General features: G+C 37.0%; 4 protein-coding genes across 6 annotated transcripts; 2 read left to right on the top strand and 2 right to left on the bottom strand.

Annotated features, from left to right (window-relative positions):
* Positions 1-4,388: 4,388 nt before the first annotated feature.
* LOC110101985 lies at positions 4,389-8,094 on the bottom strand. The gene is made up of 2 exons (XM_020830104.2): positions 6,981-8,094; positions 4,389-5,099 (listed from the first exon to the last, which is right to left on the bottom strand). Exons 1-2 carry the CDS (start codon positions 7,726-7,728, stop codon positions 4,468-4,470), a joined length of 1,380 nt encoding a protein of 459 aa, XP_020685763.1. The 5' UTR covers positions 7,729-8,094; the 3' UTR covers positions 4,389-4,467.
* A 14,960-nt stretch (positions 8,095-23,054) lies between these two features.
* On the bottom strand, positions 23,055-27,869 carry LOC110101983. The gene is made up of 3 exons (XM_020830102.2): positions 27,652-27,869; positions 27,368-27,573; positions 23,055-23,371 (listed from the first exon to the last, which is right to left on the bottom strand). Exons 1-3 carry the CDS (start codon positions 27,748-27,750, stop codon positions 23,155-23,157), a joined length of 522 nt encoding a protein of 173 aa, XP_020685761.1. The 5' UTR covers positions 27,751-27,869; the 3' UTR covers positions 23,055-23,154.
* A 6,365-nt stretch (positions 27,870-34,234) lies between these two features.
* On the top strand, positions 34,235-42,300 carry LOC110101973 (pentatricopeptide repeat-containing protein At1g11290, chloroplastic-like). 2 transcript variants are annotated; one of them, XR_003699821.1, is made up of 2 exons: positions 34,235-36,520; positions 42,101-42,300. XR_003699821.1 is itself a non-coding variant. In XM_028692507.1 (2 exons), exons 1-2 carry the CDS (start codon positions 34,361-34,363, stop codon positions 36,311-36,313), a joined length of 1,845 nt encoding a protein of 614 aa, XP_028548340.1. In that variant the 5' UTR covers positions 34,235-34,360; the 3' UTR covers positions 36,314-36,609. The 2 variants fall into 2 exon arrangements, 1 of the variants encoding a protein (XP_028548340.1); XM_028692507.1 differs by lacking the exon at positions 42,101-42,300 and having other exon boundaries at positions 34,235-34,663; positions 34,772-36,609.
* Positions 42,301-54,797: 12,497 nt separating this feature from the next.
* Positions 54,798-60,209, top strand: LOC110101971 (putative receptor-like protein kinase At4g00960). 2 transcript variants are annotated; one of them, XM_020830086.2, is made up of 7 exons: positions 54,798-57,089; positions 57,643-57,771; positions 57,857-57,978; positions 58,115-58,325; positions 58,480-58,717; positions 58,797-58,947; positions 59,653-60,209. In XM_020830086.2, exons 1-7 carry the CDS (start codon positions 56,270-56,272, stop codon positions 59,989-59,991), a joined length of 2,010 nt encoding a protein of 669 aa, XP_020685745.1. In that variant the 5' UTR covers positions 54,798-56,269; the 3' UTR covers positions 59,992-60,209. The 2 variants fall into 2 exon arrangements, with proteins under 2 accessions (XP_020685745.1, XP_020685743.1); XM_020830084.2 differs by having other exon boundaries at positions 54,800-57,089; positions 57,845-57,978.
* The last annotated feature ends 2,691 nt before the right edge of the window (positions 60,210-62,900 follow it).

The raw sequence follows: 62,900 nt of genomic DNA on the forward strand, positions 1-62,900 counted from the left end.
ACCACACTCGCACGTGAATTTGGAACGATTTTTCAATTAAATTAGAAGGGTGGTTACCACTGAAATTATCAAATGGGTTGGATGGGCTAATAATGCCATAAATTTTATCTTTGAAATTTTTAATGGATTGATCCTCGTGCGTATGAATTAAAAATTAGTATTCCCAACAGGCTTAGGAACCGTGCACAAGAGCTTATTATCATTTAAAATTTATCGTATATCGCCCCTTTGGCAATTACCTGATCCGCATCTCAACCAACATCAGCCACATGTGACCATCAACCACTCTCCATTACCGTAATTGGAGTTAAGAAAAATATAATCTTGATGAAAGTGGTCAAACATGTAAGTTCCGGATGTAACAGTCCAAATTCTTAACTATCGTAATGTTGTCCTTTTTGTTCTAAGAGACTTACCGTTTTATCATGTTGGCGAAACTTTTCAGTAGGTCACCCATCTCTACCTTCAAGGCTTAAATAATAAGATTTATTGAATTATTTAACAATTAGATAAGCATTTTTTTGGACATTTAGGCCAATTAAGGCAGACTCACACACATCACATACAATACTCGAACTCAATACCTCTTAGTTAATAGCCTTGATATATTCTCAAAATATCATCTTGATCAAGCACGAATCTCAAGGCGAAATCGAACCGGAAACTTCAAAAATTAAATTCAGGAGCATCTGAACTCCGATTTCAGCGAGCTTATAGTCAAACTGAGCATCTCGGAAATATGAACCCAACGACACCAAATTCAACTCAATCCGAGCCAAAATGAGCCAAAATCAAGCACCCGAAGCGCTGTTGGAAAGCTCGTACCACAATTTGAGTTACCAAACGGTCTCCGATTTTAACGAGCTTATAGTCGAATCGAACGGCTCGACGAGACGATTCCAATGAGCCCAAGATCGCTGGATGACTGACGAATGGTGTATGATCAAGTGATTCAATATCAGCCGTCCATTCAACCACTCCATGTTCGCCCTTGATCTCACACCTATTTACAAGTCGTGCCACTCCAGAAAAAACTATAAATATACCCCTCATTTCTCATAAGAGAAGACCCAAGTAGGAAGAAGAAGAGAATAAGATAAGAAGAAGAGAAGGGGAAGGAGAATCAGCTCATCCTCGACCGCCGCCAGAGTTCTTCCCGCCGCCCGAACATGCCGGGATTCTGCACAACTTTGTAACTGAATTTCAATTCAGAAGAAATTCATTGTAAATCTGATCATCATAACTTGTGGGACAAATCAGCTTCTTGTAACTCAAGCAACACTAGTGGAACTTTTCAACTGGGCGCGGCCTCGTGGTTTTTTTCACTTTTTCGGATTTTCCACGTAAAAATTCCGGTGTTTATTTTCCTTTTCTGTTTGTGTGCTGAATATTCGTGCAACGCTCAGATGAAAATTTTTTAATTCTACCGCCGCGTATATTCCAACATGCAACAAGCCTAAACTCTCGACCAAAATATTAAAATGAGCTGTGTGGTAAGCTATTTCATGTGGCCTATAAATCAAATAACATAAAAAAAGGAAATATTTGTAAATGTAAATGTGGTGCTGTTTGGGGTGCTGAAAGCATTTATTTTTTTCCCTTAAAAAGTTGTTTCATGTGAATTTTTAAACAAGGTTAGCCATAATATAGCTAAAAAGGCTCTGATTTGTATCAGGATAAACAAACTACAAAAGCCCATAATTTTCTGCAAGCAAACTTTCATAATCTTGGCGGTTTCTTCAGTGTGGGGCGGCCATTGTTTCCTCATCATATTGAAAGCCTAAAATAGTACTTTTTCACACGGATCGATGGATGCAAATATATTTCATATTTGAAATTTGAATGTGGTGTACATAGGTACAGTCGACCATAATAACTCTTCCTTCCTCAGAAATAATGTCCATCGAAATGCATGGGCATGTTTGAAGCTGTAATTTATTGCGCTTTGGTTGATGGTACTTCGTGTTTAAATAAGACTGAACGACCAAGTACTAACTTCTGCCAAAACTATAAAGAAGGTGGTTGGTGATCACTGAGCATCTCATTCATGAATTTTGGTAGAGCTTCAGATGGGGTGGTAGTGCTTAATGTTCAAGAAAATACTTAAAATTAAAGTTGAATTAAAATTGTTTAAAATATTTTCTTGGGCCTAACTTTTAGATTGAAATGATATGTAATTTTTTTTTTTTTATGTAGATGAAGTTCAAATTGAACAAAATGAGTTGAATCATTAGAGACTTGTCCCAAACTGGAGTGTATGAGTATATACACATAAAAATATTATACAAATTAGGTTATAAATGTAAATATATATATATATATATATATATATATATAAACTAGTTATATGAATGGCACCTCAATGTACTTATTCATCTACATGGATGATATTCTACTCACCGACAACTGCACTGCTACTATCCACGACCTTCTGGACAACCTCAACACCAAATTCACCATGCATTACATGATTACATTGGTTCTCTCTCCCAATTCCTTTGCATTCAGGTGGTGCATGCTCCATATGGCTTGCATCTAAATCAAACCAAGTTTGCTCAAACTATACTATCCCGATCTGGCATGCACAACTGCAAGCCAATCTCGATGCCCTCTCAGATCAAACCACCTCACACCTCTACCACCTCCCATGCATTTTCCAATCCAACCTTTTACCGTCAACTAGTCAGCTCACCCAACCCAACATCCCCTTCGTTGTCAGCAAAATTTGCTAACAAATGCAAAATCCCCTCAACACTCATTTCGAAGCTCTCAAGCGCTTATTGAGGTACATCCAAGGCACACTTCATACAGTTCTTCCTCAGTTCCGGGATTCACATCAACCTCTGATCATACGTCGACTTTGACTGGGTAGGCGACTCAACTGACCACAAATCAATTACCGGATACTACAACTTCATCAGCTCCTCTCTCATCTCCTAGAATGTCAAGAAACAAAATTTCATCGCTCGCTCCTCTATTGAAGCTGAATATCGAGCTTTAGCCTCGACTGCAGTTGAAATCATATGGCTCCACCATATTTTTCAAGAATTAAACTGTTCTCTTCCCGCCTCCACTTCATTGTTTTGTGATAACATGTCTGCCATTGCTCTAGCCGACAACCTTGTGTTTCATGCCCGCACAAAACACATCGAAGTTGGCTACCACTTTTATTTGGGAATGCATCAAAGACCAAGCCATTACTTTTCACCACATATCTACCAAAGACCAAGTTGTATACCTCCTCACTAAACTACTCTCCATTTCTCGATTCCAATATCTTGCTAACAAACTTGTAACATTTTTAGATGCACCAGTTTGAGGGGACCTGTTAACATATTGCACATTGATACGTCATCCTGAAATTATCTTGATTGGGCACGAATCTCGAGGAAAAATAAGTTCGGAAACTTCAAGAATTAAATTTGAGAGCATATGAACTCTGATTTCAGCGAGTCTACAGTCAAATTGAGCGTCTTGGAAATACGAACCCGACGACACCAAGATCAACCCAATCCGAGCCCAAATGGGTCTAAATCATGGACCCAAAGCGCTGTTGGAAGGTTCAAACTGCAATTTGAGTTACCAAACGGACTCCGATTTTAACGAGCTTATACTCGAATGTAACGGCTCAACAAGACGAATCCAACGAGCCCAAGATCACCGAATTCCGACATCACTAAGGCCTTCAAATGTTCAACAAACGGTGCACGACCATAGGATTCAACATCGGCCGTCCATTCGATCACTCCCTATTCGCCTTTCATTCCAAATAGAGCCTTAATTTTATTCTAGTTGATGGATTTAAAGTGTTATAATTGGAATATTAACTGTGATAATTACCCCCTAAGGGTATCCACACCCCATCATTTTATGTTGGCCTCTAAATTTAATAACAATGAAAGCGATAGGATCATAACGCCATTAGTGGCACATAGATTGAGATCTAATGGACTCAACTTTTGTTTTCATTATGTTTAACAAGTATAATTAGTCCCCACAATCATAGGGTTCATAAATGTAATGCTGTATTTATTTAGTTGGCTTTTTTGTGAAGATAGCTTCACCCACATGCATCATTAGCAAAATTATGCGGGAATGAATAAAGAATTCTACAAGACACAAAAGTGGGATCTCCGATGGGGAAAAATTATTTAAAAGCCTGGCTTAAACCTTCGCAAGTCTCGAACAAGTTATCTTCCAGGTGAAAACCAAGTAACAAGGCCATATTTGCAGGCAAAGTACTTGATTAACTTCTTTATTTCTTTCTGTTTTGTATTTTGCAATGGTTTCTAGAGCTTCTTCAGACAGGCTGAGTGTTGAATAACTAGTTGGTAAGATAAATGTGGCTATCTTTGCGTTTATCCCAAAACAAAAGGGACATATATCCATGACCGAAAAGGTTTAAAATTAAGATAGATTTCAAATGCTTCAACAAAAGATAATGAGAAAGGAAGTATCAAAACTTCATCAGGGCTTACAGATAACAACAAAACAAGGTAAGAGAGCACTTGGATTTAACAAATAGAGCTCCTCAATGTTTGAGTAAAGACCAACTTTCCCGGCCAATGAGTCGAATCCAGATTGGCCTGCAATTTCCTGCAAATTCTCCAATGGCTTGTGAACCCTTCCAGCAATCACTCTGCAGACTAACAAGGCTTTTCTTTTTGAACGATCATCATCATCTAGCTCAATTGATTCGAATGCTCTAACACTTGTGGAAGTTGTGAACACCCCTACTCCTTCCTTGAGCTCCTTCTTAACTGAGAAGCCATGCCTTATGATTCGACAAACACTACATTTCTCTGATACACAGAGGCTTGTGGAGCCATTCATGCCAAGGTCACAGGCAATTGTTGTTCCATGGAATCTTAGCAACTCATTTCCATCAGCAAGGCAACGAGGATGCTTCTTAGGAAGTTTACTGGCTTTGATCTTTACTGTTTCTCGGTGTTCTTCGAATCGGGCAAGAGTTCTCTGCATGTTATGGACTTTCAGGATTCTGTCAATTCGCCCACAATTGCTTTCAGACTTCAACCAGCTTGTTCTGCAGATTATTTCCACTATTTTCCTGGAAGAGTCGCCTTCCACTAGTTCAGTAACTACAAAGATGATATATAAGAAGGTTAATATATTTCTTCCATCCTTCAGGGAATAAAACAATGAATGGCGAGTTTCCAATGCTGACACTTCCTTTCCTTGCTTTTCTGATTTTAATTTTATCTTGGGACAAAATTGTTCAAAAAAGAGTGCTTCTTGATACCAGGCATTATAAAACGATAAGCTGAAAAGAAAGAATTAAACTTTCTCTTTGTTTTTCATATCCTACAGCAAAGAATTCTAAGTGGGCTAATTTGACAAACCTTAAAACGCATAGAACCACGTGATGATGGATTAATTATTCTATGAGGATGCCGAACATCATCCTAAGACCAACCAAAATGCGCCACATCACTCCTTGTTCTTTACTGCGGCTTGGTATTGCTCGGTACCACTCGGTACTGTGGCTCGGTACCGCTGATGTGGCGCATTCTGGTTGATCTCCGGATGACATTCTGCGTCCGGTCTCCACACAGAATAATTTCTCCTATTTCAACAACATATTATGCATTCTCAATAATATGCATAATAAAAACAGGAAAAGCCGCATTAGCAAATTTGAGGGGAGCAAATGCATTTTACTTCTCAATTTTATATTGAGTGTTTGATTTTGATGTAATAAATAGGTAATTGAATTTACCTATGAAATGTTAACGAATGCCATTTTTTTATTCACAATTTTATACTCAACCTTAGTGAAAAGTCAGAAGAGAAATCTATCAAGTCATCCTTTTTACTCATGTTTTCTCCTTACTAAAAACAGCAAGTCAATTTAGCATCAATAAGGAAATAAAACATATATACACTCAATTTTTCCTCAGCCAAACAAGTGAGTGAAAACTAAATTCATTTCAATTTCTTTAACCATTTCTTTTTCCCTTTCCTTTTCATTACTTCTCTTTCAACTCCTTCAGCATCAAGGAGAAGAGTATGTTAATATTGAACGAGAGAGAGAGAGAATATTAAGACATAAATCCATAATGAACGATTTCAAAATGGCATTAAAATTTTTCCCTTATCACGACAATTGTTAAAACCACATATTAGGGCATCTACAACCTAAAACTCATTTTCACTCCAAAATGTAGCAAAACTTTAAAATGCAGTAATTCATCTCTAATCGAATGACATTTTCTCTCCTGCGAAGGTAACCATTTTCTCCTCTTTCCCGCATTTTCTTCCTCTTTCGCTCGCTTCTTCGGCAAATCCCATAAATCAATTTTTTTACGTAGGTGAATAGTCCGACGCCAATCGTTGGCGTCAGACTTTTCACCTACCAAACTTTGGCATGAGATTTGGAGTTTGAATGGACCAAATGGCCAACGGCATACGGTGGTATGCAGTTCGATTGGAGATGATCTTAGTGATTTGTTGACAAAAAAAATTAAGAAAACAAAAGAAATTTCATAATTTCATGATTAGGTCGACAATCAATCCTAAAACCTTTGCAAAACCCCAAATAATTACAATAAAGCTAATGATGATTGTAAAGGTTCAATGAAAATAAAAAACAACATGAACTTTAAACTACACAACCTACTCACAAATCCCTTAAATGCACTGATTCAGCTTTCAGACGAACTAGTGAAAAATGAAGTCTTCATTTCATAAAACGCGTCTTTCATCTAAAAGCAACCAAATATGTCTTAAATGCAGATCTTACCAGCATTACATTACAATAGGACTAGCAGCATTGCATCTCCGAAAACGCGTGAAACTACAATGACTGAATTCTAACTGGTAGCGTATATAAATCACTAAATCTGATAAGCATTCACTTAGAACGAGGCAATTCAAAAATGACATTCAACTATAGGCCAATAAAAAAGATAACTGGAAAGATAGGAAAGGAAAGGATGTAGAAACAAGCTATAAAATCTTACCAGCATGCTTCGACAGATGATGAGCTTCCAATGTCTCCAACTTTGCAAAATACTCACGACATTTATGACAGGAAACGCCAGCAGCAGCAGATTCATGAGAGACCCTCGGCGTAGAGCCAGCATGATGAATTCCAAAACCACCACCATTGTTTCCAAACACAGTTGCAGCAAGATTTGAGCTGCCAAATCCATGGCTTTCCTTTTCACCAAGCAAACCAGCTGGTGATCTTTTTGGTGGAGTAAGACTTCCTACCCCTTTAAAGGAAGAAGAGTTGCAGCGGGCACCCAAATGTCCCCCGGGCCCTGGAGTCCCTGGTTTCAGAGTACCCACAAAGTTAGAACCTAGCCCCCCAGCATCTCCATCATGGAAGCCATTGAAACCAGTAATCCTCAGTTCACATTTGGAGTTGCTCAGAATAACCTCGTGGGTTATTGGGTTGAGGAACTCACTACTTCCTATGGACCTTGGACTGCAACTTGGAGGCCTTTCCATGTGCCTCTTACTCCCATGGATGACATCCTTGAGGTTGGCTATTGATCTAGAACAGCCAGACCTGCAAGGTTTTCTGTTGAGAATGGAGCCAATATGACCTCTAGCTTTTGGTTCATGAACTTCACTCGGCTCAGATTTGCAGTGTAGGGATCTCTTGAGAGAAAGCCAAACAGTGGGCATTTTATCTTTCTCCTTCTCCTCCTTTCTTCTCCTCGGCTTCAAAAGAAAATCACCACCCATTTCTCTTTCCACCATGGGAGCTCAAACTCCGGTGGTCCTAACAAAATTCAATTAGAAAAAACTTTGGAGAACTAAAATCCTAGCTGCAAGATGAAACCTTTTCCAAGGTTTTTTTTTCAAGATTGATAAATTGCAGAGCAAGGACGAGGAAGGAGATCAGAAAATCAAGGATGCAAAAGACAAATCGTCATGGAAAAAAACAAGGCAGCATTGAAGTCATGGAATCTTTGGCTCCTCGAGTTATGAATCAAACAAGAGAGCCCACTGCAGATTGCAGCAGGAGTTGGCTTGGGTTCTCAACTCCTTGGTCACCTCCTCCGTTTGAAAATGAAGTCTAGGAGAGATAAGGAGGGAGAGATGAGGGACGTCTGAGTATCTGATATCCTTTGTTTCTGAAAAAGGTTTTAAGTCGAATTTGTAGTAAGATCTTAATAGGGCCAGGTGGGGATCGAAATGGATTACGACACTAGGGAAAGCAAAAAAGCCCTCCTCTTTCTAAGAATTGCAGTCCTATTTTCTAAATTTTTTGCGGTTTATAATTAATATGTATATATAAAGAGAGAGAGAGAAGCAGAGTGGTTAACAAGTTAATGGAAAAAATAGTTTTGCTTTATTTTTTGTAAATAAAACAAAACATATTTAAATTACATTATTTATTTTTATTTTTTATGACATAATTTGAACGCGGAAATTAAAACAATTAGCCATGTTCATAAATTTCAAAATAAACTTTTTGTTTTTAAGTTTTTAAACATTTCATAATACAAACTTGATTAAATGAAAATAAAGTATAGACCCTATATATGATTTTTTTTACTTAACGACTTCTTTTGAAAAATAAAACATATTATAGATGGGGAGTTTTAAAAATATAAATGAGCATTGATTGTTATTCTTTATTAAATATTAGAAAAAATATGATACACTTAAAATTATATGCAAATTCATCTCTTTTATTATCACAATGAAGTTGGGTCAAACATGCATAACAAACTAAGGCAATGAGGATTGAGTTTTGCTTGACTAAATGGGGGCCTATAGTGATGTAGATCTAAATCGACCTAATTAACTTAATAAGGCACTATGGTTATCTAAGTTTAGATTTAGAGAATTTATGAGTTAATTTACCTTTGTGTTTTACTTAACTCCGATCTCGCAAGGGTTTTATGATAGGTTCATTAAATGGATGAATAGTTTATGAAATAATGGTTTCCATTAGATGTAAGGATTGAATGAGTCACAAAGTACCAAAGTTTATCTCAGTATCATATATGGGTTATATGATGATATATTGATACGAATAAATCCTTCTCAATATAATATGTAGTTGAAGATAAACTTTCTCTTATGATTTAAGAAATGTGACTTACAACCTTGACAATATATTAAGATCCCTAACTAGTATATGAGTGTTAATGCATATTTTTGTACAATATTTTTTATCTTATCCAACATAATATGCGTGCGCATGTGTATGCATGTGTATGTCTTAGAGAGAGAGAGAGAGAGAGAGAGAGAGAGAGAGAGAGAGAGAGAGATATGTATGTGTCTGTGAGTGTGTGTGTGAGAGAGATAGAGAGAGATAGACATATATATATATATATATCTCACACACACACACACACATGTGCGCGGCCAATTATATTGCATCAAGAAATGAGAAAAATCATATGATATGAGATTTAGATTAAACAATCACAACAAATAATTATTTAAATTTAGATAAGATTCGATTCACCTCAGCAATGTATAATACGCGCAAGTATATAAGTTTAAAGAAGTTGTTGAGCTCTGCTTAATAAAACTCAAACCCTAAATTCATATATAAATGATGAAAACATGTAGGAAGGTAGAGCATATTTTGATATTTTTTATCTTTTCTTTCGATCCCTAGCTCTCGTCTCGTCTTGGTCGTCGCTCTCGATGTCGGTTTTGCTCTTAGGGAAGTTTTCTTCTCTCCTTTTATTCGTCTTGTAGGATCTTGTGGGATTTGTCTCTATTTTTTGATTTGTCCACCTTTGGCTCTTTGTGGCCGAAATGGTGCGTGGTGAACAGGTTAAATGACCCTAGCTTCCTGGATGGTTTAAAAAAAATCCAGTTCATTTCTTGATTCCCTATCTAATGTTTCCCCCATTTTGACTTTTCCTGAACTTAAATCCACTACCTTCTATGGCTTAGCGTCACTATGGATCTCGAAGGAGGGGATCCTTTCTCTTGTGAAACCTCTCAAATATGCTTTGGTCAATAAATTTCTAGGTCACTGACCTTCCCTAAATTCTATCTAAAATTCTTCTTAAATCTCAAGCTCATTAGCAACTTGTTTGTTACCCTTTTGAATCTTTCTCATGTTTTGAATAAATTAGTTAATAATTTGGATTATAACAGGATTTTTTTCCACCGATTTTATTTTGTTAACAATTGATATATGAAATTGACCAAATGATCTCCATTTTTTTGAGATTGGTGTGGATTCTTCCATTATTCCCATTTAGATTTCATTCTCAAACATGTGACCACATCTCTTCTCACCTGTAATCTTCACAGTCTGAGATTCTTATTTGTTCGTCTGTTAAAAATCGATAATGCTACATCTATTGGTTCACAACCCTCTGTTGAATGTGTTTTGGTTGAGCTCAATATTATCAAATGTTATCCCGATAGAGTGTGGCTAGGTCTGGAAAATTTTGGTTGCGTACAACATATCATAATGGAGGATTTTCCTTCCTTTTGTGTCCATTTTAGGTCCCTTGGGCATTCCAAAGGCAATTGTCGTATTCTTCATCCACATTTAGCTGAGGGTCCCATGACATCCTCTGACCAAACGATTCCTGTTGTTAATGAGAATAATCGTGTTGTTAATGAGTCAATGTTTTCTATTAATCAAGATGGGATTGCATCTGGTGTTGTGGAAATTTTGGATAATATATACAATTACTACTACTTTGACTACTGTATTTCTAGTTGTTGATTTGGTGATTAATACCAATGCTAATGTTGTTGCTATGGAAGAGTTGAATAATACGACTACCATCTCTTTGAATCCTATGTTGCCTGCTGCTTCATCTGAGTTGTGTAGGGGTGGTAATAATGCTATGGTTGATAATGATTTGGCTTTACCTATTTACTGTAATCAATATAATCAATTAGTTAAAGCGCCTTATTTGGATTATATGGTTTTTCGGGCTAATGAAGTTATTGTGAATGATATTTATAATGGTTTGGATAGTAGGCCTTTAGGGAATACTTCCCCTCATGTTGCTGTGAAAGATATTGTGGTTGGTCAATATTTGGTGATTCCCAATAATCTCCCCTTAATTATTATTCATGATTCACCTATTTCTAATGTTAAGGTTGTTGCAGTGTGATGGGGATTTGCTTGTTGATATTCATGTTGGCCAGGCCGATTGGGTTTGTACTAAATCAGACGAGGATTGGGGTTCTGAGGGGACTTATGGCGATCTATCTAACTGTATGACTTATACTTGCAATTTGAATGTGGTGCAAGTGAATACAAAGTGGTTCTATGTGAAATTTGGCAAGAAGAAAAAGAAGAATAAAAACAAACCCTGCATCCTTAGGTTTTAATTTTTATTAGTTGAAATTAGTCCTCGTTAGTTTTTGTTGGAGTGGTTTTTCTCTTTCATGTAGATGGTTGATGTTTGAATTGTGGCCGGTCTTCATCCTTGGTCTTGCAGCTTTGTTGGTGGCTTTTGGGATGGCATTGACTTTTCTGACTTTATTTGCTCCTTTTGCCCCATTGGTTCTCTCTGTTGAGTTGCATTAGCCCCCAATTTTCCTTTTGATTAGTTCTTGTAATAATTTGGATTAATGACTCATAGGTTTTTCTTTGAATGTTGTATTTTTAGTGAGCTGTTGATCCTTTAAGGAAATGTAATCTTCCTTTTTAAATTAACGTGTAGGCCCTTATGTGGGTTTAAAAAAAACACGTAGGACCTCAATTGCTTCACTTATGTATATCTAGGGGTGTCAAAATCAGGTTTCAGGTCGGGTTTACGTCAAACTAGGAACTAACCCGTGTTCAAATGGGTCGAATCTAACCCAACCCAATTATGTAAATGGGTCAAAAAATTGAATTGGACCCGACCCGTCATTTAGGTGGGTCGATCCGACCTGTCAAAATTGACCCGGACGGTGATGGCAGGATGGCGGCTGGCGAGATGGCGAGTGGGCACAGATGCCAGGGCGCATGCTCGGGCGCAAGCGAGCGCGGACATGTGTGGGCAGCCTCTAGTGCAACACGGGTGGCCACTGGCAGGCGCAGGAAGCTTTGGCTGTAACGCAGACCGATGTTGGCAACTACGGGCAGGCTCAGGCATCCTTGGGCGGGCGCGCAGGCAAGCACGAGCAGGCTTAGGCGGGCGGGCGTGCTGGCTTGGGCAAGTAAGGGCAGCATGGTTAGCTCATTTCAAATGGATTTTCGGGTTGACTCAGAAACCCAACCGATCAACCTGAACCAGACCCATTTTTTCCAAAAGGGTCAAAATCAGGAACCCGAATCCGACCCGTTTCAAAACCGGGTTGGGTCCAACCCGAAATTTTCAGGTCGGGTTCGAGTCGGATTTTCATGTCGTGTCAAATATTAACACTCCTATGTATATCAATGTATCTTTGGTCCTACTATATAAACTCATATTCTTTATCATTAAAAAGTAAATAAAGAAAACAAATGTTCAAAGAGTTGATTTCAAGTGCACATAAATTTTGTCCGAATTTATATTTTAGCACATCATTTTATTGCATTTTGCCAATGCTACTTTAAATTAAAATTTTCTATATAAATTTTGAAACTCTAATGGGAACCTAAGTTGGCAAGCACAAATAAACAGGTGTGTAATAAAAAAAAATAGAAAGAGAAGTGGGCATATGCAAGCCTATTAAATTTTTATTGAAGATCTAAGGCCGCATAACAGTAACAACATTTATTATGTTCACAACAATGGAAACAAAAAGTAAATTTTGGGGCCATTCTGACCCCAATCAAAGTTGAATTTAGCTGAATTTCAGTATAATCAACTTTGAAATAAAATGTATTTGCTTGAATATATATTTAAGGCATTTTGATGTGTTAATATCTATGTATGTGTGATAGCATGCAAATTATGGTTTTATTTTTATCATTTTAATGTTAATAAAAAATTAATAATCATATAACTTTGAATTTATTCCCTTCGAAGGAGATATTATTCTGTGCGGATACCGGACGGTCCGTAGACCAATCAGAACGCCCCATGTCACTGGGTACACAATGATACCGAGCACTGTTACCAAGAAAAAAAGTGATGTGGCTCATTCTGGTTGATCACCAGATGTCGTTCGGCATCCGCACAGAATAACTTCTCCCTTGGAAGAAGAACAAATTAAATTCCCTACAACTATGAAAATCAAGTGATCATAAGTTAAAGCTTCGTTGGGACAGTTTTGTATCGTTCTTATTATTATTTTTTTCTTTTAATTTTAATTTTTTACTAAAAGAAAACTATTCCAAAGGATTCATAAATTTATTTTTAGCTCTAATTTGATTTAGATTGTAAGTACTGAACTTGATGAGATTTGAGTCAAAATCAAATAAATTGATTTGAGTCGGCTAGGGGTGTCAATTTTGGGTCACGGGTCGGGTTCGGGTCGAATCCGAAACTGACCCGACACTATTCGGGTCAACCTGAACCCGACCCGTTTTTAAAAACGGGTCAGTTTTCATGACCCGAACCCGACCCGCTTCGGGTCTGGGTCAACCCGACACGACCCAAATGACCCATTTCCAACAAAAAAATGGATAATTATCGGGTCAAAAACGGGTTAATCTCCTCTTTTAGGGTAAAAAACGAGTCAAAATCGGGTCAATCTCGAGTTGCCGGGTCAAAATCGGTTCACTTTCGGGTCAATTTCGGGTCAAAGGGTTAACCCGAACCCGACCCGATTTTTGAAATGGGTCGAAATGCTGAACCCGAACCCGACCCATTTCAGGTTTGGGTTGACCCTAACCCGAAATTTTCGGGTCGGGTTCGAGTCGGGTTTTCGGGTCGTGTCAAATATTGACACCCCTAGAGTCGGCTTATACTTGGTAACAAAAAATCATTTTTTTTTTGGAATTAAAAAAAAAATCATTTAAGATTAATTAGCTATATTGTGAAATGTATTTTTTTTTGGGACATTTAGGCCAATTAAGGTAAACTCACACACACAACGCATATACATAGACTCGAATCTTGAACCTCTTTGTTTGAAATCTAAGCTCTCAACCAATAGGCCAAAGAGAGTTGTGTATATTGTGAAATGTACAAGAGTGCGATATCATGTAAAGGATAGGCTACAATTTTAAATGGTTTAGCTTGGCTGACTTGTCGGGCAATAGATTGTCAGCTGACGCTAGTTCGTGCAACTTCTAATCACACGAAGTTGACAAACGGGATTTAGGACACACTTCCCGGGAGAGAAGATCAAGGACTGCAAGTATTTTTATTTTTATTTTATTTTTTAAAGATTTTTTAGTCAATTAAATAAAAAATATACACATAATATAAATATAAGTTTCAAATTTAAGACATTTTAGTTGAATTTGACTTTTCAACCAATAGATCAAGATGAGTTGTGTAAGGACTTGGGGTTAGAAGTCTAAAAGATCATTAATTATTATAATATTTGATGCGGTGCATCTTAAGCTAAGAGGGTTCCTTACGAGCACTTTACCTAGTTTGTTGTCATTTCTTTCTAGAATGCTCTTTTAGTCTTATAAATAGGAGGTATTGTAGAAGAAAAGATCATTGAATGATAAAAACACTCTTTTGAAGCTTTGAGAAAGCTCTCTTCTTCTTCCCTGGATTGGGAATCCTAAAATCCTTCTTGCAGGTATCATCTTCCTGACGACATCCACTACAAACAGTTATGGTACAGAGCCTGGCGCTTGTGAAGATCGATGGACTGCGGAAGAAGGTCGGCTGTCGACGACGATCGAAGCCGCAAAACAAGATTGGCGGTCGACGACGATCGACGCTAAGGAAGTGGGCTGCCGACGATGCTCGGAGTCGGATCGCCTTCTATCAAGCTCAATCGAAGAAGTCGCTCGATCAGGTAGATAGAAACCTTGATCGGATTCGCAAACCTATCGTCAATAAGGAGGATGAGGATGTCGTCGGCAACCATACCGATGCATTCTTCTTCTTCACTGTCCTCGTCCGCTCCTCGCCAACACTATCATCCCCGCCATTCTTCCACCGTCATTGACGACTACCCCCCGCTCGAGCTTCCGCTCAAATGGCGTGATCCCCCTCCGCTTCAATACCGGATCCCTGTTCCCAAACCTCTTCCGCTGCCGCCTGAACTGCCCAACGCCGCACCGACTCCGTCGATCCAGATCCGAAGCCACAAGTCTTCAACAAAACTTCCCGCAACCCCAGTCGCAGATCAGCTTCCCGCAGCCCCGACAGCCGCCGATCTGGAGTTGCCGGCAGCAGCCGACCAGGCCCCCGCCGACCCGACTACAGCCAGTACCAGGCCGCGAGAGACATCTCCGGCGCCCACAAACCCGTTTTCACCTTCAGTTCTGTCGGCATCATCCGACGATGCGAACTTGGAAGACAGATTTGCTCCTCAAACTCCGGTCCAGCCCGTCAATCTGATTTTCAGAGACCAAGCCCCAACATCTTCCCAAGCTCAGACAGACTTAACTGAATCAGTTACTCACAGTTCTTATGAACTTTCCAACTCCCACGAGCGACCTACGTCCAGCGCTCCACCGCACTCGACATCGCCGGCGGTTGTTTCAGCTATTAACACTCTGCAGGACCGCAGGCCACCTCCGCTCAGCAGATTACCTCCGCTCAGCTGCCACGATCCCATGCCCGATTCTGCAGTTGAAGCCACGCGAAATCACCTCCACTCACGTGGCAGCGGTAGCAGTTCCACTGCCACTTATTTAAGCAGCGATGACAACACCTCCTCAAAGTCCCGGAGCATTGTTGAGCGCTGCACTTTTGGATCAGAGAACGAATCGCACTTCCCACAGCAGCGATTCAATCGGTACCAATGGCCACCAGACATTTCCAACGAATCAGATCATTCCAAAGTTTTACATGTCATGGAGCAGAAATTGAAAGAAACTTTTGAGGATTCAGCATTTTCTGTATCCGCTAATGGAAGTGAAAAACAGGAAACATGCGGTAAAACTTTGGAAAGCTCAACTACTAGTTATGACATATCGAAAATTTCTCCCATGGGTGACGAATTAAAAGAGGGTTCTGATGTTCTGGATGATAGAAGTTTTGTAGGCCTCCATCAAAAGTTTGAGTTAACTGATTTTGTTTCAATTTATGCTCAGACCAAGCCTTTGACTAATGGGGCATTTCTAAGTGTGGAAGTTCCTGCTGAATTTCACCCTTATGAGAATGCAGGTATTGATGTAAATGGATTTTTGACTGTTGGTGTAAGTGTTGCTTTACGCCAGCTTCTTGAATTTGGTTTGTTCCATGGAGATCCACATCCTGGAAATATTTTTGCAATGCGTGAAGGTCGTATAGCTTATGTAGACTTTGGAAATGTAGCTGTGCTTAGTCAGCTAAATAAACAAATTCTGATCGATGCTGTTCATGCGGTAAATGAGGACTATGTTGAGATGGCAAATGACTTTACCAGGCTTGGTTTTCTTGCTAGTGGAACGGATGTCTCTCCAATTATTCCCACATTAAAAGCAATCTGGCAGAATTCAGTTGAAAAAGGATTAGCTGACCTCAATTTTCGCAGTGTTACTAGTGGGAAATTTTCCGGTCAAAATGTCAATAAGGGCTGTGATCTCAATTTGGAACTGTCAAGCTCTGCTTATGGCCCCACTACCACTATTGAGGAGCAAGGAATCAAGGAGCTCGACATGAGGTCTGGCAGTATTTCTTCTCTCTTCCTTATTACTGAACTCAAAGGCTGCAAAGAGTATCAATTGGAAAGTGAGAAGTGGGACTTTTCTATTGCAAGCTTTGTTTCCTGCGCATCTTCTGTTAGACCCAGCATTTCTTGCGGAGATCCACTTGGTATCAAGATAACATCTCTTGGTGCATTGCTTCAACAACAGCAACAATTTAAAATGTCATTTCTTGACAATGAGAGAAGACAGCCATCCCTTCCTTCTGTTATTGTCATTAGTGCAGGATTTGCAGGCTTTGCCTCCGCCCGTACTCTTAAGAACGCATCCTTTCAGGTTGTCATTTTTGGATCTGAGGATAGAGTTGGTGGTCGTGTGCACACTGATTACTCTTTTGGGTCTCCTGTTGACATGGGTGCATCCTGGTGCACGGTGTCTCCAATGAAAATCCGTTGGCACCCTTGATTGGAAGACTTGGGCTTCCCTTTTATCGCACCAGCAATGACAATTCTATATTATTTGATCACGACATTGCGAGCCATGCCCTTGATAATGATGGGAATGATGTCCCTCAAGAGCTTTTCAAAAAAGTTGGTGAGCTATTTGAGAGAATATTGGAAGATGCAAATGATGAGAACAAAATCTTCAATCAGGGAATCTGTCTTCTGCAACAATCTCTTCTTCAATAAGGCGTCTCGACGGAGTCGAGACCTTTTTACGCTAGGGGAGAATGATGCGGTGCATCTTAAGCTAAGAGGGTTCCTTAGGAGCACTTTACCTAGTTTGTTGTCATTTCTTTCTAGAATGCTCTTTTAGTCTTATAAATAGGAGGTCTTGTAGAAGAAAAGATCATTGAATGATAAAAACACTTTTTTGGAAGCTTTGAGAAAGCTCTCTTCTTCTTCCCTGGATTGGGAATCCTAAAATCCTTCTTGCAGGTATCATCTTCCGACGATCCACTACATTAACATTTATTTAATATTTAGTGGCTAATTTTAATTTATATATGTTTGACTTAAATTAAAGCTATTTTATAATTTGAATATGCTCAATTAATTGTGTATATTTGCAGATGCTTTCTTAGGCGCTTAGCAAGTATTTAATAAATCCTAATTGGAGAACTGGATAGTGAAGACTTGTCCAAAGGTAATCATTTTAACCTCAAGAAAGTAGTTTGATGGGAGTTGATTCTCAAGAATATACTGTGGGTTCGTGCCGGTCGCCCAAGATTTGGAGGACACTTCCCACCTACTGGAAGCATACTTTCAAAGCAACTCGTTGTCATCTTGAGTGATGAGTCATCAATAAATTCATCAACCTAGTAACTAGAGAGGATCATAACAAGAAGATCCGAGCTCGCTTCTTCACGCTTAGCTAACTATAGAGTCTACTATGCTATAACTCAAGAAGACTTATCACTCATAGGGGGGAGGGGGGCATGTGCCAAGATTATTATTATATAAAATGACATTATTAATAAAAATTAAGTACATTTGAATAAAATAAAATAATTTTTTATTCTATAAATGACATTATTATTATTTTTTTAAGTTTTTATATTTTTAGTTAAATATTATATTTTGAATATTTGTATTTTATTTTTAATTTTTTTTTCTTACATTTTTTATGTGAAATTGTAACATGAGTTTCTTAAGAAATTAATTTATTTGTTAATGAATAAAAAAAGGTCTTAAAAAATAAGGCTACTCTCATACAATTATGAATCTTTCTGATAAATATTTTTTGTTATTCAATCAAATTAAGTAATCCAATCATTATCGTATGACGAGTTGTGATACAAATATGAAAAAATTGATGAATGATACTCTCATTAATTATTTATGCAAAGAATGTAATCATCATTAATTTACGATTTTTTTTTTAAATATTGGCATGTTTTCCCCTTCGGTGCTTCATTTTCTCATTCGCCTGTAGAGCATAGATGTTTCGTTTTCCCTTGGCTCCTCTCTCGTGAATTGAAACCTTAAGCATATTTCTCTTCTGCGTGCACAAGCCCAAACAACAAAAGCATTTACTAAGGGCTTTTCTTCTGAGTTGATTATCAGTCATTAATGTCAACATATGCAAACGGTCAACAGAAGATATTATTCTGACCTGTCAGTTTACTCTCCACTACCCGGCTCAGCTCATCATGTGCTCTGCCATCCTCGTTTCTCTGCCGTAGCCGCTGTTACTTTCGGTTACAGCAGCATATTATATACTCTGTAATTGATGCAAGCAAGCAGCGAATAGATGAGAAAAATTGAAATCCATTGTTCTTCTCCTCTCTAACCTTGTTCCTTGCAGGTTAACAATTAAGACATGCTAATGTTGATATCACTCATGGACAACTTGGATTCAACATCCCAAAAAAGTGAGGTGAGCATGAATTGATGTTGGTGACTAAAAGATGACCACAACTTGATGAACAATCTAACCTAAGCCATTAATGAACATAGAAATCTCAAACTACACCACTCAATGTAATCTCATGAAAATGGAGGAAAGGCTGACCAAAACAATCCAAGATGTCTTTAGAAGAGCAAGCACCAAGGGAGAGCACCCCCAAAGAATTTTCTAATTCAGATGTTCATTGTAGGAGGCCGGAGAGCAGAGCACTAATCTCAAATTGTATAGAGAAGCTTTTGCTGGTTTATGTTTACAAATAAGAATCTTTATACTTAAATTTCAACCAATTAATAATTTCCAATTTACAAATAAAAATCTTTATACTAGTATAAAGTTGCAGAAATCTTATAATATATATTGTTGATTAACTGCCAAAAGCTTTGGCTGATCAAAAGTATGAGGTATTCTTTTTCTAAAATTTTGATGTTTTTAGTTTCTTTCAAATGTTAAATATCTTTTATTTTAAAATTTTCAGTCAAGACATAAAGCTTCTGAGACAGCAATTGTAAATTATTGTGTTAGTTTTTGTAGGTTGCTCTTTAAGATTATAATTTTGATTTAGTGCAAGCAATTTTTTTTTTAATAATTCTTATTTTACTTTTATTTCATTTTATAGGTGCTTGTTATGGGTGATGATTAGATCATTTATTTGAATGGTAACAAAGTATTATGAATGCCTTGAGTGATATTAGTTTCAATGGTTGAGACACCCTGTATTGTGATATTATGATAGTTTTTAGTGTTTGTAAGTTTTACTATTTTTTTCTAAATTGATGTCATTTACAAATGAAAATCTTTGTATTTGGATTGAATACTACCATAATTTATATTATTAATTGGTATACTTCAAAAGCAATGTGATTAAAAACAATTGAATGACCTTATATAGGGGTGTAAGTGAGCTGAGAATTATTAACAAGCTCATGAGCTGAGCTTATCAAGCAACGAGTTCGAGCTCGAGCCTATACTCGAGCTCGTATGTTAAACGAGCTCGAGCTCAAGCCTGGCTCGGCTCAAAAGCTCGTTGAGACTCTCGATTTAATTAAAATGCATTTAATAATTAATTAAATTTTATGAACAACTTAAATTGATCTCAACAATCGAGTCGAGCTCGAGCTTTCTAAATGAGCTCGAGCTATCCAGTCAAGTTCGAGCTTATGAATTTTTTAACAAGTCCAGCTCGAGCTTAGTAAACGAGCTCGAGCTCGACCTCAGTAACAGCTAAACAAGTTTAGCTCGATGAAAGAGATACTCGACTTGACTCATTTACACCCATAACATCATGTTAGGTTAGAGTTTTGGTTGACCCATTAATTACCCTCTACAAGCTATATATATCTGTCTCCAATCAGTGAAGCATCTGTATAAAATCAATTCCCAAAAATGATATGAAAGTTAAGAAGCACAAGCCTAGTAAGTGGAATATATTAGATCACAACACAAAGAAGAGTGGAGGAATTCAGGTTTTTGGTTTTTTTCTGAGATTTATTTTTTCTGGAAGTCTTTTTCTGAGAATTTAATGGCAGTAACGACAGTAGTGTGGGCAGCAATCACAGTCCACAGCCTGTATGTAGAATATTTATTTCTGAAGCCTTGTAAGTTGTAAGAATGGAGACCACTTATTTTTGAGCTAGGAAAGTTAGCTGTGGGCTGGGCTTGGCTTGTTAATGGTGTGGGTCCACACTTAAAGATCATTACAGATAGAAAAAAAAATATTTCAGCCATATCCTTATGATAGCAGCGTCATCTATAGTGAAATATGGTTAGGGAAAGAAGGAAGTTTAGTGCCTAAACAATATTTATGTTTGTTTAGGAAAAATTTTTTATTGCATTCTAAAATTACATTTTTTTACAAAAAAAAATTAGTTATAAAATTTTTGTATTGAAAGTTGGTTTATGGTTTAGTAAGAAAATTATTCCCTCTATCTAAGGCTTCATTTGTGATGGCTTTCTTACTGCTTCTTAAAGCAACTTTTTAGAACAAAAATTTTAATTTTTGCACTAAATAATTGCTTTAAGAAGTGGTAAGAAACCTGTCACTAACGAAGCATAATTTATTTATCAAAAGCTAGATAGGCTTCATTTGGGACTGTTTTCTTGTCGCTTCTTAAATCAACTTTCTAGTAAAAAATTAATTTTTGTGTACTAAGAAGCTTCTTTAAGAAGCAGTACTAAAGTCATCCCAAATGAAGCCTAAAAGCTAAAAAAATTTAATTTTTGTACCAAAGAGGTTCTTTAAGAGCAGTAAAAAGTCATCTCAACTGAAGCCTAAGACTTATTTGGGATGATTTTTATACTATTTTAGCGTTTTAATATAAAATTAATTTTTTTTACTAAAACATTATTTTAAGAAATAAGAAAGCTGTTTAGAAGGAAGTTACCTATATAGAGGAATCATTGCATGATCTCATGTATGTACGGTTGACGAAATGAACGTTGGTTGTTCAGGCTTCGTTTGAGACGACTTTCTTTCTGCTTCTTAAAATAATTTTTTAGTACAAAAATTTTCAATCTTTTACTAAATTTAAAGCATAAAGAAAGCCATTCCAAATGAAGGCTCAATGGGACGTAACGCCGTAGATATTGATCATTTAAGGCAATGGGGTCATTGCGGTGAATAAAAGCATATTCATTTTTCAGCCCCAACAAGGCAACAAGATTTCAAAGTGGGCTACCAATGACGAACTCATTTATTTTGGGAAGAAAAAAGTCTAAGAGCACAATGACTATGTCCAAAGAAAGACCAGCTTCTAGCATTTAAAAGTTGAAAAGGCCAGTTCAGGTTGACATGTTTCTGAAAGCATACACCTCCATTTCAATTTTAAGTAAATAACTAAATATATCAGGGTGCCCTAAATATGGTAGTTAAATCTGAAGTTCATTTGGGGATATATTAACCTTATTTGATCAATCAATCATATATCACTATACTTTCTTCATTTAAAGCATAGATCTGACAATTTTAAGATATGGCTGAGAATATAATATCAGTTTGTAATGAAAAACTATTTTATTCCAAACAGAATAACTAATTTACTTTCAGCACAATAACTTCACAATCAATTCATCTCAAACAGACGCTAAATCTCTTAAGAAAATGATAAGATACATTATCTCTAGTCAATTTTTTATTTATATAGACTTTAAATGGCTAAATCGCTTCCAATTTCTCTAGTCGTTAGCTAATAAAGACTTTTAAAATGATAAATTACAGTACAAAGGGTATAGTACGTTGTATGCATCGATCTAGTTAGGGGTGTCAATTCGGGTCAACGGGTCGGGTTCGGGTCGAGCCCGGATTGGGAAGTTATTATGCCTAAATCATTTTTTTAAAAAAGTTATTGTGGATATTATAAATATGTTCTTTTTTTTAATTGAACACCTACTTTATTAAACCACCATACATAAATATCAGATTGTAAAAGCAACCTACAATCATATAAATTTCTAAAAAGCAGCAAAAAAAAAAGTTAATTGAAATTGCAATTGCAATTTAAAAAACAAGCAATGAAAAAGCTATCCCAAATAGATCCTTGATGTTGGTGAAAAAAGTACTTGGTAAAAATTGCTAATTAACTTTGAAAATCCTTACGTGCTCAATTACTAATCGAACCTTATAGCATTTCCTGAGGGCTCGCCAACTCTACTATCAACTCATCAGATTATCCCAAACAAACAACTATAATATAATTCTCATACACAAAGAGATTTTAGATTCATAACATAACAACAACAACATCAAGTCTTTATCTCACTACGTGGAGCCAGCTACATGAATCTTTTTTCTCCATCTGTGTTCTTTTAATTATCAAATTCTCATTTCAATCTAATAAAAAAATGTCATTTCTATTTTTTTCTAACCAAATTTTTTTAGATCTACCTCTGCTTTTTTAACATAGGTCAAATCTATTACATCTACTCGCCTAATAAGATCATAGGAAGGCAACCATTTTACAAGACCAAACCATCTAAGACACTATCTCTAACCTTTTCACATATATTCATAATAGAATCCAAATGAATACAAAACACTCAAATTACACGCAGAAGAAAACCTCAAGCAGAAAGGAAATTTCTCACACGTTAACATTCCATCACTTAATTTCACGAATTATGAACAAACAAAGCGTTCTCACATTATTGATCAGAACTTGAGATTTCTTCTAGGGATGAGCTTGCTGGGGTCTTCCCATGAATTTGCCCTCATCCCAGGACGCAATAGCTGAGGAGTAGTAGGCCACGGTGAATAATCCATGAGCAAAGCAAAGGATCCCTCCTATGGAAAGGAAATGGCGGTGCCCGAACCCGCAAGTGGCTTTTGACTTTGCGTTTGACATAGCTCCTATCATCAGCAATGAGAAGCCGACCAACACTATAACCCTGAAGATGGAAAGCAAAAGCCAACATTGTAAATAGGCATCGGATCATGTACAGATTCAACCATAAATTAAATATTTATGAGTTATATTATTAATGATTAGCGAGGGGCTGAGTTTAAACGGATTTAGCAGTTTTTTACCTCTGTTGGGCTTCATCACAAGAAACAGAAGGCTACGTCATTGGGAATGTTGCTGTTTTCTTAATTCATGTATAGCCATGGGCGGATCTAGCCTTAATTTTTAGGAGGGGGCAAAAAATTTTTAGGAGGTTGCCCCCGGAACAAATTTTGGTTGTAAGAATATTTTTGAATTTTCTTTAGTATTTGTGTTTGTATTTGGTTCATCGTTCCAATGATAATTATGTAAATTATATTCTTTTACGAGCGGATGGGCGGGCACAGACGAGCTGGTCGGTTGGGCAGCCACGGGCGAGAAGGGGGCATATTAGGGTTATACCTTTAATTTTTTTTTAGGGTGGACATTTGCCAGACCAAAAGCAAGGGAGGATCCGCTCATGTGTATAGCCTTTTGTGTAATTAATTTGTAAATACAAATACCGATTTATATTGTAAAAAAGGTCCTGTTAATTGAATAATAAACAAAGGGAGAATTTGTTTTATGTCATGTTTGTATTCTGAAATCTGATTTAAGGTGGTGGTATTTTATAAAGAAATCCTCTGCCCAGCAGTTGGACACAAACCCAAGCTTTGTTCCCCATTTCTAGCAACCAAAGTGGGTTTTCATCATATATCTTATCCGCTTGAAAATGTTTGAAATTTGAAGGGTTCCACATAGCATTTTATTTCCCTATTAGGTGGATCATTTTTTTGTCGAAGAAATTGGACCTATGACCACCAAACAATATACTGTTCTTAGGCCAGTATAAACCCTGGTCGACCTAGCATGCAACCCACACCAATTTATAAGGGCCAACACTTAAGGCTTTCACTGCTTGCCAAGGATTCGAACCAGGAACCTGGGCTTTGCCCAGCCGGCACTAAACAATATATGACTAGTAGGCAAAAGTCTATTCTTTTTTAACGAGGGTAGTCAGATTATTCTACTATCATTGAAGGAAGATGTTTCCAATAATGCAACTGGGGAACTTGTACCTTTTCAATCTCTATTTGAAAACTTTAAAAGAAGCTAATGAATGGTATGATTTAACCCTTGTTGAATAAAATATTGAAGCAATATGCATATAAGAGATGTTCCAAAATCTCTTACAATAATTTGAAGATGTCCTTACGGAATCTATTTCAGAAAGACTACCAATTCACGAGTAATGAAGGAATATCAATTGCCTATTTCATGAGTAAATGATCTTTTCAATTAGTTAGATGGGTTGACAATGTTTTCCAAGATTCACTTGTGAAGCTTCATCAAATTTGAATATGGGTTGGAGATGATTGGAAGATGGCATTCAAGACTTGTGATTGTTATACAAGGGACGATTATATCTTTTTTGTCATAAAAAAAAGCTTAGAATATTTATGCATCTTATGAATTAAATTTTTTGACCTTCTTGGGAAATATGTAGTGGCCTACTTCGAAAAAATTCTAGTACATAATCACAACAAAAATTTTTAGCATCACTGACTAATTTTCAAAGTGTTTCACAAATAGTGATTGTTTGTGAATCCAAAAAAAGTGTTATTTTTGGTTCTTTAATTTCTCTTGTAGGGATTGAGATGGACCCAATGAAGTTTGACACTATTTGGTAGTGGCTAATTATGTAATTATTTATGGGTGTGTGGAGATTCCATGGATTAGCATAATTTTATCCTTGAACTTATCACCCTTTCTGCTCTTAAGGGGGAGTGTTTTCATTGAAGGACGATAGCTTAATCCAATTTCGAGAAATTTAAACAAAAAATTTTGTTTGCTCAACTCACCCAATTTTGATCAGGTGTTTGAAGTGGAATGTGATGCTTCCATTGTGAGCATATGTGCAGTGCTGAACTAAGGAGTACATCCGGCCACATTTTTTACTGAGAAGCTTAAAGATTCATGTAACATCCATTATCAAATCTAGGTGATTTTCAGTACTAATCATTCATTTTAGGTTAATTGATATTTCTGAGCCTTATAATATTTAATAGGGTTGACAATGTAATAAATCTAATAGTGAAAAAATTGCTCTGTGGGCGCCGTAGCTTCAAGGGGTATGGTGCCTAGACACCAAGCTTTCAGAAAAATTGGCAAATAAATATTTTTTTGCAAATGTTGCAGCGCTGGGTCTCAATTGAGCATAATCTGGGAGCATCTATAAGATTCTCTAGAGCACTGCAACGCTTTAAAAGTAGGGGCATCGTGGCGCTAGTTCAAAAAGATAAAAATTATATTATTAAAATATCTTAAACCATTAAATAAAATCCACTCGACTACCCAAGCTGCTGAAGAGAGGAGGAGAAGAAGGAAGAGAAAGAGGAGAGAGAGAGAGAGAGAGAGAGAGAGAGAGAGAGAGAGAGAGAGGCCAAATCCTATGATTCTTTTATTGGGCCAGTTTGAGATATTGTATAGATCGGTGTAGAATCTTAAAATGTTATCTTCAATTTCAATTCCAACAATTATATTAAAATTTATGAATAATAATGTGTTTTTCTCGAAATTTATAAAATTTTCATCATGTGATTTTTAGTGTGTTATTATGTTCCTTATTACGAACATTTTAACTAGCAATGATTAGTTTTTCCAGTACAAAATTCTTAGTATATTATCGAATGTAAGCTTTTCTATCAAATGCAATAGTGACATAAAAGGCTTAAAATGTTCATATGACTATTCTTTGAAGTTAAAAAAGGAGTTCAGTAAGTATACCGTTTTACAAGAATTGATGTTTTCACTAGTAATTTTTACATCATCAAGATATTGCATTGAATGTTTTAATTCAATTAATGTTGCATTACATTTGCATTCTGCATTATGTGGCATTGAAGATGTTTTATTTTGAATCAAGAAAAAAGTGTACTATATGTTATGTTGTAAGGGCCCTACATGTACTATTCTGGCTCCATCTCCTGATGCATATATGAGAGTGATTATGACCCCACTTTTCAAATACAGATGTGGGGGGTTAAGTAACATTATATGTGACCTTTTTGGCCTCATCTACCTGATCCAGATGTAGGATGGATTCTAGCCCCACTTTTTAGATGCAAGTGTGAGAGATAAAAGGAGACATAAGTGGGCATTGAGACATGTGCATGTTAAGCATTGCAATTTATATGTTAATAGTCTAATGAATTAACTTTAAGAAATATTCTCAGATACATCCAGTAAACTTTGAATTTTTATATGAATTATGCTAGGAAAGTGAAAGTAAATTAAAAGTAAAATGTAAATGAACATATGAGAAATAAGTATATTGTACGGCATCTAGCAGGAACTTCGGTGAAAGTGGTGATGTGATTATGAAAGTATAAGTGCTAACTCCGAAATCAAGTATACATAATAAAAATATGGTAAATCCATGTCTTACTCATGCTTTATGTGTTTTGAAAGCCTTTATGTTTTCTTTGATTTATTGCTTTTAATTTAGCTGCTTTTATCCTATATAAACTGAGCTTTGACATTTAAGACGGGTGAAGGAGGAGTCTATTGAGCTAGTTAAACTTTATTCTTTTAGTGTTTCAGGAGGAGTCTATCTCTGAATCGGGCATCCGCATGCATCTCTAATTGCGTCCGATGTCCGGTGTCAATGATTTTAAACAGATTTGTTCTATTTTTTTGTTGCCGTACTTTTTTCTTTGTAAATGGCTATCATCTTTAGGTTACTAGGAAATTATGTTTGTAGAAAATTCAACCCTGGAAGTCATAATGAAATCTATAACGAATCCAACAACATGTAGCTAACAGTTGGATGAAACTACGTAAATTTCTTGGTGTATATTCTTTTTTATTTTGTTAATTAAAGATGTTTTGAATTATATCTCGTATAATCCCCCAACAATTTAAACTGAAACCAAAGAAAATATTGCAGAGTAAAAAATCATACCATGAGACAGCAAGAGTTGCTGCAGCCATTTGCCTGTTTGCTGAAGCATGTTCAAACTCTTGCCTTGAGCAGATGCAAGTGCACCCACCAAGAAGGTTAGCAATCACATGAGCTGCTGCCAGGATTACTGCAGCTGCGATCCCAAGCCTGTAGGCTTGATGGACTGGCTCCTTACACTCAAAGATAAGCACTCTCAAGTTCTTTCCCTGCGAAACAACATTTATAGCAGGCAAGAAGCAAGATTTCATGAATCAGAAAGTAATAAAATACGAATCTTCTATTACCTTGCTTTGGGCTATCTCAGCTTCAATGCCTAGTATGCCTGCAACAATGTCCATGATTACAATCAAGAGGCACACAACGATCCCACCAACCCTCACCATTCTCAGAAACTGGTAGAATCACGATGGATGGGAAGGTAGAGGAGGAAACGGAGAATTGAAGTGTTCTTTTTGATGTCCTGCGGCCTTGCTTTGCAGCCAAGATAGAATTCATTTTAGAACTTATAAAACAACGAAAAAAGGTTATGCTGAGAATGAGATTCTCTGTTTTGAACAGTTCTGATGTATTAGCTGTGAAAAAGATGCTTTCGAACTTTTGTATAATGGGTTAACCTTTGCTTCTTTTCTTTTAAGCTTTGATTCCATCGCAATAGGAGCAAGGAAAGTTTGGCATATATGATACTGTAGGTCATAAAGCAAACCTGATAATGGTTTCATCTTTATTGTATTCATCGAATTCATTTTGTATAAAATATGTGATGAAATTCATTTTGTATAAAATATGTGATGAAATATAAATTTTTATTCATGCAAGAATCGTTGACCGCAGCTTGGTTTTTGAGGACCTTTTTTGACGTATTAATAAGACAGGTTGGTGTGACTAAAAATTAGTAATTTTTTTTAGTAAAGAGTTAATATAGCTTTATAAGGAAACATGCCGAAACATCAGAATATGCTCACATACACAACTCTTTTTGGCCTATTGGTTAAGAGCTTAGGCTTCCAACTAAGAGGTCCAGGGTTCGAGTCTATGTGTATGCGTTGTGTGTGTGAGTTTGCCTTAAAGGGCCTAAATGTCAAAAAAAAAAAAAAAAAAGAATATGCTCACATTTAATTGTAAGAATTTATTAAATAAAATGACTAAAAGCATTTCTCTATGGGTGCTTAAAAGTCAAAATTACATCTGACAAGTTACTTTAAGTCTTAAATTTTAAGGAAGTGTGACAAACAATTGATATTTAGTGAACACTTTTTAAATCTATAGTGACTTACGACTCAAATTCTTAGCAGCAGTTTTTTTTTTTGGTTAAAACTCACATAGAGGCTTACATGTTAATTATATAAAAAAAGAGAGCTACATGCCCTTAGAGGATCAAATGCTCCCTAAAAAATATATCATTCAAAGGAAAATCTAATGAGCCAATGATCTTAACTATTACAAAAAACAAACAGAAAGTAGCCAGGGAGGCAAGAAGTCGAGCAAGATCTTCAATGAAGGCTTGAGGGACAAAAGGCAGCCACAACTCGAGGGAAAGCAAGCTGAGAGCCCGTCTCTATCGACCGTTTGCATCTGTGCTCGAGGTCATGACTTGCGAGTCGCGTGGGAGGAGATTTCATATTTGTGAGTTTAATCCTAAGATTTGAGATGAAGTTTGCAGAACATATTTAAAAAGAGGACCATTTAAACCTCGCAATCATTATTTCCAAAGAATTAAATTTGGGATAAAAGACATAAACTTTAATCCTATTTGGTTTGACAAGTACTATAATTTGGCTAGAGTATAGCATATTGCCTATATTGTTATCTTTTCCGAGCATCTGGTAGAGGCAATGAAAATGATGAGGTATTTAATAAAAATGAATTTTCAAATAGGAAAAAAACTAAATAGGTTTGAGCTTCATGTAGAAAGCCATAACAATGTGCATAGTAATTCTAGACGAAGCTGTGAAGTCCTAATGAGAAAAAGCTAGCATATTGGTTTTAGATTCCATAAGCAATCAGATCAAACTACAATTACATATCGCATACATCTAAATACTTCGGTCGATTATATAAGATTTATTTTAAGACAAGAATTAGCTTTTCTCAGACATAATTAGTCCTCTAAATAAAAGAATCAAGGAAATTTTTTAGAACTGGTGCAGTTCTTAGCTGAACATAACGATGACATACATGATGTGGTACTAAAAAATGCGCCTAAAAATTTGAAATTAATTGCACATGATATTTAGAAAAATATAATAAGAGCTATGGCTATTGCAATTAGTAAATTCATTACTGAGCAGATTGGTGATATTTTTTTCTCAATTTTAGTTTATGAATCACATGGCACATCTACAAAAGAGCAAATGACAACTATAGTGTACTTTGTTAACAAAAAATGTCTGATAATTGAGCATTTTTTGAGGATTGTTCGTGTGCCAAATACAGCATCAAGTTGTCTGAAAGTAGCAATTGAATAACTCCTTTCAATTTATGGATTAAGCATTTTTTGAATGTGTGGTTAACGTTACGATGGTGCCAGTAATATGAGATGAGAGTTTAATGGTCTGAAGACTCTATTTCTAATGAAAATTAATCAATTCATTACATTAATTACTTACTACATCAGTTTTAGTTAGCAATTGTATCAATTACAAAAAATCATGTTCAAATTGCTTTGTTATTTATTACAATTTCAAATGTGATGAATACTGTTGACATTTTATGTAAGCATCGTGATCAACTTTATGATATACAATGAGAGAAGACATTATATGATTATAGAGTGGAGAACTAATAACAGGGCACGACTTGAATCAAGAAATAATCCTTAAGCGTGCAGGCGATACACGATAGATCAATCATATTATGAATTCATTATAAGGTTATCATAATTCTTTTTGCAATTATTGATATCTTGGAAATTATTTTGGAAGATGGTGTAAGCTCATAACAAAGAGGTCAAGCATATGCATTATTGGCATCATTACAAACCTTTGAATTTTCTTTTTGCCTACACTTGATGAAATATACTCTTGGTATCACTGTTGAACTATCACATGCTTTGTAGTGAAGAGAAGAAGATATTGTAAATGTCATGTCTTTGGTTCATATATGTAAAATAAGACTACAAGATATGAGAGATAATAAGAGGATAGATTTCATCAGCAAAATAACTTTATTCTGTGATCAGCATAAAATAAATGTTTCACATATGGATTATAAATGGGCTGCTCGTGGCTGATCTCGTTGTAGAGCTCAGAATATTACAAATTCATATCATTTTCAGGTTGAAATTTTCTTAATAGTTATTAAATTGATATGCAGCTTTAGGAGTTGAACAATCATTTTACAAAAACTCTGTGTTGCCTTTTTCTATTGCATGTTTGAATCCTAATAATGAATTTAATACTTTCAATAAAGACAAGTTGATTAGAATGACACAGTTTTATCCAACTAATTTTACTCTTTATGATCATGCAATTCCTAAAAATCAGTTGGACACTTATATTATAGATATTGATATGATGATCAGTTCTCTTCATTAAAAGATATAGAAAGTTTTGCTGAGAAAATGATCCCAAGTAAAAAGGATATAATATATCATCTTATTTTTAGACTACTGGTATTGACATTAGTATTGCTCATCACAATAGCAGGCATCAAAAGAGTATTTTCTATTATGAATATTATAAAAAATCAGTTGCAAAATAGAATTGAAGATCAATTGATAAATGATTTATTAATCATTTATATTAAAAAAGAAAATTGCCTCCAACTAAAAAGCACCCGCATAAAGGTTAACAAAAGAATAGGCAAATAGAGGAAAAAATAAAGAACGAGGGCACCCAACCCAAGCAACAATGACCACCAAACCAACAACCAACCAAATAGCCCATAAAAGCTAGCTCATGAAGACATAAGAAAAGAAAGAATAATAACATAAGCTTGTCACCAACCAACAAACATAACACCAACAAACAACTCAGGCCAGCCACCAACCAACCATCACAACAATATGATAGAAATAGAACAAGGACAGCCAGAATACAAAACCAAACAACTCGAGCAATGTTAAACCCTTTAAGTAAAAATAAACTAAACTCTTAAACATCGAGACACCTTTTTGTGTAATAGTCAAAATTTTATTAAGAAGTTTTGCAATTAAGCATGCTCATCCCAAAAAAAATCTTAGGATGGATGATCTTTTGGGAAGTTACACCAACATGATAAAATCATGAGACTCTTTGGTTGAACCGGAAAATATCTCAATAATTAAGAGTTTAGGCTATTACAAATGATATTAGAGCAATACACCAGCCGGACTAAGTGTCATATAAGATAAAGTTTAATGTCATGAAAGCCACCTCTCGAACCCTATATGAGACAAAATGCTACATAGTGGGACTCACCACTTGAACTTATAGGGGACACCTCTAGAATCCTATTTGCCTAGTGGATGATTCTGGGATAAATATATCAATGAGAACTTCATTATTTAAGTGGGGGGAGATTATGAATCCTCTTAAGTAAAAAAAAAAAAAAGTCAAACACTTAAACATTGATGTGCCTTTTGATGTAATGATTGAAATTTTATTAAGATACTTCACAGTTAAACATGCTCATCCCGGAGAAATCTTGGGATGGGTGACCTCTTGGGAAGTTACACTAACATGATAAGATCATGAGGCCCTTAGGACAAAACTGAAAATATTTCAATAGTTAAGAGTTTGTGCTATTACAAGAAAGGCCCAAAAAACTAGCAAAAGACCAACAAACCACCCACACACCAAAACTATTCATAAGACTTAGATCTAGAAGCATTACTCATATAATATTTAAAATTCTGCACCAAAATTTTCCTTTTAGGTTTCTTGTGTTTCGTGCCCGAGACCAAAATAAAGTCATCCTTATCCACTTGCACAGCATTTAAATTTAAATCTTCCAGCGAGACATTACACCCACCATCATTAAAATCCCCATCAATACAAGTATCACCCGAGAGATCATAAACCCAATCAAGATGGTCCACAGGTTCATGACAGGGAAAAGACTGAAACAACCTATCAGTTAAATCTTTTAGATCTTCATCAAAAATAGGAGAGAGCGGAAGATTAATAACATGAATCTTATTAGAAACATCAAATCCACTAATAAGAAGATCAAAAGAAATCACAATACCGGATTCAAAAACAACATTCAACAAACTAAATCCAATAAAATCAAATGCATCTTTAATAGGTGAATGCAAGCTAAAACACTAGAGACATGAACAGGGTTTGCTTATATAAAACTATATTATTGCCTTCCAAATTCACAGCTTCAGCAGAAATAAGAACAGAGTAATTGAGCACAGGAAGAGCTATAGGAATATTTTCATTGATACCACTAGGATTATTTAAGCGAAAGATATGTTGTTCCTTAGCTAAATTCAAATTTTAAACCAGCTTGTTTTGTTCATTCAAAGGCAAGTCAATGGAACCACAAATGGGGAACATTAACGTTATTATCCGAGACATGTTTAGGCACACCGATTTTCCTCAAATGAGGATTTAATAAGAAGCACTCCATTTTTTTTTTTTGTGACATAAAGACTTACAATTAAAGCAAATTTCCAAGAATTCATTCATAAAAACCTTCTGAATGTAGCCGAATTTCTTTGGGCCTAACCAAATGAAATAATGATACTTTTTTGTAATGTCAAGTTCAACTAAAATGAGGGCCACCAACGGTCGGGAGCTCGGTGTGGGAGCTGATCTCCCAACCGTCAGTGGAATTATCCGTTTGAATCGGTCACCCAGACAAAGAACCTAATCAGTGTAAAATGCGAGGGGAAAAGAAATGTGAGCAGAGATCCGGAAAGGAGATCCAAATGAGAACAATCGAACTCTGAGATATCAAAAATTGGAGACTACTTTATCAACTTCATAAAGCAATTTTCAACATAATATGATTGATGCACAAAGACCCTACCATAATCCATATCGTTATATAACTTGATCAAGACATGCCGCTGATCTAAGAGGGTGATCGAAAATTCACCCATCATTTTCAAATTGAAAAAAAAAAGAATGGAATCTAAAATAGATATGCACAATAGGAAGTTGCCAACCAAGCAAAAAATCAAATGTCTTGGCAAGATGTTTCACTTCTCCTCTAGAATTCATAGAGCAGGTAAACCCCAAAGGGTAGTAACCTTTTGAAGCTACAGGAGAAACTAGTATTTCCGATGGACAAAAGCCGTGAACGTGATCTACCGAAAATATTGACTTTCAGGAGGATTTTCGACAGAAAACGGGAAGACGGTAAAATGTGTGTCGGAAACACGTTTCCGACGAAAATAATACCGCAAAAAATATTTATGGTGGATTCATCGGCTGTTTTCCGACGAAAATGTTGTCTCAAAAACGACGATTCCATATCCTTGTTTTCGGCGGTCAGGATCGACGAGTATCACCGACGGAATATCTGTTATAATTTTTGGCAAAAAAAACTGTTGAAAACGTTGCAACAATTCGTTGTTTTGTAGTTACCATCAAATAATCCACCAAAAACTTATATCATAAACATAAAAAATAGTCAATCATTCCTCTTAATTATTCAACAACACAACAATCTTGCAAAAAGCATATATATACCATACACATATTTCAACTTTGAAAAGAAAAAAAAATATTTAAAAAACTTTAAGATAAAATTTTTTTACTACAAAAATCACTCAAAATAATAATTAAAAATGCTTATAATATTTATAACATAATCATGTTCACTTAAATAAATTTTTTTCGCAATTAATTTTCAATTATTAGCATAATGGATAAATTTATGTGATTATATATCAATTCAACAGACACTATTAATTATTAATACACAGCCTGTGAACTCACAGTCCGAATTCTTTCCGAACGGACTAGGCACGGAAATTACCCGCTCTCTTGCTCCATTTCTCAAGTAAAGCCGTTGTCTTGATTCGAAGCTCGAACCCTGCGGCTTATCTCTTTGTCATGCATGCGTCTGCTTCCCGCTCGAAGAGCTCTCAAGCTTCAAGCAAGGATCCTCCTCCTATCAAGATTAACTTCTTTCCAATTTCATATCTTCTGCACCCAATCGACAGAAATATCTTCGGCAGTTCCTCTCACCTCTCTTCAATGCGGACATCTCTTTCAATCCCTCACGAATTCAAGATCATACAGGAAAGGCCAACAACTTCATACTTTCATTCTCATTTCTGGCGTCCTCATCGATAACACCTATCTCGCTACTAAACTTTCCGCCTTTTATGCTATATGTGGCAAAATGGAAGAGGCCCGGGTAATCTTCAATGGTATTATGTTAAAGAGCTCCTTTTTGTGGAATATGATGATAAGAGGATTTTCATGTAGTGGATTTCCTCTTAATGCCCTTTTTATGTACCGGCAGATGTTGGGGTTTGGCAAGAAGGCCGATAATTTTACTTACCCATTTGTTCTTATGGCCTCTGGTGATCTGGTTCTTGACGATGTGGGTAAAAGGATTCATTGCGAGGTGATTGTTAATGGATATGGTGCGGATGTTTATGTGAGTAATTCTCTCCTTGCAATGTATTCAAAGTTTGGAGATATGGAGACCGCTCAGAAGGTGTTTGACCGAATGCTTGTTAGAGACATAACTTCTTGGAACACAATTATTTCAGGTTATGTGTATAATGCTCATCCAGAGAAGAGTTTATCAATTTTTGTGGATATGATTTTAGATGGATTTCGGTGTGACCAGGTTAGTTTTCTTGGTGTACTGTCTGCGTGCTCTGATTTGGGTGCATTCTGCCAAGGAAAGGAGATTCATGCTTATGTTCTTCGAACTGGAGTTGAGTTCAATAGTTTTTTGTCAAATGCTCTTATTGACGTCTATGTGAAATCTAACTTTTTAGCCGGAGCAAAAAGACTGCATGAAATGATGTATATGAGAGACACTATTTCATGGAACACCCTGATCTTTGGCTGTGCCAGGTATGGTTATGCCTTAGAAAGCTTAAGCCTTTTCCATCAAATGAATTATGAAGGCATTTACCTTGATGTTGCCACCTTTCTAGCAGTATTAGGAGCTTGTGGTCAGCTTGCAGCTTTACACTTCGGAAAGAATTTACATTCCCATCTTAGTAAAATAGGGCTTGATCATGAGGTTTCCATTGGAACTGCTCTTATAGACATGTATGCTAAGTGTGGCAGTTTAGCTCACTCTTGTCAAATTTTTGATGAGATGCCCACAAAGAATCTAATCTCTTGGAGTGCAATGGTTTCTGCCTATGGACTACATGGAAGGGGTGAGGAAGCTGTCGATTTTTTCAATCAAATGAAGAAGAAAGGAATAAAGCCAGACAAAGTCACTTTCACCTCAGTTCTATCAGCATGTAGTCATGCAGGATTAGTTGATAGTGGGAAGGAAATATTTCTCCAAATGCAACATAGGCATGCAATCACTCCTTCTGTTAAGCAATATTCCTGCATGGTTGATCTTCTTGGAAGAGCTGGGCATCTGGATGAAGCATACAAGCTAATCCTTGATATGGAAGTGATGCCTAATGTTGACGTCTGGGCTGCACTTCTTGCTGCTTGCCAGATCCATCACAATGTTGAGCTGGCAGAAATTGCTGCTCAGCATGCTTTTAACGTCAGGCCTCAAGGCTTTGGTGTTTACATCTCCCTCTCCAATATTTACGCCAAAGAGAAGAGATGGGATGATGTGAAAAGGGTGCGTGGTTTGGCAAGACGAGACGGACTGAGAAAGCCACCTGGTTGCAGTTATTTTGAGTTGGATTTGGAAATTCACAGGTTTCTAGTAGGAGATAAGTCTCATCTACAATCAAAGGCTATGAATGCCACGTTAGTTGAGTTAAAACGGATGGTGAAGGAAGCTGGATATATCCCAGATACCAGCTCAGTATTTTATGAAGTCGAGGTTGAGTTGAAGGAAAAAATTCTTTAGGAATACAGTGAGAGGCTTGCAATTGCTTTTGCTCTTTTAAACACATGCTCCGGAACAAGCATTCTAATCACCAAAAATCTCAGGGTGTGGTGATTTTCATACAACAACAAAACTTATTTCTAAGCTTGTCAATCGAGAAATTATTGTAAGGGATGCTCGTAGGTGCCATCACTTTAAGAATGGAACCTGCTCTTGTTGTGATGAATGGTGAGTTTAAATATATTGATGAGCAAATGATATTTTAACTGGTTTTTTTAACTTAATGTTTCTGACGTAATGACCTTTTGCTTGGTTAAAGTTTTCTTGCACTATGTTTTAGTATTCTAAATGTCCTGTCAGTTTTTCTTTTTTTTTTTTGCTTTGATTTGACATTTCAACTTTTAAACTTTTATTTGCCTTTAAAAAGCCTTTTATTTCTCTGCAATTCTTTGAATGATGGGTTGGGGGAAGTAAAATCAGACAACGAAATAAATAAGAAATATAAAATACAGCAAAAAAGAAAGAACACCTTGATTTAACGTGGAAAAACTCGAAGCCGGGAAAAACCCATGGAGCAACATCACACCAAGAAATTTACTATGAAAATTTAAAAGATATATTACAGATCTCTCTTTTCTCTTACTCTATTCTTGCTTCTCTTCACCTTTGCATTATTTTCATAGTAGGACATTTAAAAGAAACATAAAGAAACCATCAGGAGACACTAAAATTAATGAAAAATGAAAAAGAAAATGGTCAGTCCATCTCACAACGTAGCGTCTCTAGTCTGCCTAACAGCGTCGCAGTGCCCCCTGACAACACTACAACACCGAAGTTTGGAGCACCGTAGCGCTCTGCTTTCTTTCTTTCTCTAAGCAAACTATGCAGCACTGGGGCGCTCGAGTACAAAGCGCCACAACATCCTCTGGTAGCACCGCAACACTAAGGTTTAAAGCGGCACTGTAGCGCCCCGCTCGCTATCTTTCTCAAAGCAAACTATGTAGCACCGGGACGCTTGGGTATATAGCGCCGCAACGCCTCATGGAAACACTGTAACATCGAGGTTTGAAGTACTATAGCACTCAACTTTTTGTCTTTCTCCAAGCAAACTATACAACATCGGGGCCATCAGGTATACATCATCGCAAAGCCCCAAAGAAGCATTGTAGCAACAAGGTTTAAAGCACCGTAGCGCTAAACTCTCTGTCTTTCTCCAAGCAAATTATATAGTACCTGGGGGATCAGGTACACAGCACCACAACGTTGTATGAAAAAGAAATTCTGATGCAAGGGGGACGACCCCTTGCAACCCTCCTCCCCCCTCATTGAGCTTAACCACTATAATTGAGGTACGAACCAACAATATAATATGATTAATTAACACATTCAGATTCTACACAAACTAATAATCTTTTACTTAGAAACAGATTACAATCAATCATTCTCCCGATCTGTAACATCAATCATAATACATATAGTGTGGCTCATCCCACTCTCATCTGAAGCTATACATAGATTCAGTTTATAAACTGTCACCATCTTTGTTAGCATGTCTTTTGGATTCTGGATCATGTGTATCTTCCACAAAGATAACTGACCATCTTCCAGAAGTGATATGATGAAATGACATCGAAGATAGATGTGCTTCGTCTTGTCATGGAATGCAATATGTTTGGCTAGATGAATAATATTCATGCTGTTAGTATGCAACTTCCTATTCCTTTGCCCTTTGCCAAGTTCTGCAAAGAAACTTTGCAACCACATCATCGCCTCGCTAGCCTAAGTGATTGTGATTGCAATATACTCAGCTTATGTGGTTGAAAGTGTAACAATCTTATGTAATTGGAAACCCAACTCAATGTAGTCTTTCCTAAAGTAAAGATATAACCAATTTGTGCTTCTCCTACCATCAAAATCTCCAGCAAGATCATAATTTACATATCTATGAAGATCATTCCTTGCATCTCCAAAGTAAAGTGCTTTGTCAGCCGATCCTCTTAAATGCCTGAGAATCCACTTAACCGCCCCCAATGAAGTTTGCTTGGGTTACTCATAAATATGTTGACTAATTTTGCTGCATATGTTATATCTGGTCTCGTATATATCATAGCATACATCAAACTTTCAACTTTTAAAACTTATGAAATTCTCTCCATCTATTTTTGTTCTCCTTTAAATATAGGAGATTGTTCATTAGATAGCTGAAAATAACTATCCAAGGGAGTGCAAACTGGTTTTACCTCATTCATGTTGAATCTCTACAACACCTTTTCAGCATACTCTCCTCGAGATAACTTTAGTATACCTATATGTCTATCCCTGATTATCATATCGAGAATTTTTTTCGTTGGATTCAAATCTTTCATTTCAAACTCTTTTGATAACGGCTCCTTCAGACATCTTATCTTATTTATATATGATCATGAAATCAACATGTAATCCACATACAAATGCATAATGATGTAAGTATTATCAAAATATTTAAAAAAATAACAGTGATCGGCCTAACACCTTGTATATTCATTGTCTGACATAAACCTATCAAATCTCATGTACTATTATCTTGGTGCCTGCTTTAGCCTATATAGGCTCTTCTTGAGTCTCACATTATATATTTTTATCTATGGCCACATATAATTGAGGTTTTTCCATGTACAACTATTCTTTAAGGTCACCGTGAAGAAATGTTGTTTTTACATCCATTTGCTTTAGATGTAAACTCTCCACTGTTATTATGCTTAGCACAACTCTAACTGTAGTTATCTTCACCACTAGATAGAAAATTTTAGTATAGTTCACTCTTTCTTTTAACTATAAATTTGGCCTTGTAGCGCTTGTTGCCATTAGGTTCTTCTTTCAGTCTATAAATTCATTTATTTTGCAGCATTTTCTTTCCATCTGGTAGCTCTGTCAACTCTCAAGTTTGATTCAACTCAAGTGAATTCATCTCATCATTCATAGTTTGTTCTTATTTGAATCATCAACTTGAATGGTCTCATCATAGCACTTTGGTTCACCACCACTTCTTAGCAATAGGAAAGGAGAATACCTTTGTATTGATTTTGAAATTATGTTGGATCCATTGTTTAAAATTGTGTAATATGAGGCTCGCCTCAATGCAATTCTAGTAAAAAACACATCGAAGCTTACGCCTCAAAAAATTTTTATGAGGCTTGCACCTCAGCTTGGTTGAGGCCCGCCATGCCTTATTGGTGTGAGGCTTATTCCTCACCCAATTTATATGTATTTTTATTCAAACTTACCTAAATCCTAAACTAAATCCCTGAACAAATCATGCTTTAATGCACCCCCAAGCTTCAACAACTTCCTCTCGACTGTCTTGACCTCCAACCCTCCATTTTTTCCATAGTCACTACCGTCGTAGCTGCTACCAAGGATCACTTGAAATCATCACATCATCTTTATGTTCATAAAAGTATTTGTGAAAGATGAAGAGACTAAAATAATTGAAAAAGAAGCAATTTGGGAGGTATTGGACTCCATAGGATGAGGCAGTGGAGAGGCTAATTTGTTATGATTATGACTCAAATAAAAAACCCTTTAGTGATGATGTGCATAAGATTTTTAAATTTTTGTCAACTATTTTAATTTTCTTTAAGAATTAAATGTGGATGAGTAGGAAATTGAGAAATAAGGAATTTGAAGTTGAACTTGATATTATATGATACTTTTATGACATTCCTATATTTAATATTATTTTATTATTATAATATTTGTATTTCAATTCTATTTCGCGCAATTTATCACTTGTCACTTTATCTCTTGTGCAATTTTTTATTTTATATTTATGCTGATTTGTTACTTTATAATTTAATAGAAAGTTAATATGTCATTATTTAATAAATTATTTGAGTATTATATAAAAAATTTACTTTTAACATTTATTTTAATTTAACGTAATTTTTTTTATTTTGAGGCTTATGCCTCAAAATGCCTTGAGGCTTAAGCCTAGTCTCATGAACAAAAAACACCTCAATACCCAATTGCGCAATTTTAAACCTTGGTTGGATCTCTTAACTTCAATAACATGTGTATAAGAAACCCTATGTACTTCATCAACTTTAACTTTTTGATCATCATCATCCTCTATCTCAACGTATTTGGAAAAATCTATAGAAGTCTCATTTACATTAGTGTAGATTTCATTTTCAATGAATTTAATATCCATGCTCCTAATGAATTTTTTATTAGAATAATTCCATAATTTATAGCCAAATTCATCTAAGTTATCTTCTATAAATATACACTTTGTGAGAACCCTTTGAATTTCAAGATTTTTGGTGCAGGTTCGTCTGTACGAACTGAACAAGTTCAAATCAAAGGCTATCGTACCAGTACGAACGTAAAACATCATCTGTACGAATGTGGTCTGAAGGCAATCTAGAGTCGATTGTCCCGGTACGCACGAAAAATATCGTCATTACAATCGCAAATACCTTTTTAAGCACTGTTTGACTCGTTTGGAAGAGAGAGAGAGAAAGAGGAGAGAGAAAGAGGGAAAGAGGAAGAAATCCGTATTTTGGACGACTTCGATTCGTTTTCGTCCGTCGATGCAGTTGATCTACTCTAGGTAAGACACATTATGCCTTTCTTCATTTTCAGAAATGTGAGTTTTGACGAATATTTTGATTAAAGTTTTGTGTCCGTTAGTCAAAATCGTGAATAACTTTACACCGATAAAACTTTTACCGCGTAACTTTTGGTATGTTGTAGAGATTATGAAATTGCACGTTTTGAGTATTTTATGAAAATTTTCACTGGGTATTTTGAAATCTGTGGGATTTTTATAGAATAGAAAATTATTGAGATATCGAAAAATGTTATTTCAGTATAATAAAAGTTTTGAAATGTTGTTTTACACGATCTCTGAAAATTTAGTAATTTTTTGAAATTGTTTATTTTTTATTCGTTGAATTTTCTATTGTCCGTCGATCGAATCTGATGGCATTTTTTATGCATGTCGGATTTCTTTAAAATTGTTATGATATGATATTTTGTGTATATGTGATTGAATGATATTTACTGGGAGGCATAAGGGGTCAGAATCTTTTGAGATTCTGTCTGTGTCAGGAAAGGGATGCATAAGGGTCAGAATCTTTTGAGATTCTATCTGGATCCGAAAAATGAAATATGATATAAATAATTATATATATATATGATTGTTATTGTGCTATAAGCACAAAGGGAGGTATAATGGGCCAGAATCCTTTGAGATTCTGTCTGTTTCATGGAAATTCAAAAAGGAGACATAAGGGGCCAGAATCCTTTGAGATTTTGTTTGTGTTAGGGAAAATTTGAATAACTCTGAAATGTGATTTGAAATCTGATCTGAAATGTGATTTGTAAGATTCTGTGATACGAATTTTATTCAATTCTTTGATATATATTATTTGATTATGTATGATTATATGTTATGTACGATTATCTGAATTTAGTATGATTTGTCTAATTTATGTACGATTATCTAAATTTAGTATGATTTGTCTGATTTATGTACGATTATCTAAATTCTATCTGATTGTCTGATTTCTATACGATTATTCGAATTCTGTGTGTTTATATGGATTCTGATGAATATCTGAATTATGTATGGCTATTTGAATCAGTGAATGAATTACTATATATTTCCGTTTCATGATTTTCAATTCAGTGATTTATTTGATTTGCAATAAACTATTTTTAAATCTTTAATAAAGTATTTTGAAATGAGAGCGTCTGAGAATTTAGATCGACTAGTGTGATATTGCTGAGCTGTTAGCTCACTATGGTTTTATTCATGGTTTTCAGGATCTGAAAAAGGGAAAGAAGTTATGGACTAGCCGCTCAGGTTCTGATCGAAAGTTATAGGTATTTTTATTATTTTGATTTTTGTATAGTGATGGCTAGTAACTTTTCTGTTATGTACCTTCTGTCTGTAGCCATATACTGTAATGTATATGATTATTTTGATGAATGAAAGAAATATTTTGAATGAGTTCTTCTGTATTTAAAATTTTTTAGTGGCTCTGTGGCTTAGTTTATAATATGTATCGGAAGAAAGTCTGAAAAGAAATTCCAAAACTAGATCTTGGGGTTCGCCCGTCGCAACTCAACACGATAGGATCCGTCCTGGTCAAGTTGATTTGTGACACACTTAATTGATTTTGAATCAAGCTTACTCTAAGATCTTACATCAATATGAACTTAGGATGAACAGCCAAAACTTTGAGATGAAACTTACCTCTATGCCACTCCAGGCTTCCTTAGATAACCTCTCATTCAAAGGAACTAATGGTCCATAATTGATTAGATAAATAGCATTATTCATTGCCTCTGCTCAGAATTTTTTGGGTAAACCAATATACAACCTCATTATGATGCCCCATAATTTAATTTGAAATAATTATTTTTTTATTTTGTAATATGTAATAGCCAGAGGTACCTAATTTCTATTATCAATATAAATACCAGTGAAAATAAAATTATCGATCAAAATATTAATATATACATCAGTATTCATTTTCCCAAAAATCATGTACACTACTTAGAATTTATACAATCATATCACAACTACTCTGCATTAGTACAAAAGAATAGTCAATATAATAAGAACCTAAACTTAGAGGATTCTAATCAATCTCACACTCTTGCTCCCTTGACATGACCTGAAATCATTTAATCACATATAATAAGCTCAAGAGCCTAGTAAGTAATCAAATTCTACAACTAACTCAAATCAGGGTAAAAAATCATGGTAAGAATCTAGATTAAGCATATAAGGTAGAAGGGAGGGTGTGTTTGTGGAATAAATGGTAGCAACAAGTGTCCATGATTGGAAAAGAGGGTTGGGAACTATACTGCCATCTGAAGCTTGTATTTGTTTGGGAGGTTTAACAACCAAACTAGTAAGATAGGATTCAAAACCATTTGTAGAAAATAGTTTGAGCATTTGGGCTTTCCCAATTGGATAGTTTTCGGTAGAGAGTTGGACATTAACCAAGGTTTTGACGAAGGACATAAAAAACTTGAGTTTAGGTGGTATTATGACATCACAGTTGGTGATGAGAGTATGAAGAGTAGCAGAGGAAGAAGATGAATCCACCATTGAAAAAGCAGGGAAGAAGAATACTATCATGAGAGATCTGATACCCTGTTAAAACCTGCAATCAGAATTAGCAGAGAAAACATAAAACAGAGTAAAGCAGACAAGCGAATGGATGTAGAAGAAAAGGTTTCCATTGACCCCTTTGTTGCTACAATTTGTCTCTATAAAGGTAGAGATTAGTTATTAATGAATGGGGAGGATTAGAGAGCAAATATCAGACGGTGCAGAAATTCTGCCAGCAGTAGTGCGAAGAGGTGGTAGCAGCAGTGCACATGGCTCGGCAAGCCAATGTATCCTCAGGTAAGAGTGTTTATCAGTTGCTCTTATCAAAGGCAAGGGCTAATTCAAGAAGATGGTAACAGGAACTCCTTCACAAAACATAAAAGACACTACTCTTCCTGGCAGTAGTCGAAATCCAGTAGATGCAATCAGCTTTTCGGCACGTAAGTGCTTCAAATGCCATAAGTTTGGCCACATTTCCTCAGGATACCCAAATCGTCGAATTGTCACTCTCATAGAGGATTCGAAGTACAAACATGAAGTCTCCATCGCGCAAGACGTGTCAAGATCTGAATACGGACCACCTCAAGACACCGCCATCATTCCCGCGGACGAAGGCAAATTGTTGGTCATTTGACGACTGCTGCTCACAAAAAGAACAAGTTGGACAACGCCATAACATGTTGAAAACTTAATGTACGATAAATTAGAAGGCGTGTAAAATGATTATTGACAGCGGCAGCCACAGAATATGATGTCTATGATAATGGTTGAAGAGTTTAATTTGCCTACGGAAAACAACCCGAAACCATATACCTTGTCTTGGATCCAAAAAGCTAATGAGGTCCAAGTATCTAAATGTTGCCCTGTCAATTTTTCCATGGGAGATTTTGAAGAATTAGTTTTGTGCGATGTGGTACTAATGGATGCTTATCACCTCCTCCTAAGTCGACCGTGACAATACGATTAGAAAATAATACAAGATGGAGAAGTCAATATATATTCCTTTAAACATTAAGGAAAGCAAATTATGTTAGTTCCCTTACCTGATGAGGAACCCACACTTGATCAGCAACTATTAAAGCAATCTATGTTCTTACAAGCACTCCATGAAACCAGCAAAGGGTATTTACTATTACTCTTGAGTTGAATGCAACCACACATCGCGATACTTCAGCAGTGCAAAATCTATGGCATGAGTATTCGAATGCTTTGATAATGGAAATTCCGTCAGGGCTGCCACCCAAGTGAGAAATTCAACATGCTATTGAGTTTGTTCTTGGATCTATAATACCAAATAGACCTGCTTATAGAATTAGGATGGATGGGCATACATAACTAAAAAGGTAGATTGAAGAGCTCATGTCCAAAGGCTTCATGCGGCTCAGCGCCAGCCCGTGCTGTACCCACCTTGTTGGCTCTGAAGAAGGATGGCACGTGTAAAATGTGCATTGATAGCTGAGCTGTCAACAAAATTACTGTTAAATACAAGTTTCCCATTCTCTACATTAATGACATTTTGATCAATTGCCTGACGCCACAATATTTTTTAAAATTGATCTCTGAAGCGAAAATCACCAAATAAGTATGAGACCTAGTGATGAGTGGAAGATCGTTTTTTAAACACACAAGGGGCTATATAAGTGGACGGTCATGCCATTCGTGATCACAAATACACTAAGTACTTTTATGAGATGAATGAATCATATTATACAACCTATTTTATACAAATTTTTGGTAGCCTATTTTAATGATATTCTCATCCACGAGAGGACTTAATCGAACACAAGCAACACCTTCACCAAGTTTTGTATCTGCTGTGGCAACAACCTTTTTTGCTAACATGTAAAAATGCGATTTTGTATCTAATTAGATTTCCTTCCTAGAACACCAAATTTCGACTGCTGGGTTAGAGGCTGATATGTCCAAGGTAAAAGCCATACAAACTTGGCCCATTCATCAATCTATTACCGATGTCAGAAGGTTCCTATCGGCTCTAAAAATTTGGCTCCGGCCTCCCTGTTGCTTTTTCAATGGAGTTTTAACGGATTAAGTTCCAGGGTAAATTTTGGGAAGACAGATGGTTTGTAGATAAGACACTACCCATAGATTTTGCCCTCATTTTGCGAGGACTTTATGATATGAGTTCTGGTTTCCTATATGTGCAAGCCCCTATAGTTTATTATCCCTCTCGATCATGAGATAGAACTTTTGATTTAGACTAGTCATTAATCAAATACGTAGAGAATACATTTTATCTATCATATAATAGTAGCATGGGCATTTGGAGTGGTTGGATAATTGGTATTTAAAATTTGAAATTGCACCATCTTGCACTTAAAATAGATTGTGGGGGAATGAATGATGGACCTGATCAATATCTCATGGTTCCGTTGTCCCGGGCCATCATGGTCCCTGGTATACTTAATCATAGGAGGTAGTCGACCCAACCTGACAGAAGGATCCCTATCGACAACCATGGGTTGTTTCGTCCAAGGGTACCTTGTAGACCTAAGATGAATGTTTGTCTAAGGAAAAAATTTGAATCCACCTTAACTAACAGAGGGCTTTGTATCCTATCGATTATATCATATTAATTCATATGTAAAAGATTTGATGTCACTAAGGAACATATTGGCTCTGGCCATAACTTTTATCTTGTGATGCTATTTGGCGGCAAACCACACAATTCAGAGGGTCTCGGGTCATAACCATTTATCCTGCGGTGCCATTTGGTGGCAAAACCGCCGGTCATAGGACACGTACGATATCCTTACTGGTAGGAGATTATTTGAGAAAAGATCTTAGTGATATTCTTAACTAGGCATTAGCTCTTTCTGAGCTGAAATGATTTTCAGATTGTCCACATCGGCAAATCGTTGCGGAGGGTGGATAAACTTTTTCTTTAAGTGTTTTGATGATTTATTTTAATTTTAAATATTTTTGGATTTTTGGTATTTCTTGGATTTGGAATTTTATGGGTGTTTGTGGGCATTTGAAGATACCTGAAGGTGTTTGAAATATTGGAATTAATTCCTTTGATTGATATCTATGTTCAACATGGCCATCATCAAGGTGTTTGGGGTCATTTTCATTTGTGCATTGAACCTTGTCGATTCTATCGAGCTGTCACAGAGGATCGGGTTGCGTAAGCTTTATGCTTTTGTTGATAAATTTCTTTTGTCATAGACCTTGAAGGCCTTATATAAACGTATAAAATAGATATTCTAGTCGATGCCTTGATCATGTATTTGATTAATAATTCAAGCAGTGACGACTCATATCTATCCATATAGAAGGATCAGACTTGAATTGTGGTTCATTTATAGACATGTACAGCATCCCTAGATTTCACGTGTGTGCCCATAATATGCTCGCCGAGGCCCACGCGGCGGGGGGGGGGGGGGGGGTGGGGGGGGGGGGGGGGGGTAATTCTTGAAATATTTGTAAATGCTTTCTGTCTGCTTGCATGGATATTGCGAATCATGTGGCGTGTTATAGCAGCTTGTGGATTGAGTTGTTTGCTGCTTTGTATAGAAAAATTGTCGTACAATGCTTGTTGCTTTCTGCAGGTAGCTTGTTGTGCACTAATGAATCTCATATTATACATTTGTAGATTTTGCATTCACCACGGACATGATGCCCCTGTTCGTTGCCGAGTTGCTTTACATACAAATCTTCTAACGCCTATCATAGACATTTGTATTTGTTGCAGTCTTGTGCTCGCTCACATACAACCCGTTGTATGCACAACAATTTTTTTACAGTAACTCGTAAGAACCTGCATTTACTATGGTCCTTTGGCAATTTGCTCGTAAGTGACATTTGATGTGTACGTCATGTCTCCTACAACTGTTACGACAGCCTATAGGCATGTTTGCGTTTACTGTATATCATCTGCTTTCACTTGCAAATGATTGATGTATTTAGCTGCCATTGGATGGAGTTGATTGTGTGGGTTCTACAATGTTCTTGTTACAATAACTTGTAAAAGCTTTACATTTGCTGGAGGTGTTCTGCCTCTGCTTGTAATGGGTCAGTGTATCAACTTCTTTTGCATGGTTATTGACTATAAAGAGGCTATAACCTTTACTATCTGTCACTAATCATCACCCACAGGATCATTATTGTATATAAGATGAATCCCTCATCATCGCTAATAAGCATTTGCATCTTCTACGATATTCTCCCTTATAGGTAAAAGATCCATTAAACCTTCGATACATTTGCCATCATTGCTTGTAGATAGGACCGATGAATTTCAGCATTGGTAGAAAGAAGGTTGTATTCTCCACAATTCTCTTGCTTCACTTGTGGGCATATTGCATTGATTGCATATGATTGATATAGATGTCATAGCATTCATTGTATCTTATGCATTATCATTTGTAGGAGGAATATTGTTCGCATATTGATGTTTGCTTGCCATCAAATTACATGTCGAATCCTTCTGGTTGTTGTTGATTGCATGATTGAAATAGATGTCCATTGTTCTGATTCATAGGTTGACTCGGCTGAATATTCATAGTCATTTTGTTTTCATCATTCATAACTTGCAAGCATAATGCATTGAGAGCTTGTCTTCCACTTGCTTGCTTGCATAAGATTTGAATGACTCAAATCTTTCTTAATTAGCAATTTCATCGAAATTGAAATGATAAATTTTTAACATTCCATTGGAGTTTTGTGTTATCATTCAAATAGAGCTCTTTATTGATCATTCACCTTAGTTATGTTCAAGTTCAAGTTATGCTCATGTTTATTGTAGTTCCCATCAAAATTCGAGTCCAAGTCCTTTGTAGTCAAATTGCAAGTCTTTGCTTGTATTCAAATTGTTCAAATCTTGTGTCACGACCCGACTCGACGGGGACGGATCCCGCCCGAGCCGGATCCCGACCAGCTTAACATTACATCTTGTCTACTTAATATTCAAATCAAGTTCAAGTTCGAACTCATTTCATTTAGATTAAAGTATCTTATTAATCATTTAAGTTTTGTTCAAGTCTCCTATTTGTTCAAGTCCTTATCTTTTTCAGATAAAATTTTGGCAGTCTCCCGGCATCTCTTCCGTTTAGGGGAAATTTTCGGAGTTTGAGCCTCCCGCCACGCTAGAGAAAAGCGTGCATGATTGGTATCATATGACACCGATGACAAAAATCTTCAATTCTACCACGTCAGAGAAAATCGTGCATGAGTCTTCAAAAATACATGTTTTGAAAGAGCAATTATTTCCCCAACGACATTGAGGCACGTACGAGTACTTATATTTTTGTCTCGCCGTGCGAAAAAAAATGTGCATGGCTGATTGTTCGTCGCGTTACAAGTGTCGAGACAGATTTTCTAAGTTTGGAGAGCGTTATACCTTGGCGATGGAGTTGTCGGCAGTATTGGCATACAAATTGAGACAAGATACAACCAAACAACTTCTTTTTTTTTTTTTAAGCTTTTTCTTTCTTCTTTTATTATATCCTTCTCTCTCTCTCTCTCTCTCTCTCTCTCTATATATATATATATATATATAGTGAATAATAACCATAATGATATGGATAATAATATCGTTATTATTTATAATAATATTATTAAAATAATAGAAACTATATTATTATTATCATGATAATAATGATAGTATAATTATGATAATAATATTAACATTGATATTAATATTAACAGTGATATTAATATTAGCATTAATATTAAACATATTTAATATCAAAATACTGAGGTGGGAGAGAATATTCACCTTGGCTTGAGTGGGTTTGTGTGTGTTGATTTGAATGGGATTTGGGCTTGCTATTGGGTCTTTAGATTGTAGGGAAATGGTTGTTTGGGCTTTAAGCAGTGAAGAGGGGTTCAGTCTTTATAGAGGTATTCAGTCGCAAGCTGAGTGAGAGATGCGAATGGAGGATCTGGACTGACCGTTGGAATCGTAAGGCAGAGAAGAAGTTGCGGCTGGAGTTCAACTGTGAGGGCCGACAGATGAAGGTTGGTCGTAGGCTAAGCGAAGGAGACGGCTGGCTTTGGAGGTCGGAAGTGGAGACGGGAGCTAGGGTAGGGGCGTCGGGTCGGCAGGGAGGTCGAAGGTGGATTTGCTTGAGTTCGACACAAGAGGAAGTTTGATCGGATGTGAGGATTGGCTTACGACAGGATGGAGACCAGGTATGGCTTGGGCTTTGCAAATGGGCTGAAGGAGGAGGAAGAGGCGTCGGGATGGAGGATGCTTGCGGCAAGAGGAGTCTGGAAGAGAGTTCTTGCGGATGGAAGAAAACAGAGAAGCCAAAGGCTTCGTTTGCTCGGCCTTTTAACGGGTGTGATTGACGAGCTACAGTGCGAGAAATTTGGGAAGCGATCGCGAAGCAGAGCAAGCATGCGGGATTTCAAACGGGATTCACGGGACCTCGACAGTATGAGGTATGACACTTTCCTTTTTAGTTCTTTACACAGAGGTCAACAGTTCCATGGCCTTTCGTTATTTTATAGAAGATTCATTTGAAACTTCATAATAAGGCTGAACCATTTAACCTGTATTTGATTACCCGTATCTGTTTTACTATATTCTAGAAGCTTTGTAATAGGTCTATATATTAGGCTTTGCTGTAAACTCTTGAAATAATAAAGAAATGTTTCCTTTTACCTTTCCTTTCATGGTATCAGAGCACGATGTTCCTCATCCCTGAGTTTTTCGTTTCTTGCAAACCCTCTGCTCATCTTCTTTCTTCTTGTGCTTCGTACTTTCTTGGTTCTCCATAATCCGACTATGGAGGCATCTTCATCAACACATATTGATGATACTCCAGAAATCTACGCCGACGAGAGACCAGCCATTCCCGCTGCCCTCAATTTCGTCATTTCCAACATCAAGATTATCGTTCCAGCGCAATTTACCTCCGATAACTACCCAATTTGACGATCTCAGGCGCTAAAACTTCTGACAGCTAATGGATTTGCCTCATTCCTTCTTCCAACAACATCTCCTCCAGCCAGCTATAAAACGCTCGCCGATGGCAGAAAAGAGCTGAACCCAAAACATCAAGAATGGGTTCTTGTTGATCAAAATTTGGCCGCAGCCCTCTACTCCACTCTTTCTCTGACTATTCTCCCTTATGTGATCCATCTTGCCTCGACCTCAGCCATCTGGAGCGCTTTAGAACGACGTCTACAATCGTCCAACCGATCGCGTGTCATTCAGCTCAAAAATGAGCTACATACCGTTCAAATGAAAACTCAAACTATGACGCAGTACCTGCAACAAATAAAGACCATTGTGGACAACATCGTCTCCGCAGGATCAATTCTTGATCAAGAAGATATTCTTCTTTACACTCTAAACGGTTTACCACCGTCATACAATGCGTTTAAAACAACCATTCGTGCGATGCAGACACCAATGGATCTTGAGAATCTCTACTCATTGTTGATAACTGAGGAAATAAATCTCCAGTTCGAAGCAATGCGACAGCTCACCATAGGCGACTCATCCACTGCCTTGTATTCATACAGAGGTCGCAGAAGGCGAGGAAATGAAAAATCATTGTCCCAACGAGCAAGACCGTCCAATGCAAATATCCCTCAATGTCAAATCTGTAACAAGAAAGGACACCTTGCACATAATTGCTGGCACCGCCTAAATACTTTTGTCAATCTGCCCGAAACGCCTGCTCCTAATTCGCAATCCAGAGCATTTGTCGTGGATACCGATGTAGAAAATCATGACCTGTACCTTGATACGGGTGCTTCGGCTCACCTCACCAACTCGGTAGACAACCTCTCGCAAGCTACGTCCTATAATGGTCCCGACAACATTACAGTCGGTGATGGCAGATCCCTTCCCATTGCCCACTCTGGCACTGGTATTCTGCCAACACCGTATCGTAAACTTAAACTCAACTCCTTATTTCATGTTCCTAATCTTTCTCATAACTTATTATCTGTTTCTAATCTCACACAAGATAACAATGTTTATGTAAACTTTAATCCCTCCGGTTTTACGATTAAGGATATGAAGACAAACAGAACAATTCTCTCGAGCCCAAGCAATAGAGGACTCTACCCATTCGGCTACCACATCGGCTTCATCCACAAAGGCATTTACTGCCATATCTCAAACAGCGTCGCTTTGGCACAAAAGATTGGGCCATCCCAATTCAAGAATCATCCAAGCCATATCTACAAATAACAAGAATTTTCACATTCCGTATAATTTTTCTTTTTGCTCAGATTGTACGACCTCTAAAGGTCACAAACTAGTTTTTTCCAATAATCGCACTCATTCTACTATGCCGCTGCAATTATTCATACTGATGTTTGGGGACCGTTGCCGGTTCCCTCGCATCAAGGCTTTCTCTATTATGTTGTTTTTATTGACGATTATTCTCGTTTCTCGTGGGTTTTTTTTATGAGGCACAAATCTGAAGTGTTTGAAATTTTTCGCAATTTTAAAAGTTTTATTGAAAAGCAAACTCAATTTCAGATTAAATGTCTTCGTTCAGAAGGTGGTACGGAGTATCTGAATCACAACTTCAAGGAGTTTCTAACTCACCACGGCATCGCTCATCAGACCTCTTGTCCCTACACACCTGAACAAAATGGTCTGGCTGAAAGGAAACACAGACATTTGCTTGAAACTACTCGAACGTTACTTAACAGTGCTTCTATTCCTCACGCATTCTGGCCCGACACTGTTCTAACTGCTTCCTACATCATCAACCGTTTACCCACTACAACCACTAACCTTTAGTCTCCTCTATTTAGGCTTTTTTCACAAACTGTCTGATTACAAATTTTTCAAAGTATTCGGTTGTGTGTGTTATCCGTTGATACCTCCGAACCAAAGACATAAATTGCAACCTCGTGCTCGTGTCTGTGTGTTTCTTGGCTATTCTCATATATCAAAAGGGTATCGATGCCTAGATATGACAACAAATAAGATTTACACATCACGGCACGTTGTGTTTGATGAGTTAACTTTCCCGTTCAAGCAACCACTAAGTCCTACTACTCCTCCCAAGCACGGAATACCGCCTTCCCTACTGGTTCCTACCTCTTGCAAGACTCCCCAATGCAATATTCCTGCACCTCAGAGATCCACTTCTCCTGCTAACTCTTTCAGACATTTCACTATGCATGATATGCAAGACTCTCTACCTCAATTGGTTCCTAGTACCGAACACATACCAATTACTGAACGTCCTCCAACCCCTGCCACATCCACTCACCCTATGACTACCCGAACCAAAATAGGCTCGTTAAAACCAACCCAACGGCTCAACTTTCTTCACTTCCAAAATCTCTCCAACCTGCAAGAACCTACTTCTTACACTGCAGCCATTCAACATCCCCAGTGGAGACGTGCAATGGCAGAGGAGTTCTTTGCTTTACAAAAGCAAGGTACCTGGGAGCTTGTTTTACCTCCTCCGAATGCAGTTGTGCTAGGCAGTCAGTGGACATTTCGACTCAAACACAAGTCGGACGGCTCCATTGCACGATTCAAAGCTCGTCTTGTTGCACAAGGAAACCATCAACAATACGGTTTAAACTATCTCGAAACCTTTAGCACTGTAGCTAAATTTCAAACTATTCGTATTCTACTTACTATTGCTATTTCTAATACGTGGCCTGTACATCAGCTTGACGTAACGAATGCGTTTCTACATGGTAATATTAATGAAACAATCTACATGAAACAGCCCAAAGGTTTCGAGGACGATCACCACCCCAATTACGTTTATAAACTCAAGAAGGCAATTTATGGGCTCAAACAGGCTCCTAGACAGTGGTTCCAAACTTTTTCAAGCTTCCTCCTCACCCTCAGATTTGTTCCTGGAAAGGCAGACTCTTCTTTGTTTAAATTTTGCAAAGAAGACATTCAAGTGTACCTAATTATCTACATTGATGACATACTAATAACGGGTAACCATGCCTCTACGGTTACCAACGTCCTCTCCCAGCTGCACAAACAATTCAAAATGAAAGACTTGGGTCTTGTAAACAGCTTTCTGGGCATAGATATAAAGGAAGTAAACAATTCCTACATGCTCTCACAGTCATCATATGCTGCCTCTCTTCTAGAATCTGCAGGTGTCAACAATTGCAAAGCTCTTGCAAATCCAGCCTGCACCAAAGCTCCGGATCTCCACAAATCACCGCCCTTACCTACTGATCCCACCATCTACAGACAACTCACAGGCTCTCTACAATATCTGACAATAACAAGACCGGATATATCTTTTACTGTCAATCTCCTATGCCAACATATGCATAATCCGGACGCTCACCATTTTCAACTACTATACCGTTTACTCCGTTACATAAAAGGAATCTCACTAGGTTTACCTATCTTGCAGGGACCTATGGAATTACACTCATACTCTGATGTAGATTGGGCTGGCGACAAAGATACAAGACGTTCTACCTCCGACTACTATTCATTCTTGGGAAATACGCTCATTTCTTAGAGCGTCAAGAAACAGCACACAGTTGCACGATCGTCTACAGAAGCCGAATACCGCTCGATTGCAGCAGCTTTAGTCGACGTCCTCTGGCTTAGACGTCTCCTCCTCTACTTCAACCTTCCGTCCGCCTCTCCTACCAGTCTATACTGTGATAGCACCTCAGCCATCGCCCTCGCAAACAATCCGGTTTTTCATGCTCGTACCAAGCATATAGAAATCGATCACCATTTCATTCGAGACCACATCAACACTCACTCGGTTCAGATCTTCCCTATATCGACTAAAGATCATATTACTGATATTTTTACCAAATCCTTATCAACTCGGTTTCATCATCTTCGTGACAAGCTGATAGTTCGGCTACGACCATCAGCTTGAGGGGGTGTAATAAGGCTGAACCATTTAACCTATATCTGATTACCCGTATCTGTTTTACTATATTCTAGAAGCTTTGTAATAGGTCTATATATTAGGCTCTGCTGTAAACTCTTGAAATAATAAAGAAATGTTTCCTTTTACCTTTCCTTTCACTTCAGCACAATTGCTGATCGGTTCTATTGCAATAATGCAGCACCAGCAATTTTTGAATCTTTGAAGCATAAACTATCTGCTGCTCCCATGTTGGCACTACCTAAACTTCAAGCAAGTTTTTGAGGTAGATTATGATGCCTCGAATGTAGGCATTGGTGCAGTGCTCAGTCAAGGCAGTCGCCCTATTGCTTTTTTCAGCAAAAAATTAAATGTTGCATGCCGAAAATATTTAACCTATGATAAGAAATTTTATGCAATAGTCCCAGTTTTACATCACTGGAATCATTATTCACTCGCTAACGAATTTGTTCTTTTTTCTGACCATGAAGCTTTCCATTTTTTTAATAGTCAAAAGAAGTTGAAAGTAAAGCATGCAATGTGATCCAAATTTTTGGCTGCTTTCCATTATGTCCTCAAGCATAAGGCAAGCTAGTGCAACCAAATTGCAGATGCTCTTAGCCGATGACACCTCTTATTATAAGTTTTACAAACTAAAATTTTTGGGTTTGAATTGTTAAAAGAATTATACTGTCAGGATGCAGATTTTCAACCTATTTGATGCAAATTCCAAACTAGACCATAATTCTTTCATATAAAGGAAGGGTATCGATTTTTTTATCAAACGCCTGTGCATTCCTCAATGCTCTACTCGATTGGCCTTGATCATTGAATGCCATGAGGAAGGACTAGCTGGTCACTTCGGTATTGAAAAAAAAAATTATTGGCCTGTACCTCAAATGAGATGTCAGAAGATATGTTAAAAGTTTCTTTATTAGGCTATAGCTTTACATGTAGCTTGCTTGTAGTATTCGTCCTGTATTTTGACATATAGCGTTGTCTATATACATAGTTAAATAATACAAAGATGGGTGTCGTTCAGGGTCCTTAAATTCTCTGTTTTGACAGTATTTCGTGACTTATCTATTTTCGAGAGTAGTTTCCTGTATCCTAAATTGAATTCAGGTGGTGGTCTCGTTCAGCACCCTTCCGTGAAGAGATGGGTGCGTTGTCCTTCGCGCATGTTTTCTTCCAGGTGAAATCAGGCTCGGGTAAGTCGTCCCAAGGTAGCGAGCGATTATTCTGTGCGGACATCGGATGGGAGAACCATTCATATTTTTGGGCCAACGTGGCGCATTTTTATTGGTCTCCGGATGAATTTGGATCCGCACGTAATAATTTTTCCAAGGTAGCACAGGACGATTGTTTCTTTGTGAAATTGTCTCAGGTGGTTCGTCATAGGCAGCAGGACGATCTTTGTCTGTGAGGCCGGGATCAAATGTATTGCGCCCGGCTAAACAATCACTCCATGCAAGTGTCTCTAATAACCCCCGTCAAACTTTATCGAGCTAAAACAGTTGCAAAATATCTATCAATCAAGAGATCTCTAAGTTCAATGTTTACGTATATCATGTGTGTATAAATTTCTCTAAATTGATCTAAATGTAAAAAAAAAAAAAACTCTATTCAGACTGGTTAGTTGGCTTTCCAATTGATGTATGCTACTCAAACGCGGATGACAGAAATCAACTGGTTATGCTTAATTGTGATATCATGCTAATTGCTTTTAGGGACTAATAGTGATTGCCAAAATCTTTCGGTCCAGTCAATGTTTCTGGCCTTTGGCAAATTTGGGTAAAGTTTCAGTGTTTCACGCAACAAGTTTTTTCAAAAGAAAATTTTGAAAAGACAGAATCTAATAAAATCTACACGCACCGCGTTCGATGCCGTAGCCGCGGGTCCGCGATTCGTACTTCTTCGGCCGTGGCATGCGTTCAACGTACTAATCTCACTGATTTAACAAATTGCCCATATGAACATTCATACAGTCAAGCATTTCAGCTTCTATAGCTCCTCTCCACAGAGTCGAGTTCTAACCATTCCATTTCCGAAGCCATGGCGCTTCCTTACTCTTTCCTCCTCTCCTTGCAAATACTACTCTTTCTCGTCACCGGAACTCGGTCCGAGGACATCATTTTCACCTCCTGTGGCAATACCAACTATAACGCAGGAAGCGCATACGAATCCAACCTCCGCAGCCTCATCACCAAACTGACAGAGTATACCTGGAATTCTTCTTTGTACTCCACCACCACCATCGGAAGCTCACCAGATGCCCAGGTATTCGGCCTTGCCCAGTGCCGCCCTGATGTGTCCGCGGCCACCTGTATCGACTGCCTCAACAGCTCAGCTACAGCTGCGGTAGGAGCCAAGGGCTGCCCTCAAAGCAAATCTGCAGCTTTCCGCGCGGATCACTGTGTGCTCCGCTACTCTGACCAACGCTTCTTTTCCATTCCTGAGACATCAAAGATTTTACCTTTGGCTAACATAGAGAACGCCTCGAATCCGGTGGTCTTCAAACAGACAGTGAATGCTCTGATGGGTAAGATATCACCAGAAGCTTCCACGGCTGAGTCAAGGTTTGGAGAAGGAAATGCTAACTACTCTGAGCTTAAAGACATCTATGGAATGGCTTGGTGCACCCAAGACCTATCAAGCAGTGATTGTCAACAATGCCTTGACGGGATGGCGGGGATGCTTCCCGTTGACAAGGTTGGTGGCCAGGTTATGACGGTGAGCTGCATAACGAGATTTGAAACCTATTCATTTTTGTCAGTACTTCCGCCGCCATCTACAGCAGAGGTACCTCCCCGGCCTTCACCGGCTGCTGTTGAGGGTGGCAACAGTGGTAACGGTAAGGACGGCCAAAGCAAGGGTAAGTTTTCAAGTCTTAATTTTTATGTTATTTGATGTCTTTGTAATGCTGTGACTCATCCATCTTGAACCGATGTACCTCCATCCCAATATCGATTTAATGTTCTTATGTCTGATCTCAAATTGGTCAAGTTTAACTACAGGTTAATTCTAGGATGAATTATTCTCTGCGGATGCCGAATGCCGTCCAGAGTCCAATAAAAATGAGCCGCGTCACCCTCTACTCGGTACCGTGGCTCGGTACTGCTCGGTACTGGATGGCGTGGCTGCACCTGATTTGTCTCTGGACGGCAAGCTGTGCCCGGTGTCCACACAAAATAATATCTCTAATTCTAGGTGATCTCAACTTAGGTCAAATCAAATTCATTATTTCAATACAAACTAAAGTTGCGTACAGTCTGATTTAATAACTTTTAGTTCCTATCTTGTATGACAATGAAATTCCAGCATAAAACTGGATATTGGCAAAATAAGAACCCTAATTTTTTTTTTTTCAGATTAGCATGATAAAATCAGAATTTTATATTTTCTACAAAGATTTCTTTTTTATTCAGGGAATAACACCAACACTACAAAAAAGATCCTGATCATTGTCCTTCCAGTTTCTGTTGTCTTCACGTTGCTGTCTGTTTTCTTGATCCTACAATCTACAAAGAGGAGAGCTCCGAAAAGACTACGAACCAGTAATACTTATATTTGTTTATATTTATCAGAAAATGCTGTTTGGTATTCGGTTGAAATCAAAACTTTCTTCAGGCCATTTTGTAGAGAAGGAGAATATCAGAAGTACCGAATCTCTGTTATTTGATATGGATACAATTAGAAAAGCCACAAATGATTTCTCTGAAGAAAATAAGCTTGGAGAAGGTGGATTTGGGCCAGTTTATAAGGTAGGAAATTGTTCTACTATAAATTTTGTTGTAACACTTGTTTCTCCCTTAATACAAATTGAACTTTTATAAAACTTTATTCTTTTGAGCTACACATAGATCTAGAAAAGTGCTATTTGTTTAAATGTTTACTCAGGGTTTACTAGAAGATGGACAACATATAGCAGTAAAACGACTATCAAGAACTTCTACACAAGGATTTGTCGAAATGAAAAATGAGGTTGCTTTGGTTGCCAAGCTTCAGCACAAGAACCTTGTGAGATTGCTTGGTTGTTGCTTGGAGGAGAACGAAAAGATTCTTGTCTATGAATATCTTCCTAAGACGAGCCTTGACAAATACTTATTTGGTATGCCTTTCACATCTTTCTTTCTACCAGTGGAAATTTTGAATAGTTTTCTTTATTAAACAACAACTTAAGGTTTTATCTCATTTCGTAAGTTATGGTTTGTATAAATTCCTTACAATTACATTCCTTCTTCTTACATTAATTGAATATATAGATTCTACGGAGCGACCACAATTCGATTGGGGAACCAGATACAAGATTATAGAAGGTATTGGTAGGGGGCTCCTTTATCTTCATGAGGATTCACGTCTCAAGATCATTCATCGAGATTTGAAAGCAAGCAACATATTGCTTGACAACAGCATGAGGCCTAAAATATCAGATTTTGGCCTTGCGAGGCTTTTCCACATTGATCAAACACAACAAAACACAAATCGAATTGCCGGTACATTGTAAGCATATAACACATTACCTTGATAAATTTATAGTTTTGGCCAATTATAAAATCTAATCATTCCATTGTTATTTTAGTGGATACATGGCACCAGAATATGCGATGACTGGTCTCTTCTCTACTAAATCAGATGTGTTTAGCTATGGGGTGCTGATTCTAGAGATCATCACCGGCAGAAGGAATGGCATTTTCGCAGACATAGGGCATCATTTAGACCTCCTAGGCTATGTAAGGATTCCTCTTCTATCACTTGTTACAGAGTGGATCATGGGGGTGAAAGTTGAGCCTATTCTGTAAAATCCTAAACATGAGTCAGAGCTAATTACTAATATTTTATATAAGCAAAAATTTCAGCTATTCGATATTAGATTAAACTCTGTAATCTTATATGTATTAAAAAAAACTATTACTAATAAAAAAGTTCTACTGCGGGGACATCATTTTTTTTTGGGAATGGGGCATCCACCCGCTGCCACCCCCGAAAGAGTGCTTGGCGGCGGACTAATCCTCAGCTGACCTAGAAAAGGCACCCACCGCAGAAACCTCATGGCCCGCACTTAAGAGGCGATGCCGCTCGAGGGGAATCAAATACGGGTTGGGAGGTTTCCAACCGTACTCACCCACCAACCAAACTAAATAATGGTGGGTGGGTAGGGGACATCACTTCACTTAAAAATAAACGTTTAAATTATGAAAGGTCAAAGTGCCAAAAAATTGCTAAATCTCATGTCGGCAATTTTAGGAGTTACAGCCTCTTGAAGTTTGCTCAATGCAAATTTAAGACATCGAAGTTGTTAAGTAACAAGATTTTCAAACGTTATTTATATACCAACAACATTTGTATCAACTCGTATGAAATGAATCCTGATACCTTTACATGTTTGATATGAAATCAATTTTCTTGATCATGGTTGTGACTATCTTACTCTTCAGGTTTGGAAGTATTGGAATGAGGGGACGGCAACGGCATTGCAAGTGGTTGATCAATGTCTTGGGCATGAATTTCAACCTCAAGAAGTACTCCGATGTTTGCAAATTGGACTACTTTGCGTGCAGGAGGATTCATTGCTGCGGCCGAGCATGAATTCAGTGATGGTGATGATTAGTTCTCACTCGACCACAATTCCAATTCCATCGACGCCTCCATTCTACATGACAGGCAGAGATTCTGACTCGTCTGTGCAAAAAAGTGAGCAAAATGTTTATGAGAAAGAAAATCTGAGAGCAGTGTCTGCAAATTCCGTTACAATTACTGATTTGGAAGCTCGATAGGGTGTTCAATATCCGTCGAAGTCTGTAGTGCTCCACTTCCATGCAGGAAGAAGCAAAAGATGAAGTTCAGGATCTTTTTAATATTGTCATTCAATATTAAGTTCATCAACTCTAGTGTACTAATGACAGCTCGTGTACTAATGACACAATTGTTTTTTATGAATTTTGGCATTCAATTTGCAATAAATAATAAGCACGGGTTATTTAATAAAAAGTAAATTATTAAATTTATTTTAGTTGAAGTTCATTATTAAATGATGCTAGTTCGTTAATTATGTGTGTAATTTGATTGTGTTGGTCAATCGAGTTGTACTTTTGTCATGGACTTGATCGGGTTTCCCCCCTGCTCGAGTTCGGGTGCTTTGCCTTGGATTTTCTTTTTCCATACAACGCATCGACACCGTGTAACCGAGCCCCTCAGCATTATGTACCCGGGCACCCCAGTGCTACGCTGGACATTTTCTCGTGAAATAAATATAGAGCAGAACATCTCATTGCTGTATTTAGGCTCCACAGTGTTGTTAGATGGACCAAATGATAAAGGTTGAGTGTCACAGTGCTCAAAACTGGTGTAGACTGGATAGTTTTTCTTTCTCATTTTTCTGAAGGGTGACGCCCCTTGGTGATATATATTGTATCTCTTTGTTTGTTTTAAGATAAGAACGATGCAAGAGTGTAGAGAAGGAGAGAGCAAGTGAGGAGAGAGAGATATGTACTTATTTCTTTCAATTTTCATTGTGAATTTTTTGGTGTGGTGTGGCTCTGTGATTTTTTTCTCGATTTCGAGTTTTTAACATTAAATCCTAGTGTCTTTTAATTTTCACTGCATTTCTATTTTTCTTCTTTGTTTCGTTACGGTGTTTTACTTTCACATCCCCAACATACATTTGGTTGGGTACGTAGGATCATTTTTTTTTTCAAGGTCATTTTTTGCTCACCACATGTCGGTCGATAAGAAGTCGCATGGCTCCTTCATGTGCGCTATAGTTGACTATTTGTGACAACAATAAATAGAATTTATCCTCTATTTTAAGGCCTTAAATGTACTTACATGTAGCAAGTTACAAATTGATTGCTTGCTTCATTAAGGATATCTCATGCATTAAGGCTTCATTAGAGATAGTTTTTGACAATTATTTTTTCATCGCTTTCAGAAATTTTATGTACTCAATTAAAATATATATATATAATAAAAAAGTATCCCAAATGAAGCCTAAAAGTTTAAACAATTTCTCAATATATTATTGTGATCTCTAAAACAGAATATTGGCATTGGAGGTATAAGATTTGTTCAGAAGTGTTAGGCAAGAAATATCCTCTCAATGATTACTTCATTCTAAATCAGGTTCGGGCATGTCCTCCTACTCGGCTTCTCGCTGATGACAATGGAGAATATGATTCCAGCAAGCGCTCTTCTCTCCCAAATTTTATGCGATCTATATTACATATTGGCAAGAAATATCCTCTCAATGATTACTTCATTCTAAATCAGGTTCGGGCATGTCCTCCTACTCGGCTTCTCGCTGATGACAATGGAGAATATGATTCCAGCAAGCGCTCTTCTCTCCCAAATTTTATGCGATTATTACATATTTCTTAAGCCGAATCTCCATAGGAAAATTTCAGTGAATAGTTCCTTATCTAAGCAGTCTTCTACAGGTAAATGATCATGGAAGTGTGGAATATGAAGTTTTACCCAGAAATTCATTTGGCGTTGCACGTAATTTCTAATTCGTAGCTCATATGATCGTCGTTAATGGGGTTTTACTTGTTGATAACGTCTAATATTAATGCAAAATTAATTCTAATATTTAATTTAAACTTGAAAAGTTGTGTTGTTAGTGAAAAGATGTGTCCTTTGATTATTTATATTAGTTGGTTTTTAAGTTGTATTAAATAGTTATTAATTGTTTTGGGTTCCTGTACGTGAGTATTAAAGAATAAACTTCTGCACTTGCTCTTTATTTTTCCACTAGTATTTTCTTATTCTTTTGTTTAACTTATATCTCCAATATTTCAACATTATGGTATCGAGTTCGGTTTTGATTGAAATGGGTGTTGAATTTTTGGATTGAAGCAAAGTTTTGGAAGACTTCGTCTATTCTTCTAAGATAAGGTTTGTGATTCTCGTTCAAATATTTGTGAAATGTTTTCATGGCAACAAGCACTATTTCTCAACCTTTAATTCCCATCTTCATTGGTAAGAAGTATTTTGGGGTATCAAAATGAAGACCTTGTTTAAATCACAAGATTTATTGGATCTTATGATGAATGGTATGTAAATTAGAGAAGATGAAGGAAAAAATAATGATAACAAGAAGGATTCAAAGGCTTTGTTTTTCATTGAATAAGCTATGGATGATAAAATATTTTAAGAATTCTATGGCAAAAACATTAAAAGAAGCTTGGGATATTTTAGACAAAGAGTTTCAAGGCTCTACAAGAGTAAAGACAGTAAAGTTGATACCTATGAGACGTGACTTTGAAATCATGAATATGATGTTCAGAATTATCTCTTTTGTGTATCAACAATTGTAAACAAAACGTGATCATTTGGAGAGTTGATGTCTGATGAAAGGTAGTTTTCAAAGTCCTAAGAAGTCACCCATTTAATATTGAACATATGGTCACCGCTATTGAAGAATACAAAGATCTTGTTGTGCATTATTTTGATGAAATAATTAGTTCTTTGATGGCTTATGAGGAGAGAATAAATAGAAGAGAAATAAAGATAATTGAGAGGTCATTTCAAGTGGAGAAAATTTTAGGTAGTAGCAACAAAGGAGGTTGTGGTAGAGGAGCAGGAAGTGCTTATAAAGGAAGAGGTGATCGTGGTGCATTTTGTGGAAGAGGAGCATATAGAGAAAAGAACAAGTTGCGGTCAAAAGCAATGCTATTATTGCAGGAAG

Source organism: Dendrobium catenatum, unplaced genomic scaffold, assembly GCF_001605985.2.
Source record: "Dendrobium catenatum unplaced genomic scaffold, ASM160598v2 original_scaffold_213434, whole genome shotgun sequence".
Taxonomy (NCBI): domain Eukaryota; kingdom Viridiplantae; phylum Streptophyta; class Magnoliopsida; order Asparagales; family Orchidaceae; genus Dendrobium; species Dendrobium catenatum.

Coding starts and splice junctions, on each gene's coding strand:
- LOC110101973 (XM_028692507.1), top strand. CDS start 34,361: ATGCGTCTGCTTCCCGCTCGAAGAGCTCTCAAGCTTCAAGCAAGGATC. Junction 34,664..34,771: donor GCAAAATGGAAGAGGCCCGG/GTAATCTTCAAT, acceptor ATGTACCGGCAG/ATGTTGGGGTTTGGCAAGAA.
- LOC110101971 (XM_020830084.2), top strand. CDS start 56,270: ATGGCGCTTCCTTACTCTTTCCTCCTCTCCTTGCAAATACTACTCTTT. Junction 57,979..58,114: donor GATTTGGGCCAGTTTATAAG/GTAGGAAATTGT, acceptor ATGTTTACTCAG/GGTTTACTAGAAGATGGACA. Junction 58,948..59,652: donor ATTTAGACCTCCTAGGCTAT/GTAAGGATTCCT, acceptor CTTACTCTTCAG/GTTTGGAAGTATTGGAATGA.
- LOC110101985 (XM_020830104.2), bottom strand. CDS start 7,728: ATGGTGGAAAGAGAAATGGGTGGTGATTTTCTTTTGAAGCCGAGGAGA. Junction 5,100..6,980: donor TCATCTGTCGAAGCATGCTG/GTAAGATTTTAT, acceptor TCATCTTTGTAG/TTACTGAACTAGTGGAAGGC.
- LOC110101983 (XM_020830102.2), bottom strand. CDS start 27,750: ATGGTGAGGGTTGGTGGGATCGTTGTGTGCCTCTTGATTGTAATCATG. Junction 27,574..27,651: donor CTGAGATAGCCCAAAGCAAG/GTAATAGAAGAT, acceptor GTTGTTTCGCAG/GGAAAGAACTTGAGAGTGCT. Junction 23,372..27,367: donor GCAACTCTTGCTGTCTCATG/GTATGATTTTTT, acceptor TTCCATCTTCAG/GGTTATAGTGTTGGTCGGCT.